Source organism: Hippoglossus hippoglossus, chromosome 12 (assembly GCF_009819705.1).
Source record: "Hippoglossus hippoglossus isolate fHipHip1 chromosome 12, fHipHip1.pri, whole genome shotgun sequence".
Classification (NCBI taxonomy): domain Eukaryota; kingdom Metazoa; phylum Chordata; class Actinopteri; order Pleuronectiformes; family Pleuronectidae; genus Hippoglossus; species Hippoglossus hippoglossus.
The window spans coordinates 19,216,402-19,280,677 of record NC_047162.1 but is presented as its reverse complement, the minus strand read 5'-3'; the positions used below and the strand labels follow the sequence as shown (position 1 = coordinate 19,280,677).

The 64,276-nt window shown below is 44.1% G+C and overlaps 2 protein-coding genes and 1 long non-coding RNA gene across 11 annotated transcripts in view; 2 read left to right on the top strand and 1 right to left on the bottom strand.

Moving 5' to 3' along the window:
* The window catches only part of LOC117771313 (transcription factor 4-like), a 157,613-nt gene extending 141,201 nt beyond the window's left edge, over positions 1-16,412 (top strand). For 3 of the 6 annotated variants that reach the window (XM_034601525.1, XM_034601528.1, XM_034601529.1), the window contains 7 exons: positions 500-579; positions 706-915; positions 9,967-10,099; positions 12,086-12,243; positions 13,181-13,415; positions 14,079-14,229; positions 15,972-16,412. In XM_034601525.1, the coding sequence (XP_034457416.1) occupies positions 500-579; positions 706-915; positions 9,967-10,099; positions 12,086-12,243; positions 13,181-13,415; positions 14,079-14,229; positions 15,972-16,020 (1,016 nt within the window). In that variant the 3' untranslated portion in view covers positions 16,021-16,412. The remainder of the gene's footprint in view (positions 1-499; positions 580-705; positions 916-9,966; positions 10,100-12,085; positions 12,244-13,180; positions 13,416-14,078; positions 14,230-15,971) is intronic. The other 3 variants (XM_034601526.1, XM_034601531.1, XM_034601530.1) reach the window with 1 other exon arrangement.
* Positions 16,413-27,074: 10,662 nt separating this feature from the next.
* Positions 27,075-63,421, top strand: LOC117771310 (cingulin-like). 4 transcript variants are annotated; one of them, XM_034601519.1, is made up of 22 exons: positions 27,100-27,182; positions 40,378-40,482; positions 42,917-43,047; positions 49,062-49,170; positions 49,847-50,036; positions 50,126-50,201; positions 56,713-56,991; positions 57,950-58,048; positions 58,498-58,674; positions 58,760-58,870; positions 59,153-59,211; positions 59,330-59,477; positions 59,553-59,657; positions 59,746-59,898; positions 60,227-60,394; positions 60,475-60,648; positions 60,826-60,915; positions 60,995-61,078; positions 61,234-61,352; positions 61,637-61,745; positions 62,088-62,251; positions 62,584-63,421. In XM_034601519.1, exons 6-22 carry the CDS (start codon positions 50,172-50,174, stop codon positions 62,714-62,716), a joined length of 2,202 nt encoding a protein of 733 aa, XP_034457410.1. In that variant the 5' UTR covers positions 27,100-27,182; positions 40,378-40,482; positions 42,917-43,047; positions 49,062-49,170; positions 49,847-50,036; positions 50,126-50,171; the 3' UTR covers positions 62,717-63,421. The 4 variants fall into 4 exon arrangements, with proteins under 4 accessions (XP_034457411.1, XP_034457410.1, XP_034457412.1 ...); XM_034601521.1 differs by lacking the exon at positions 42,917-43,047; XM_034601520.1 differs by lacking the exons at positions 40,378-40,482; positions 42,917-43,047 and having other exon boundaries at positions 27,075-27,182.
* On the bottom strand, positions 63,193-63,820 carry LOC117771398. The gene is made up of 2 exons (XR_004615578.1): positions 63,686-63,820; positions 63,193-63,442 (listed from the first exon to the last, which is right to left on the bottom strand). It is a non-coding gene; the product is annotated as an uncharacterized LOC117771398 (long non-coding RNA).
* Positions 63,821-64,276: the final 456 nt, after the last annotated feature.

The following is a 64,276-nucleotide window of genomic DNA, read 5'->3' as shown; positions in this document are numbered from 1 at the left end:
CCGTCTACCAGCTAATGAGACCTATTGCTTCAGATAAAACCCTTCAGAGTGGCGTCGGGCACAAAGGCAGACACACAAAGCGTGTTTATTCTGCAGAGGGCTCATGCTAATCAACCACTTGTACCTTCTCAAAAACAAAGGCCTGATATTTGCATTTCTGCAATGAGATATGAGTCGGTTTGTTTTTCTCTTTTCTTCCTCGTCCCCGTGTCTTTTATGTCCGAGCGCCGTGAGTGGATAAGATGAGAGACTCCTCGTCTGTTGTGAACACGTTTTGTTTGGTGCCGGACGTCGAGTGCTTTCTGTTTTTATTCCCGACACATAAAGGAACAGGTTTGGGCTCTAATCCGCTCTCAGACATGGATCCTGTGTCGGGGCCACGGGACGCTGGAGCGTTTCCCAGCATGCACTGGGAGGGACACAGGATGTTAATATGAACTAGACTAAACATCTCTCAGTGTCCTCGCCTGATGACGTCTCCTTGTCTCCTCTCTCCTAGCTGCCAGTTCAGCTGTGTGGTCGAGGAACGGTGGACAGGGAGCGTCATCGCCAAACTACGAGGCTCCGCTACACTCTCTGGTACGAACACACAACACACACACACACACAGACACACACATTGTGTATATGTGTAAATATAACATATGTAACATATAGAGTTTGGTCGGGGGAATGATACATCTTCCGTGTCCACTTGTCCTGCAGCAAAGTCGTATCGAGGACCGTCTGGAGCGTTTGGATGATGCCATCCACGTTCTGCGGAGCCACGCGGTGGGGCCGTCTACGGGTATGCCCAGTGGCCACGGTGAAATGCACAACCTCATCGGGGCGGCACACACGCACAACGGTGCCATGGGCGCCTTGACCAGCGGGTACGGGTCGGGACTGCTGTCGGCCAACAGACACGCCCTCATGGTAGGAACAGGGAGCATGTTTCAGTTCTATTAAAAGTAATTAGTCACTTCACATCCTCAAAAACATCATATTCATGTTCAGCCAAGACGAAACAAGAGAGGAGAGCAGGAATCGAACCCGTGAAGCAAGACCTCAGTAATGTTTTCCATATTTAAGTCTTTTGTCTTTTTTTGTCAACTTGAAACAATAAATACAATGAACCGAACAGATGTGTGACACAAGGAGAGAGAGAGAGAGAGAGAGGGAGAGAGAGAGAGAGAGAGAGAGAGAGAGAGAGACAGAGAGAGAGAGAGAGAGAGAGAGAGAGAGAGAGAGAGAGAGAGGGAGCATAATGAAAACCAGTGTAAACACACTCAGATGCCTGAAACTGTTCAGACTTTGTTTATTTGTGTTGTACGTTACTGTCCATATTTACATGTGCACGCACACACACACACACACACACACACCAGATGTTCACGCACACACACACACACACAGTAACACACAGACATTACGATAAGTTTTTATTTTCAAACTACACTTTAGTCTTTGTGTTGGAGTCGTTCAGTACAATCGGGTAAATCGGTTTCTCGTCTTAGTCGTGAGAAAAGTTAGTTTGATGATTATATTGACTCGTACTTTACGAAGGTGCATGAAAATGTGCACGTCAACAAAATGACCAACAGCATTGTATTGAAGCTCTGATCAGCATCTGGTGCCTGCAGGGGGCGCTAGCAGCAGGAGCGTTGTTCCTCCTTCTCTTCTTCTTCCTTAAGTTTTTGCTTTAAAGCATTATTTTCTCAATGAAGAGCACCTGTGTGTGTGTGTGTGTGTGTGTGTGTGTGTGTGTGTGTGTGTGTGTGTTGGCCAGCTACCACAGACAGTATCTTCTTCTCACGCACATCTGTCCACCCCCCCCCCCCCCCCCCCCCCCTCTCTTTCTCTCTCTCTCTCTCTCTCTCTCTCTCTCTCTCTCTCTCTCTTTCAATCTCTTTCTCTCTCTAAAATCAATATCACACCTTTAAGTTTTATTAAATTTACATCTAGTTATTTAATTAGACTTCAAGTGAGAAATGAAATGCCTGGTTTTAATCAGTTTTTAATATAATAATAATAACAATTTGTTTCTATGGCACTTATCTAAGCGAGGTTACAAAGTGCTTTACAACATATATGGGAATAAAACAACGAGTGAGACATAAACAAAAGAAAATATTAAAAACAAACATCTGTTTTGTTCTATTAGATATATAATATATATAATAAAATTATGTTTTATTAATGATGTTAAAATCAGGAGTTGTAGAGTCTCGGGGTCCTGATGGAAGACGCCTGGACACCTTTAGTTTTCAGCTTGTGAACCTCTAGTTGGTTGGAAGGTCTTTGGTCTGGAGCTCAGGGAGTTAGCGGCTCTGTGATTAACTGCTGAGCTTCATAAGGAGAATCTTAGAATCAATCCTAAATGTAGCAGCCAGTGATCGTTGCCGGGATTTGAGAGATAAGGGAGAATCTGGTGCTGGTTGAAGTGGGAGCAGACGCGTTCTGCACCAGTTACTGAGGAGGCAAGTTCAGGATGTCACCGTGAATCATGCTGGTGAAAAGGATTCAACACTTTCCACATAGATTTAAAAGATGGTGGAAAAAGAATTAGTGTGTGTTTGAATTCATGATCTAATTCTCAGTTTGTGGTAAAGACTCAACGACTGAACTTGAAAACGACTTTTCTGCCTTCTCTCCTCCCGGGACACAAACTCAGGATTAACTTTTATGAAGTGAGTCGGAGGTTTAGCCTAAGAAAACATTTCATGTTTACCTCTCGCTAATATTTTTACAAACTACTTTTCAGCTCAATCTTGAAATGATTCCAAATATGTTCCGACTCGTTTTCATGCGTCTGCAACAAGTGGAAAAAGAGTGTTTACTTACGGACACACACACACAGACACACACACACACACACACACACACACACACACACACACACACAGTCTCAGAAAGTGCTCCTTGTGTTGTCCTCATTAGCAGAAGTGTGTGTGTGTGTGTGTGTGTTGTGTGTGTGTGTGTGTGTGCTGTTATAGGTCTGGTGTGTTTTCAGATTTAAAGTAATGAGTCTGTTTTTCTGTCAGCCAATAATACACACACACACACACACACACACACACAGACACACACACACACACACACACACACACCAGTGCATGTGCCTGTTTAACGTCACGTTGTGGGGACTCGCCTCCATCGAGCAGTAAAACTAAAGAAGCTGCTGATTGACAAAGTTTTTTTTCCCACTTCCCATCAGAAAGTTTTATTTTGAGGATGAAGATTAAACTTCTCAGGAATTTCCTCCGTAATCCATCATTCACACATTTTAATTATTATTTTGTGTTTAGCTCGTGTCCACGCGAACACATCTGAAAACACACGTGACCGCTCTTTTATATTTCTTTCCTCTTTTCTCTTTCATGTCGTTTCTCGTAGCTGCGACTTCTCTCTCTCTCTCTCTCTCTCTCTCTCTCTTTCACTCACATGTTCTTTTTTATTATTGACACTTATTTTATTACATTTTTACTTTATTTTCTTTTTCCATCTTTTGTTTTTATCTTCTCATTAACACGCCCTCTCTCTCTCTCTCTCTCTCTCTCTCTTCCTCTTTCTCTCTTTAATACACACACACACACACACACACACACACACACACACACACACACAGCTGTATGTAGTTTGGCAGTGTTAGGCAGAGACGCCTGCAGGCTGAGGTCATAACTCTGGGAAAACAGGTGGTAGACTGATGTGGGAGAAAGAGAGGGGGGGGAGACGTATACACAGACAGGAATGCATCGTATACACACACATTAGAACTCGTACACTCGAGGTAGATACACACACACGTGTTCCCACGTTGTCTTCGGTCATTTAGCTTTTTATTTCCCCTCGATACGTCCAAGTGACGATGATCAGTTCCTCTGTGGAGCTGACTGTAAACTGTTGATGTCTGGACCTGCACTGAGGTCCGGACATTTTCCACAATGTTCTGTACGTGAGAACGCAAACGTCTGAGTGAGTTGCTCCAGTTCCATAGTAAAACGTCTGAGTGAGTCCGTGTGAGAATACAGCAGGAAAATGCCCTGTTTCTAAAGCCTCTTTCCCACTGGTCAAAACCCCACAAATCTGCAAAGTGATCGGACACAACCGACTTCACTCCTGCGTCAGTGGTAGAAACAGGTTTTTAGCTCCAGCTCCGATCGGCAGAGATGGAAACTTGTCTCTCAGGTAAACAAGCTAGTTTCCTCTGTATTTTAGCCGTGCAGATGCTGACGCTGCATCTTCTCCTGCAGGATATCGATGACGCACGTTGAATTTTCTCAGCGTTGGCTCGTAAGTGTCGTGCACTTGTTTTTCCATCTTTGGGAACAACGTGCAACGGCATTTCTTCTTAGTATTGTGCAATGCATCGCAACATGAATCACCGGGGAGGAAAACAGGAAGGCAGACTCCTCCACTGGCAATGGGGAAGCAGTCAATCGTCTTTCTGTAGCACGTAGAAGACGAGAACGTGGAAAGACGAAGGAGATTCCAGAGCTGGTGGTGATAAGGCTCCGACGTGTTGCTCCCCACATGTTCCTGTTTGAGCGACTCTGACCCGGACAGGAGAAACACTAACTCCAGAACATGTCTGATCCCAGATTTCTGGACATTTTCTGGAGTTCATGTCTGAAAACAGTTCGTGAGACTCTGTTTAATCTCCCGGCCGTCAGAGTGATTCATGGACATGAAACGGTCTGATCGTTGCAAACAGCAGAAACAGAGCAGCAGCAGAGAGGCAGTGAACTAAACGTGCAGAAGAAGAGTGTCCCCGACTCAGTGTGCAGGTTTTAAACTGTGTTTTCAGTTGATGCAGCTCCGCTCAGCGAGGATGTGACCCTGAAACAAGGGGAGGGGTCAGCTCAGATCTCTCTCTCTCTCCATTAAGCGGAGTCACATTAAGTGAAATGGATCATAATCTGCATCACTTTGCCTGTAAAACACACTAATGCCTTTTAAAGCTCTGCAGCTCCTCTCTCTCCTCAGTGGACTCACGGTAAGCTGATGGAAATCCACTGCTCCATTTACCTCCGGCACAAAAACAACAGTTGCAACAATGACAAACTCTATGGAGCTTATTCCTTTATTGACACTGTACAAAACGCAGGAGCCTGACGTTCTTCATTCTGCTCATTACACGCGGAATACAGAAAGAAACATATCCCACCGCTGGAAAATGTTGCTCCACTTTTCCTCTCGGAGAAGTCCAACCTCAACACTGTGTGTGTGTGTGTGTGTGTGTGTGTGTGTGTGTGTGTGTGTGTGTGTGTGTGTGTGTGTGTGTGTGTGTGTGTGTGTTGACGTTGCTACAGCAGGTGCTTTCTGTCAAGTGTTGAGCTTGCACAGAGCACAGACTGTACAGTTAGCAGACCATTCCACTGTGTGTGTGTGTGTGTGTGTGTGTGCGTGTGCGTGTGTGTGTGTGTGCGTGTGTGTGTGTGTGTGTGTGTGTGTGCGTGTTAAAGTCAGACCAACGTAGCCTCCAGTCTAAATATCCAATGTCCTGCAGTGAATCACAGTTTATTTTTTCTTTTGTCATAAATACAAAAATTAGGTCCAGTTTGAATCTTACATTTTGAATCAACAATCACATTCATGGCTTCGAGGCTCCTTCAGTATGAACCTGGTGACGTCGTGGGTCCATGGCGACGTGTTGCTCACAGCAGAAGTCCAGCAGACCTTTAATTTTCATTGGGTAATGGCAGCAGCAGCCAATCAAATCACATTAATGTAAAATGGAGGCAGAAGCAGTGGGTGAACCTGGTGTGTGTTCTTCTGGTGTGTGTTCTTCTGGTTGTGTTCTTCTGGTTGTGTTCTTCTGGTTGTGTTCTTCTGGTTGTGTTCTTCTGGTTGTGTTCTTCTGGTTGTATCGATAGCTAGCATGGTACGTTAGCGTGAGAGTCGGCTCTGTTGCGTGTGCATTGTCCTGAATGTGCTCATGAAACTGAGTCGTGCAGTTTCTGAGATGAGAAACCCAAGTGGACGTCCTCCTTCATGTCACAGCTCCTCTTCTCCTCCTGCCTTTCACAGAGGGGTGTGTGTGTGTTTGTGTTTGTGTGTTTATTTTGTTCAGCCTGCGACAATAATCAGAAACGACAAATGGAAATTGCAGAAATTCATCTAATGCAGGTTGAAATATTACAATTTACAGAGTTAGTGAATTGAGTTTATTTTTCTTCTCTCAGTCAGACACAGACTCAGGCTTGTCCCTACTGTTTACAACTGCATGACAAGTGTGTGTGTGTGTGTGTGTGTGTGTGTGTGTGTGTGTGTGTGTGTGTGTGTGTGTGTGTGTGTGTGTGTGTGTGTGTGTGTGTGTGTGTGTGTGTGTGTGTGTGTGTGTGTGTGTGTGTGTGTGTAAGTGCACTGATTACACAGGAAGAAGAGAAGGTAGGGAATTTCTGGGTCAAGAGATGACACACACACACTCTCACACACACACATTTTAAATGAACTCACTGATCAACAACATTGCAGATGACAGTTACTCAGCTCCACCTCCTCCTCCTCCTCCTCCTCCACCTCCTCGTCCTCCTCCTCCTCCTCCTCATCCTCCTCCTCCTCCTTTTCTATAGTTGAGATATTAAAATACTTTTAATTGTAGGTTCTTATTAATGAATTCTCAACCTACAGCTGTTTGTTAAAAATCAACACTTTTAAGGCAGGAGATTAATGTAGAAATCAAATCGGCATCAAATCTTCAGAAACTTAAATTCATTCTCTAATAGGTCAAAAATTATAATTTCTAACTGGTTGAATTTTATTTTATTTAAGGACGATGCTGTGATGCATTGAACATGTTTGATTATCTTAACTTTAATTTATTCACCAACCTAAAGTAAATGAAGAAAGGTCATGTGACCCACTCGTCATGTGACGCACCAATTTAAATCTCTTGATATTTATCTAAACAACAAACTGCGACTCAGACGTTCAACTTCCTGTTAGAGTCCGTCCAACACGTCACATGATCATCACGTCACGTGTTCACTTCCTGTCTGACACGGAGCTGACAGGATGTTAGAGAATCAGCTGTTGGAAACTCTCCTTGTTGGTGCATTCAAGGACACTCTGACATTTTCAGACTTGGCTGCCGAACAGTAACGTTTGTAAGGCGAAGATGAAAAAAAAAAAAAACACCACTGTATTCTTTTCCCTGTGTTTGATTTTAAACTCTCAAAACACAGATGTGTGAGCGTCCTTGAACGCAGCTCTGACGAAAAATCAGCACAAACCAAAACTAAATAACCTGAACTCAAGGTCCACTCACGGACTTTACGTGTTGACGGTTAAATCAAAACTTTCCGCCGGTGCCTCCGTGTTGTCATTGGCGATTAAGTGTAGCTGCCGTCCAATCAGCTGCGTGGAACCTGCGGGGGAAAGCGAACGTGGCAGCGATTCGTGGCAAATATCGGAGCTGCACCGGCAGCAGATCAGTTTCTGTGTGATTTATTTATATTTTTCTCCTCCGTCTGTCTCCCTGTCATCCCTCCTCATTGAACTAAATTAAGGAAGAGAGAAGGAAGGCTCGTTAAAATATAAAAGCCCCTCCATTAAAAATGTACGCCGCGCTCCCCGGCTCCCTCTCTGCTGCCATTTTGCATTTGGGAATCCAGGCGGTGATGAAAGGCAGAGAGCAGGAAGGAAAGGCACGGGAGAAAGAGGAGAGGAAGAAGAATAGAAAAAAGAGGGCAAAGAGACGTGTGGACACAGACTGTGGACGCTCGCACACACAGACACACACACACACACACACACATGCTGACAAACGGGTCGACATTTTGTGGTATTTGCAGGGAGCGAGGGAGCATGTGGCGGGCAAGACCTCGCCGTCATCCAGCTGGATTAACACACAGACGGATTTCATTCTCAAAACAACTTTATTCACACCGTCGCTGCAGCACATTTAAATAAAGTGACTTAAAGACATGCGTTGAGTTGCATTGTGGGTAATGTAGCCACCAGGGAGGAAGAATGTGAGGAATAAAGAACTCAATGGTCTAAACTTCAACGACACGATGCTAAACTCGATAGAACTTTTTAAAAGAATGTAATTGTGTCCGAGCCTGAAACGAAGTGTAGATTAAACTCCACTGGTCTTTGTAAACCAATGAACAGAAACAATAACTGTTGAACAAACACGTTTATTTGATCGATGGCGACAAACACTTGATTTATGTTCTCCATGGCAACCACGGGCAACCGCTGCTGTTCCCAGTGAGCGACATCGGCTGAATGGACGCGTCGCTCGCTGCTAATTGGTCGGAGCGACTCCACAAACAGAACGCAGCTAACACCGGCGCCATGTCAGGCTGAATAATGGATTGAAATGAAATGGCAATTCAGTCTGATTATCACGCCATTAAAGACCCACCACACACACACACACACACACACACACACACACACACACACACACACACACACACACACACCATGTTCACAGTCTCCAGGTCTGAACATCTATCACCACTCATATCGAGAAAAGTGTCCCGCTGATAAAACACAGCTCAGGACGAGGAGGGAGAGAGATTCTGAGCCACAGGACGCAATACGAGAGCTGGCACCACACACACACACTCACACACACACACAGATACACACACACACACACACACAGATACACACACACACACACACACACACACACACACACACACACACACACACACACACACACACACAAAGTGAGCCCATCTCGTGCCAAAACAGTGAGTCCCTGCTGGAAGCTGCTCGGTGCTCTGGGAATTAGAAATCCCACAATTAAACATATGGGCATTAAGATAATTGTCAGTTGTTGTGCTTTCGTGTGTGTGTGTGTGTGTGTGTGTGTGTGTGTGTGTGTGTGTGTGTGTGTGTGTGTGTGTGTGTGTGTGTGTGGCGGACAGATGGATAGGATTCAGCCAAGCACACACGCAAACACACAGACACACACAGAGGCCTACACACCCTACAGCGTCCATTGGAAATTCACATAAAAAAACAAGGACACACACTTGAGTTAAAAAAAAAAACAGTAAATATACATGTCAGACACGGAGATACACACTGATAAACACACACACACACACACACACACACACACACACACACTTCCAAACACACACACACACACAAGCACAGGGAAGAGCAGCTTCTTAAAACATCTCGAGGAATGGTCTTTGTGTGTGTGTGTGTGTGTGTGTGTGTTTGTTTGTGTGTGTGTGTGTGTGTGTTTGTGTGTGTGTGTTTGTTTGTGAGAGTGTGTGTGTGTGTCTGTTTGTGTGTGTGTGTGAGCGACAGATGGGGACCTTTCCTGACTCAGGAAGGTAGACGATGCCCTCAACAGGCCAAAGATAAAACTACAGCGAGAAAGAACTCAGTTGTATTTGTAAAAAATTTTGTGGGCAAAAATTTCATTCATATAATTTGAAATAAAATGAGATGCATGAAAAGATAATTCAAATGTATTTTATATATAGTAAATAGAGGATCAATAAGATATTTTATGACTCGATTTACAAGCATTTTATTTTAATAATTCAATGTAGAACATAAAAAAGGAAAAAACTAATAAGAAAATGTTAACAGTTAAATCACAAGAAGAGAAAGTTGTTTTATAATAAAATATGCAAATATAAATACACACATAATATCATATATATGTAATATGGATCATCATGTAGTTCCTGTCAAGGTGAATTTTGATTCTTGACTGTAGTTTATTTTAATTCAGTCCCACACACATTGTCCTGCTGCAGTTAATATATCACTAAAGAACTAAATGTACTTTAAATAGATCAAAGCAGTATTTAATTTTTTTTTAATAGAATTGGCCAAAACCAGTTTTCGGAGGATTCTGAGGTGTTTTTAGAAATCAAATGATATATTTAAGAGTTGTTTTGAAAGGTTTCAGTAAGAAGCAGCAGACCTGATGTTAACTGATCAGTCGCAGAATCACAGCAGCTGTTTGTTAATCATTATGAATTATGAATCTGTGTTTTCCAGGTGGGCCCGCACAGAGAAGACGGCGGGAGCGGTTTGCGTAGCGGCCACTCGATGGCCGGTCAGGGGCCTGGGCCTCAGCTGCCGGGTCAGTCGGCCTCGTCGCCGGACCTCAACCAGCCCGACCCGTACCGCGGTGAGTCAAGACGTCACGTGCAGTAGATACAGGGAGAATCGAACCTCCGATGTTCAAATCAAACACACGCAGACAACAAGTCGTACGAGTCGTGTGTTAGTGTGTGAGTGTGTGAGTGTGTGAGTGTGTGAGTGTGAGTGTGTGAGTGTGTGTGGGGAAAAAGAAACACAGGTTAAGATGATGGAACTCGACCCAATCGAGGATCAGAAAGTTAAGAAGCGTAGAGTCGGATCTCAGCTGGCGAGCTTCATCTCCACCGGCGGAGCGGCACTTAGCGAGGAGGGTAAATGGATAAACTGTGTGTGTGTGTGTCTGTGTGTGTGTGTGTTATATGTGGAGGAGCTAAAGTGTATATGAGCGCGCTGCGGAGCAAATTAGCCCTGAGCCGGTTTTTAAAGGCTGAAAATAAGTCTGCTGGCAGCAAAGTTCAGCCAGAAGCATCCAGAGCCAAGTGTGTAATGAGGTGAGAGAGAGAGGGAAACACACACACACACACACACACACACACACACACACACACACACACACACACACACACACACACACACACACACACACACACACACACACACACACACAGTGAGCCAGAAGTTCTTATTCCTGCATCCATCCATAACACACACACACACACATACACACACACACACACACACACACACCCACACACACACACCCACACACACACACACACACACACACACACACACACACACACACACACACACACACACACACACACACGTGGAGGCTGTAAATAAAGGATGTTAAAATGTTTTTGGCAGAGCTGTGGTTTCCTGAGGTCTTTGATTTTATTCATGAACAGTAAAGTTCAGATTTGTTTTTACATTTAAATCATTTTATGAGATTTTGTGTGTGTGTTGGAGGAAGGATGATTTTCACAGTAAATATAGAACATAACTTATTCATGTATTAATGTACGTGCATCGTTTAAAGTGAACATAAATCCTGAGGTGTGTGATGATCCAGTGAGTTGTAGGATCCTCTGCTGCTGGATGATCAGGTTGTTCTTTTAGTTCGTCCAACATCACGTGTGTAGTTGTGTGTTTTCTGCCCCCCCCCCCCACACACCCACCCACACACACACACACACACACACACACACACACACACACACACAGCTATAGACAAACTGAGGCTCGTCCCCAGCTTCCTGCGTCCACCCGTCTCTCGTCCTCCTGGTTTCACTCAGAGGCACAAAGTCACTTTTCACAAGTTCATTTAAATACATGCAGCTATTTATGCACAAACACACAGTGATTGTACGGAGCCGGACGCACACACACGAGTACACACAAAACAAACACAGGCCGTCACTCAAAGCCGCGCACAAAATGCACCCAGTCAGGCAAACGCAGATCCAAAATGGCCGACAGTCGCCCGTGTGTGTGTGTGTTGACGGAGACGTTGGCAGCGACCCAGTGACGGATCCATACAGACGTGTGATAAAGGCGGCTCTGTTCAGCCGAGTGAGACGGAGGCTCAGCGGCTGCACCACGTCTCTCCCCGGCCGCCGCCATCTTGGAGGTGGACCTGGGAATCAGCGGCGTCGACCCGACGTCGGCAGCTCAGGAGACTTTACATGTTCTGAAGCTGGAGCGACCTCGTGTTGTTCACCAGCCTGAATCACATTTCAACACGTTTCACTTCGTATGAACGAGCTGAATCCAGTGTAGCAGTTTTATCTCTGGATTCTGTGTGGATGTAAACTTGATAAAGATGCAGCCAAAGTGTCCTGATCGCCCCCTGGTGGCCGGCTGTAGTACAGCTCATAAACCCTGCCTCCTCTGTGTTAGCAGATGGGACAAGGGACAAAAACAAATGTGTAAAATCCACGTTGACTCAATGTTTGTCAAAGATGGCCTCTGTCGTTTTCTGTCGTTCTCATCACACTGATGTTTGTCCATGTTTCTGATGAACTCTCTCCTCCTCTCTCCTCCTCCTCTCTCCTCCTCTCTCCTCCTGCAGCGCTGTCCGGAGGTCATCAGGGCCAGAGCGCCTCCTCCGTCAGCTCAGAGATCAAGTCTGAGGACGAGGGCGACGAGAACCTCCAGGACTCCAAGCCTCTGGATCCCAAGAGGGAGGACGCCGACGGCAAGGAGCTGAAAGCTAATGACAGGTCAGGATCTCGGATGTTTGGGAAACTTGTGCTGATGAAAACTTGTTGACGATCTGTGTTGTTCTTTGTAATTCTGCTCATTTTATTTACTCTTTTGCGACACATCCATTTTCTAACATTTCCTATTATTTCCTAGTTGCTATCGCCCCCTACAGCTGAACATATATCACATACATGTGTTAGGGAGCAATAATTCAAATCTGCGTGAAACCAGAGTGAGACGCGTTAAATCAGAAAAGATGATGTCGCTTGAGTCAACGTCAACCGGCGCTGAAGACGACGTGGGGGCGGAGCTTAGCACACCTCATTAGTATTTTAAGGATCTGATGTGCAGCCAAAAATCTTATCCTGCAAAGTTTGATTAAAACCAAATGAGTTTCAACTTTGTCAAACAAATTTTAACACATTCAGAAAATGTCTGATATGAAACCATATTGTTAAATAGATATAAATTCTAACAGCTACAGAGATGTACGATCATATTGTAACAAATTATGTATTTTAATGAATGAGGGACGATAGAAAAACTAAAGCATGTAAATCAAATCACATATTCTGTGATTGGCTGTATTTTCCATTCAAATTTAACGATTTAGACTAAAAACATAAGACAGAGTCAAGTTTTATTAAATTTAAATTAATGTTTAGCTCTTTGGCAACTGTAATAAACCAAACCTCCTTTAGTCTTGTTTTGCTGAGAGAAACGAAAATATTCTATTTGAAATTTTACATTTTCTTCATATTGACTGAAAACATGAAACACGGCAGATTAGTCTTTAAAATACCCAGAATGCATCAGGTTCCACACAGAATCTACTGCAGGTTTTCATCAACATCAGATTCTCCACAGAAATTTTAACTTGAGCTTTCATCCTGAAATCCCTCCTCTCCTCCTCCTCCTCCTCCTCCTCCTCTCCCCTGTGTCTCTCCTCTTTGTTGGTCACCGTAGCAACAACGAGGACGAGGACCTGTCTCCGGAGCAGAAGATGGAGAGGGAGCGGGAACGGCGGATGGCCAACAACGCACGGGAACGCCTGCGCGTCCGTGACATCAACGAAGCGTTCAAGGAGCTGGGAAAGATGGTGCAGCTGCACCTGAAGAGCGACAAACCTCAGACCAAGTTACTGATCCTGCACCAGGCCGTGGCCGTCATCCTCAGCCTGGAGCAGCAAGTCCGAGGTCAGGTTCAGAGAGAGACACGTGACCTTTGACCCCGATGCAACAGAGATACTGAACCTCATCTGCAAAACGCTCATTTGAGGGTTTATGGCAGAAATAGTGATTTCACTGCTTGGTCATTAAAAAAAGGACCAAAGAGCTTGTTATGAAAAAAACATCTATAACGGTCTAAAATTTAATTATCTGAACTTTTAGGTCTTAAAATCTCCTAAAAACATTAATATATAAGGTCCTAGATTCATACTAATACTGTCTTCTTTACGTTAAAGTCGCTCATATTTAAATGAATTTAAATGTGATGCTTTAAAAATTGTTTTTTGTTTTATGAGAAATGTGATTTTTCCCGTAGTTGTGGAAACAGAACTCAAAAATGTACCTGAGTAAAAGTAAAAGTACATCATTAACTTTCTTACCTGAATATCAATAAGTAAAACTTATTTAACTTTTACTTTTCTCACTTCTGCTGATTTAATGAAGTCAAATGATTTCACTTCACGTTGGAGCAGAGCCGCTCACTTACAGCACATGCAGTACTGCAGAGGCTCCAGTAGAGGGCAGTGGTGGCAGCTGTCGCCCTCTCAGTCTCTTCAGTTCAAGATGGAGCCTGAAACAAAAACCATCTCTGAGAAGAAAGAGAACCAATGTTCTGTTATCTCCCTGCAGAGAGGAACCTGAACCCCAAGGCCGCTTGTCTGAAGCGCCGCGAGGAGGAGAAGGTGACGGTGACGTCGGACGGGACCCCCCTGTCGCTGGCCGCCGCGCACCACGCCGCCGCCTCCGTCATGGGCGATGGGTCGAACCCCATGGGACAAATGTAAAACACAGCCCCACCTCCTCCCCCCTGATTGGTCAGAAGGTTTCACTTATAAACTAATCTGCTGTTGTACCTTTAACTCTTTTAATTCAGAAACCAGCTCAGAAACTTTACTCATTTTAAAAACCATCTATCCAATGAAATGAAATTGGAAACAAAACTTCCCCCCCCCCCCCCCCATGAAAACAAGTTTTTCATTCTATATTAGTTTCACTTCGGATAATTGGAAAAATGAAATTCACAAAGAATCAGTTTTCTGATTTTCATTCATATCGACTCATGTGTTGTTTGTGTTTTTTTAACCTGCAGCTTCCTGCAGAATTTAATTCAATTCAAATACAACTGGAAAGATACGTTTAAAATCCTGTTCAGTTTTCATCACTAAACCAAAATATTAAATGAAGCAAAACTTCCTGTTTTGAGTCCTAATTTCAAAATAAAACTCCAAAAACTTAGATAGAGGAGTTTATATTTGATATTCTTTTACTTTTTATCTCTTTTCTTTGTGACTATAAACAAAACAATAAAGTTAGATTTATTTGTATCTTGATGAAAACAAAGTATCCAGTTGTATTGAGATTTCTCCTGATTCCAAAAAACTAAAATGACACAAACAACATGTTGATAAATTCTCATTTAGATAAATAAACAATCGTGATTATTTGACTAAATTCATAGAGAAACATTGTTCGGCTCCTGACAGTTAAATCCTGTCGGAGCTGATGATGCAAAGTGAGGTTCTGTCTGGTTCAGGTACATCTTAACAACAGATTGGTCGTAAGTGTGATTTTAATGTGTGAACGTGTTTGTTCTTGTCTCTTTACACTCGACCTGTGTTTCTGTTTGTGTAAAGTTCAGCTTGTTCTAATGTTGACGCTGAGGAGCAGGAGCGACGAAGACAAAACCACACATGGTCTCTTATCTGGAAAAGATATTTTATTCATTGAAGTTTTGTGCAGGTTTCATATTAATTCAGAACATTTCTGAGTATTTATATTGAAACGGACGACAGGTACTAAACTACTAAAACATAGGTTGATTACTATCATGTGGATGTAATAAAGCTGCTTGTGTACATCTCCTTAAAGGATGTGTAGTGTTTTACAAGTGGAAACAAATTCCAGATTATCATTTTTTAATCAGTTTCCTTTTTAACAAGCAGCTTATTGATCTCAGTCCATTTCTAGGAAACAAATACGTCTGTCAACATTTAGGAAACTCTTTTTATTCCAGTATCTCACTCACAGATATTTCGAGAATTTGGAAATCCGTGCATTCAGCAAACTCCAACATCCAAAATAATGAAAATATGAGAAACAAATTTGTCTTCAGTCTCAAAGTTTCAGACTAAGTTCAGCGGGTGTTGATTTTTGTATCGTCCTGTTTCTGCTCAGCAACAATTATGTCTCAGATTTATGATCTTCAAATAAATCAAATACTCCGATCTGGAGTAAGTTAGTTTAAGAACTACTGATGAGCACGAAATTTACCACACACATAAGATGTAGTCTTGGATTTCATTGAGCTCATTCCTGCTCCCCAGAGGATTTACTCACATGAAGATTTTCGTTTATGATTGAACAAACATTTTCAGCCCTATTATTGTCGTGGGGTGTAATAAGTACTGCCACCACTAGGGGCGTTAGAGTAAATAAGTCAACAAATGTTTTGTGTGTGTTCTTGTTCGCAGGATATTTCTTTATTTCTTTATTTACTCTTCTCTTCTCTTTCCGTCCGTCCAGGTCGAAGGTGCCAGAGTTCATCAAGATGATGAGTGACCACTTCCTCTGACGCTGTTTCCATAGCAACCCAGCTCTCAATCAAACCCGTTGTCGCTTCAGCCCGACCAATCAGATCAGCCTCTTTCTCTCCTCTCGTCTGTCGTCTCCGATCCTCCTCCTCGCCTCTGTCTCCCTCTTCTGTCGAGAACACGAACTGCAGAGTCACACTAGTCGCTTTCGTCACTTCGCCGCTGAAGTGAACCGGACGCCACTTTTGGAGACGTTGAAACCGCCGCCGCCGTCACGTGGCCGCGATGAAGCGGAGGATTGTGGGAGCTTTTCACACAAAGTGACAGCAACGGACAAAAGTCTTTGGAATCACATCATCCAAGAAATTCTTCTTGTACTTCTTGTTTTATCAGCATTCCCAGTTTTAAAGAATAAAAGGGTTCTATATATATAAAAATATATATATAGTATATATACGAGAAAAGGCAAAAAAAAAAAATGATGAAAACCTTGATTTTTAAAAAAGTGCACCGGGACGCAGGCAGCGAGGAGACGAAGGTCGTTCAGAGCGGAAAACAAAACATATCACAAAGTGTTTCAAGAGATTTCTGTTTTTTTAGTTTTTTTTTTTTAAAGCAACAACATGTTGTTGGACGCAGCTTCGGCGCGTCTCTGATTGGTCTGAGGTTTGTCGCTCTTCGGGTGCAGCTGCACCATCTTTCCCAGCTCCTCGAACGCACCGTAACGCAACGAACGCAACGAACGCCCCCCCCACCCCCCACCCCGCACCCCCCCTCCTGTGGATGAAACTGTGCCTGATGGTAACCAGTCACATAGACACACACAGAGAAGCAAAGATGACGAACAAGTAAACAGAACAGGACATTTCCAGGAAGTCGGCCGAACACTCGCACATCAGCTCGCAAAACCACACTTCAAGTACAACGAGAGAGATTTGGAATCTGTTCGTGATCTTAGAGTTTGTAGAAGACGCTTAAGTTCACAAATGCTTCTTGACTATCATAGATACTCGGACAAACGTGGGGCTAAACAATAACAAGGGGCCACTTTCCCTCCCCTTCGACTGCATTCCCTCCTCAACGTTCAAACTGTAAGATTAAAACAATTATCAACCTTTTTCCTTTATGTAATTTCATCAGTGTTTCCTGCCGAGACACGTCGACCTACGTCAGAATCAACACAGACACAAAAACCCTCGACAGTTGTTCCCAAATGACCCAAGTGTGTATCTGCCGAGTACGAAGAGAATCAATCATTGAACCAATTGAATCAATCAGCCAGTGAGCGACTCCACCGGCTTTGGGGAGTTTATAGTTTCTGAAGGTAGAGGAATAAAGACGGGGAGCAGGAATCATGCAGTAACGTTAAAGTGTACTTTTAAATGCGGCAGAAAGACAATTCTCTCGACGTCTTCATCTGAGATTATGGTTGAAGGTTATCGACAGAAAGCTCCGGGAAACATCTGAGAAACATCGTCTGTCAGCTGCTCAGCAGCTCAGGCAGCGCAGGAGACTGGTGCTCAGAGGGAACTGGGAGGATGATGGCCGACAGGTAGATGGAGGAGAGGGAAGAGGGCTGGACTGAGCACTGACGTCATTTCTATTCCACTTTTAGCACATTCCCTGAATTGCAATCTACTTGAATCAAGCGCTGCCGATGCCCTGAAGGCCTGAACTGCAGGAGGGGTGGGGGGGGGGGGTGGGGGGGGGGTCATGGGAGGGGGGACAGCAGGATTGATTGGGACCATAAGAGAGAGAGAGTAGATCGAGTCCGAAGGTCTAAGCACTGACGACTGCAGAGGAAGCAAAGGAACAATCATTGGGGTTTTAATCTCGGGGCCAAAGTCGTCAAATCATTCCTGAAACAGATTCATGAGATTTCCTCTCGGTCCTGAACCTCAAACTTCAGCTTCAGACTTCTATCTGCCTCATTGGCCTGATCGCATTTCGCTGCTTCAGGATCAGTTCCGATCCCTTTTCCATCGTCGATCCCTTGAATCGTCGACTGTGCAGTTCTGTCTGCAGTGGGATGAGAACAACATCTGGACTGGTTGGTACTGATTGGTTTATTCGTAAAAAGGTTGTTGCACAAAGCTGCTGCAGTTTTAGGTTCATGCATCTGGACTCGAGGTCAAAGGTCAGTAAAGTCTGGCTCTTAATCATCAGCCAGATTTAGTCTGATTTCAGTATCACGACTTTGGTCGAGTGTTGTTTGTGAACATCTGTGAGAGGTCCAGTCCAGAAACTAGTATCATCCATCTGTTGTACTCTGACCGACCCAGGTTTCTGAGGTAGATGTCGTGAAGTCCAGATCGTCACCGAGTGGAAATCCAGATAGAAACTTAAAGGCTTGTTGAAATATCTGCCTCCATCGTGTTCTCCGCCCCTCGGACCCCCCCCCCCCCCCTGATTGAAACCCCTCTGAGTCCAGGCCTACGTCTGATCTTCACTGCTGACCCTCGCCTTATTAGCCCTGATCGAGAGTCCTAGCCCCCCCCCCCTCCCCCGGTCTCTTGCCCCACCCAAGCGGTCCCACAGATGCAATTTGAACATTCACTTCTACCAATGTGCCTTTTTAGAGTTCATATCATTCGAGTTACCAGAGGAGGACGTGTACCTGGTCTTTTAATAGGATGCAAGCTTAGGGAAACCTGTTCTTAGTCGTTAGGTTCTATGCAGTCGGGTTTTTTACCAGACCTGGGTATTTAAAAAAAGCTTAAAAAGGAAAAAAAAGTATTTTTTGGATAAAAAAAAAACAAAAACTGTATTTAATGTACTGTACACTTATATGTAAGTAGACAGCGTGTTCTGGCTCTGAGCCGATGGGACAGACGCTTGATTTAGCAAAACGAGCCCCCGTCCCAGTCGTCCCCTCCCCCCACAAATCCTCCAGAACCCCCCCCCCCCCCACCTCCCCGTCCTGTTCCGAGCCCCGCCCTGTTTCCATGGTGAACAACGCGTCTCTTCTTGTATTATAGCTTATCAGCTTTTTATCAATATTTGATCGGCTTGTCCGTGAGCCAATGTAGTCTTCAGTACAAAGTGTGTGGTTGTATGTCGTAAAACAGATTTTCTTTTTGGTTTCTCTCTCTCTCTGTTTTTTAAGAAGAATCTTTTCTCTTATTGCTTTTTCTTTGTCTGTTCTGGTTTACATGTCTATGACGGAAAATGTAAAAAAAAAAAAATTACGAAAAACAAACAAAAAAAAAAGTACAATTCTCTCTCCGGCAGCATTCTTCTCTGTCGGTGTCATTTTGACGCGGTTAAATTCCGACCCAATCAACAGGAAGGCACGGAAACTGGAAAAGAATCTATTTGAATAAATCAATCTATATATAAATGTACAAAAAATATATACGATATATAAGGAGGGTGCCGGTTTCTGTAATTTTTTTGTGTTTGCTTGGGGAGGAATTATTTTTCTCAAAGACTGAACTGGCGGAAGTTGGCGAGGCCCCTCAGTGTTATGAATTTTCCAGCTGACTTTGTTGTGTTCTCCGTTGTTGCCATGACAACACCCTCCGACTAGTACGGCACCCCCCCCCGCGCAGGACAAAAAAACGGGACTGGAGTTCCCTCCGCTCCGTTCACTGCTATGTATCCACGGCAACGACACACAGACGTTTGTAAATTGTATGCAACAAAATGGCAAAACCTTTCCATTATTTTGAAATTGTGTATGTAAAAGTTATATTTTTACATGTAGACTGTTGTTATTTTGTGTTTTAGAAATATGTTGTATCAGTTCTTTTGTTAAAAGATGAAAAAGTAAAAAATTCAGTGTGTGTTGAAAAAATGTGTCACATTGAAAAATGTAGTGAGGTCAAAAGTTCCAAAATCTTTTTCTTTTTTTTAACGTTTCTTTTTTTAAAAGCTCTGTGGGGAACACGTGGAGGGTTAAAGGGGGAGGAGTCATGGAAGATATATGATATTTGTTTAATTCTCCTCATGACGTTTCCATCTCACTTGTATTCTTTGCAGAGAAATGTGTAAATACTCATGAAACACTTTCTGTGGGGGGGAGGGCCCGAGCGGCGAGGACGAGGATGTTTAGAGTCTCGGTCGCCAGGGGCCGACTTCGAGTTCGCCCAGCGGAGCTCCGCGCTCCGCGAGGTTCGTGGTTATTGTCGCCGACCAATCCCGAAGGTTTAAACAATCGTCTTTGCACCGAGAACCATCAGATCAAACACACGCCGGTTCCAGGGCTGTGCCAGGGATTTTTTTATTATTTTGATTTCATTCTAAACCTAAAAGAAATGACTGTTCTGTAAAACATCTGGATGCCAGAACTTCAAAAGTACACGACGTAATATTTAACCGCCTAAATTCCGATAACTGAAGTGACGTACCCAAAGATCGCTGATACGTTCAAGCCACTCCGTCGCCCCCTAGTGGCCGTGGGCCGGCTCTGACTCACGTGCGTTTCTTTCCGGCTCGTAAATGTTAACGATAAACAAAAGACCCCTCGGGCGCCGAAGTCAAGATTAATATATGAACATTTTGTAAAAGATCGGAGCGTAATAGTCTAATATGAAATTAGAAGTCGTCAGCAAACAATCTCATCAGCTACTTCCCCAAAAAGATCCGATCTCGTGAACGACAGCTTCAGTCATTTCTTTTCTGCGTTGAGCTTTCGGACTAAACGAAAGCTGCTTTGAATTGGACCTGAACACTAGGATTGAATCTGTCGGTGTAAGTGCTAAATGTGTTTTTTAAGTAATGTTATTTTTACGATGCTTTCATTTCCTCTTTTTTCTCTTTGTTGTATAATCGAGTCATCTCCCGAATTACGGTATCTTCATTTTTTATGTTACCCTGATGTTTCTATTAGCCAAAACGTTAACGCTTTTCTTTTCCCTCCTTGTTGTACATACACACCTCATTTCTCTTTTTAAGTGACTGTGCCATGAGCTTTGTAATCTGTTACTCTCTGTACCAGTTTTACTGCAATAATGAGTTGAATTCAAAACGGCCGCTCCTGTCCTTTGTTTTCACGTTGGAGAAGATTTCAACACACACGCACACACACACACACACACACACACACACACACACAGCACAACAAGTTCAGTTTGTACTTTCACACACAGAATCATTTAATCATAACTTCAGATACACATTTCCTGTGAAACAAGTGACATCATCAGAATGTTGATGTCACTTGTTTCACAGGAAATTATTTTAATTCCAGAAACAGAAATGATTCAAAACTCCTGCCAGTATCTTATGACGAATATATTTTCCACTTTAATATTTATAAACCAGTAAAAAAAACAGTAAAAAAGTATATTTCTTCAAAGATTCCAGCTCAGACTAAAGTGATATTCTTTATTCTTTAGGCCTCATACAGATCCACACTAGGGTTTAAAATTGTATTAACTCTTTGATAAAGGTGAATTAATTTATCTAACTTCAGTAAATGAATCACAGATAATTAGAAATTAAAAGGTTTGGAATCTAAAACTTACTTTTTTTGACATATTCAGGGTCTGTTAACATTTGAATTTCACATTTAAAATGTCAAAAACATCAGAATTATTGCTGTTTCAGTGGATTGTTTCTCCCCCAGGCTCAGATCAGTTTGTGCATCCAGTGCATAGACGGGTCCAGGATCTTATTAGCTTAGCTTAGCACAAAGACTGAAAGCGGGGCACACTTCTAGCCCGACTCCGTCAAGAGAGAAAATAATAAAGAAGCCGTCCTGAATACATCTTCAGACTCATCCCGTGATCGACTGGGTTTTATTCACAGAGCTCAAACATTTACTACGACTAAAACCACAGAACTTATTTTACAAACATTTCTATTTCTGCACATGTTGAATAAAAAAGATGCGACATCTTCAGAGTTCAGGAACCGAACAGAAGAATAAAACAAGTAAAAACCTATAAAAACTAAGTGTTTCTACATTTGCGCTCTCGGGGAATGATTCATGGATCTCGATGAGATGAATCAAACTCATTAAACCAATTTAACTCTCATATTTGGTGTGATGTGGTGCAGCCGGAGGGGCCGCTGGGCCTTGGCGGAGATACGAGCTCTACTCTGAGATGTTTGTGGTTTTATGTTCGATTCCGGAGCATTTCATCCGCCCCTTGTTCCAGCACGACACTCTGCCGGTCTTTGCCTGTTGCTTCTCATCCTGTAGTGACTCGTGTTCATGTAGAAATAAATGTGCCATCTTCTTTATTAACGCAGCTCTTTGTGCGGCTTTGATTATTTTCTCTGGAGGTTTTGTTCTGTATTCAGAGAACGAGCCGAGTCCCCACTTGACTCTAATCCCGGGTGTTTGGAGGCTTTGTGTCTCCAGCCGGCGGCGGCAGGTCCGGACAGGTTCATCATGTCATCCTGTCGGATCCGAGGAAACCGAGCAGGAGACGTCAGGACTCTTTGTTTCTGATTCATCCTGCGTCTGCTTCTGCCAACGAGCGACAGTGACGTCGTTTTACCGAAGTTAGAAGTGAGTCAGGAAGCTCGAGGTGAGACGGAAAGGTGCGTTAAACAAACTCCATTGTGTTGCTCATCATATAAACATCAGACCATACCATGTCATACCATGGTTTAATGAGGGATGGCATTAAAACTACACTTCCCATGAGCCTCAGCTGCTGTAACTGATGAGGAAAGTAAAGTCAAAGCTGCAGAAAGTTCAAGATGCTTCATCAGAGACTGAAGTCTTATTAAAGTGACTGAACCTGAACGCTAACTCTCCTCAGGCTCTCTGATTGGCTGTTTCTTACTGAAGTGCATCATGGGAGCTGTAGTTTTCTCGCTCTCGTTTCTCCTCTGGCTCGTCTCTTTGGCTTTTATTCAAGAGCTGGATGTTTCCTCACATTTTGATCCGATGACTCAGCCTCACCCTCAACTGTCAGTCACCTGGCGTCACCTCCGAGGGAAACACTGTGGCTGCGATGTAAGGATTTTATATTATTAATATTATTATTATTAATATTCATACGTGAACTCACTGCGTCAGTTGGAGAAATAAAACATTGATTGACACTTCTTCAAGTGTTTGAGATACAGATCAATATGTCTTTTTAGATTCAGATTTATTTTACATTATTTTAGATTTTACGTCAGGGGGAGGAGCTGCCGATGTACGTGCTCGACCAATGGTGAGTGAGTCTCAGCTGTCAATCATGACGTTTCACCTCGTATGTATATCATCAAATAACAAACCAGAAAGGTCGATAGAGCGTAAACCTCAAGTACAAGTTACTAAACCACGACTCCCTGGAAAACACCATAAACCACTGAAGGGTGGAGATCTGACCTCTGACCTCTGACCTCCGCTGATCTGAAGATTGGGGGGGGGGGGGGGGGGGGGGGGGTCTCTGGATGTTGAGCTCAGGTCACGTCTCTCACCAGGTTTCTGAAATAAACTGAAACTGGATTCATGGATGAAATCACATCTCTGACCAACTTTCAAAGATGATTTGACAGAAAATAATTCATGGATCTTACTTTACTTTAGTTAAATTACTGATTATTATTATTATTATTATAGAACTACTATAGATCTCACAGATCCACCATCAGTTTTCTCCTGAGACTTTAGTCTGAACTCAGCTGCAGATAAGAATAAGAGAATAAACCCAGAACATCTCGTCCGTCTTATTTACTCATGATAACATTTACGTCCTTGTACTTTGCTCAACGGGGTCTTTTGCAATTGTCCTGTAAAACGCCCTGAAAAACGTGTTTACACGTGAGACACGTGGTCAAACAAAGGCTGGAGACAGGAGGTCTCTGCACACAGGGTCAGTTTCAGTCTGTGTTCCTGGTCCCCAGACGATGAATCTTATTCCTGCTCTCGATGTTTCATTTCAGTTTGAAACCTGCAGAACCGATGAAGTTGCCCTGAGCTTAACTTTAGTTTGTGCTGATTAGCAAATGTTTGCATTTAAACCTGCTGAACCAGCAGAGTTCACCTGCAGAACGTTTACACTCCAAACAGCTTCACCTCCGAGGGTCGAGTGAATCTCTGAAGATCCTCAGGTCACTTCCACACCTTCTTTGTTTGAATGGATTATTCCAGAGTCTCGGGTGTGAAAGGTTCCTCGGATCAAACTGAATCATGGTTCGGTTCGTTAGAAGTGAAAACACTGAGCCTTTAAAACACTGAGCCTTTAAAACACTGAACCTTTAAAACACTGAACCTTTAAAACACTGAACCTTTAAAACACTGAGCCTTTAAAACACTGAACCTTTAAAACACTGAACCTTTAAAACACTGAGCCTTTAAAACACTGAACCTTTAAAACACTGATTTCCATCTGGAACTTGCAGAATCTGTCTTGAAGAGAATGAATGAGAGTTTTTTGAATCCATCGTTTCTTGACGCAGCGACTTGATGAAAAAGGAAATAAAAGGTTTTAATGATGAACAAACAAAATGAACTTTACACACGGGAGAAGAAGAACGTTACAATCTGGAGTGAAATCTGAAACCGCTTCAGGGAAAACACAGATTTATAGTTCAGCTTGTGCACCCCCCCCCCCCCCCCCCCCTCTCCCCCTCCCATAGACACATGCCCCCCCCCCTCCTCACATGTGTTATGTAAGCTATTTTCTCAGTGGGAGTAAAGGTTGTCTCACTGGGACACTCCCATCTGCAGCATGTTGCTGAGCACACACCCCGACTACAGGTGACACCACAGGACGACTCCTCACCGGGAGATTCAGAGGATCCAGATGTGTGAGAGGAGGAAACTCACATTTCATGGCCTTTGTAATCAGTGGTTGAAAGTAATGAAGTACATTTACTCTTTGTACTTCACTTCATATTTCTGTTTTCACACAACAGTGCCTGGCAGCCAGGGTGCACCCAGCCGCTCGCCCTGAGTCAATCAGGCCACACCAAGCTGCACAGAGATATTAAAGATATCAGGCTGCACCACGGCTGATGTTTTCACACTTTTGTTTGACTTAATATCTCGACTATTAATCCTCAAATCAACATGTCAGGTTGTTGTTGTTGTTGTTGTTTTGGCCTCGTGCTCGTTACACACGGCGACAGTGAGCGAGTGCAAAGTGAACTGTGACGTCATCGTTTCCCAAACACTCAGTTTTACACGTGGATACAGATGGTTTTTGAAAATCTGTAGTTTTGAAGGTGTGGTGATGACGTGTGGATGAGAATCTCAAATGCAGAGGAACACGTTTGTTTTGGAGAATATCTGCATTAGTGTGGACGAGGACGTTTCATCAAGCTCCGTCCATTAGATAGAAACATTCCTGGATCCACACCAACATCTACTGAGATCTTTCCTGGCGCGTTCTGCATCCTTCTCCCAACTCTCTTGGAAATCTGTTTGTTAGTTTTTGTGTTTTCTGGTTTACAAACACACACGTGGAGGTGAAAACCAGAAGCTGCTCTGTGGAGGTGGAAGATGCTTTGTAACCAACACGGACATTTAGTTCTTCCTGCTGCTTCTTCCTCGATCACGAGCTTTGTTCACGACGAAGATCCAGACTGAGTCACAGATTTGCTGCAGCTTCCTCCGGTGACTCACATCTTCACATCCACCTGAACCTGTTACTGAGGGAAGAATCATATTAAAATTCAGGTCTGTGTTTCATCTATGAGCCTCACCAGAACAATACAGGGATGATGTGCACGCCTGTGTGTGTGTCTGTGTGTGTCTGTGTGTGTCTGTGTGTGCTGACGGGTGTGTTCTCCGCTCCAGAGGAATGTGAGGAGTGGTTGCCCCGTGTTGCACAACACAAAGCGTAACTCTGCGTTCAGACTGACACCCATAGCAACCAGCGGCTGTTTAACCAACAGCCCGTCCACTCTGACCCTTTCAACTGTCACTGGGTCATCCTGGGCTCAGCCTGCAGGGGGCGTCTCCTGTCGCAACTTTCAGGAAAACTTTCCTTAATTAGGGTGAAATCATAGTTTTGATTTATGTGATAAATCCATTCATCACAACGTCCTTCACTATAAAACCTTATTAAACTTCTTTCCTCCATCAAGGCCCAACAGTCTCTTCTAATTCAATCAAGCTGCGACCGGACTTCACACACTCGTAGATATCAGTCCTCTGAATATGTCCCATTTGTCTCTGGGAAACACAGTGTGAAACGTCCAATGTTAAAGAAAGAGATAAAAACGTTCCTGGATCCGAACCCTGATCGAGATTCTCAAAGCCGGGGGCCCCAGGGTCCCTTTCACCGGGGGGCCCCAGGGTCCCAGGGTCCCTTTCACCGGGGGCCCCAGGGTCCCAGGGTCCCTTGGTACGCTCCTGGTTGTGACATTGATGTGGTTAAAGTTTTGTCTCATTTAAACACAAGAGACGTTAGATTTGATTTAATTTAGTTTAAATTATTAGGTTAGGGGGCCTCTGTTGTAGACAGATAGATGGATGGATGGATGGATAGATAGATAGAGAGATAGATAGATAGATAGATAGAGAGAGAGAGAGATAGATAGATAGATAGAGAGATAGATAGATAGATAGAGAGATAGATAGATAGATAGATAGATAGATAGAGAGAGAGAGAGATAGATAGATAGAGAGATAGATAGATAGATAGATAGATAGATAGATAGATAGATAGATAGATAGATAGAGAGATAGATAGATAGATAGATAGATAGATAGATAGATAGAGAGAGAGATAGATAGATAGATAGATAGATAGATAGATAGATAGATAGATAGATAGAGAGAGAGAGAGAGAGATAGACAGCTAGACAGATAGACAGCTAGACAGACAGACAGACAGACAGACAGATGGAATTCAGGTGATTCAGAACATCTGCATTTTATTGAGTGACATCAGATAAGAACACTCACAAACTAACATGTCTCATGGGCGGTGAACATTCCTGACATAGTTCCAATAGTTCCATGTCGGTGAGAAACTGGAGCTGCATCACCGAGCATGGTGTCACCAGAGAGAGAGAGGGGGGGGGGGGGGGGGGGGGGGGGGGGAGAGAGAGATGAGAAGTTAAACTTTTTGTCAAAATGATTTTAGTTCCTGTAACTCACCTCTGACGCCTCGGGGTTGATCCACGGCTGCTCTTTACGCATTACGCACAGCGCACGCCTCCTCCGGTGCGCCGCCGCGGGCAGGTGGAGGCAGGTGGAGGCAGGTGGAGGCCCCGGACCCTCCCACAAGCCAAACTCCTGTCAGCCGCAGAGAGCAGCCTGTCAGTCCGCAGCACAGCACCGCAGCAGAGGGAGCGTCACCAGGTAAGAGGCCAAGCGCACACACACACACGGACACACACCGACTCACGCTCACTGGCACCGGCTGGATTCCACCGCTGCGTCGCTTCTCCTGCGTGTTGAATGTGTCTGAACCCGGTGGTTCTGCTTTGGAGCTGCTGCTGCTGCTGCTGCTTCAGGGATTAGACGGAGCCCGGTGCAGCTCAGGACACTTTGTGTTTCCTGGAGAGTTTGAGAGAAGCAGCAGCTGGAGACTGAATCACAGAGACTTCAGATCAACACAGTTTATTCTTTCAGCTTTTAAAGTTACACACTTCAAGGTGAAGTCAGCGTCACAACACAAACATAACGTTGATACTATAGGAGAACGTTTTTATTCTGGAAACACTCAAAACCCCCAATGAATCTTATTTTAAACTGTGATGCAGTCGGAGGGCAGACAGGTGACAGTGATGCTTTGAGGGTTTGATGGTTGGAGGTTCCCTGATCCATCATCCAAACACCAACCAGGGAACATGTAGACGGGTCAGATCTGTGGAATCCATCCCTAAATGTCCTGAAGCTCTTCTGAAGCCAAACATCTCCCTGTGTGTTTATTCAGACTTGGTTGTTCTCCAGTGAGCGTAGATCTCGATGCTTTAACCACACTTCACCACACGTTGTACAACATTAGAATACGCTGTCAACTTTGTGGAAGTTTGATGTGGAATAATAAGCGAATCCGAACCTAATGGTTAAACGGCTCCTGTGTTATGACCTGTTCAAGTTTCAGTTTCAGTTGGAAACGGTTCAGGTAACGACAGAAACATCACGAGGATTATAAAATGCTCCCGGCAGCTGAACGACCTCTGACCTTTATGAAACATTGGTCTTTGTTTGTGTTTTCTCAAAGCGCGGCTCAGTCAGAGGGCGAGTCCGACCTGCACCGAGCCGCGATAAGAGATCTGCAGGAAGGAGACGTTATCTGTACCTCAGCTGGGCGGAGGCGGCTAATGTCACCTCCAGCGGCTCCACGTGCTCGACTCACTGACAGTTACTGCTTCATTAATAATAATAATAATATGAGTGACAGTACCCCGGCTGACCACAGGGCTCTCACACGGGGCCTCTGACCTCCAGGCGTTGTTCTGAGAGGTGAAGCTCAGTCCCTGTTGGTCTTGATGCTTCGTGAAGATTCAGACAGATTCCACGTCTCGGACAGAAGAACAGTTACTGAGCAGTCGTTACACGTCTCTTCTTCTTCTTCTTCTCTACATCCGACAGGACAGACTCTGAGTGTCGAGGCAGCTGATTGGGAACATGTCACTTTGACGTGGAGCTTTGAGTTTTATTTTGAAATCTTGCTGATCTGGTTCTATGGATTAGTTGTTGACTTCAGGCAGATAAATTAGAAATGAATCGGAGGGTTGATGCTAACGCTCTGTGTGAGCTGCATGTACCTCCATCAGACAATGCTATGGATTCAGAGATTATATAGATATCAATGCTTTTATTATTGTAATAATTCTATTTCTTAATGATGTAATCACTGCTTCATTTATATCGTACGATGACGAATGATTGGTTGATCTAAATTAAATAAATCTGACTTCATCATGATGACATCATTCCTTCCATATGTTGATACACATGTTAAACTTTAGGTTGTTTTTGTAGTCCATAGTTTTGTCGACCTTTGACCTTTGGCCTTTGAAAACCTGAAAAGTAACATTCACACGAAACTCGGTGAAAATCCAACCGTGAGTTTTCGAGTTATTTTGAACACAAACACAAACTCGCTCTCACTTTCTGTTTTCACTCCTGAATCCAAACGTCTTCTTGACTCTTGAGCTCACCGCGTGTGTTTGTGCGTTTGTGCGTTTGTGCGTTTGTGCGTTTGTGTTGTCCGGAGCTCGTTGGTGATGCAGCTCTAAAGTCAGTCGTGCATGTGTCAGTGTTTTCCTGAGGAATGTTGTTACCCAGACTCGACTAGTCTCTGAGCATGTCTGACTCTCGGCCTGTGGGAACGTCTGTCTTCACCTCCGTCTTTATCTCTCCATCTTTTTCTGCTCTAACTCTCTTCACCTCCCTCGTTCGACCACACTTTCTCCTCCTCGGCTTCACTTTCCTTCTCTTTTTAAAAACGTTGTTGTGTCACTGACTCATTTCCTGCTGTTGTAGCATCTTCACTCACAAACTCTGAGCTACAAGTGACGTAGACGTGTTTGTGTGTGAGGTCATACATCCACATGTATATATACACATATTTATACATGCATTCACCCACACGTATAAACGGAAACATTAATAGAAAGAATCTCAGTTTCTGCTGCTTCTACAGTTTTATAATCATCTGGAAACTGGATTCATCTCATGATTCGTTGATGAAACCGTGAAAATGAAACGGTCTCGATCTCGTATCGTGATGAAGGACGACGGTTCTTCTTCTGCAGGTTCAGTCTTGTTCCTCAACTCAGCATCAAAACATTATCACAGCTGTTGTTCAATTTCAAAAACTAGGTATCGATGTTTGTAACGATCTGTACGCGTGTCATGTGACGGCTGAGATCATCACAGCTGCAGTGAAAGTTCGATTAATTAGCTCCTGATGAATAATAACTCTTCAGGCTCATTCAAATCGGCAGCGTGGGAACATTCTGCTTTTTAATTTCCATCCTCTTATTATTTCTTAGTTATAACAATTCGTCCTTTTGTTGTTTTTTGGGACGTGTTCCTTCAAATGACATCATGTTTTTGGAGATTCTTCTTTTTCTGGAAACTCGATTACGCGGAAAAAATCTGACCAGTAAAATTTCACTTCTCAGTTTTTTAACAACTTTTAATCATTTTTATTTCCAGTTATACACTTTATTGTTTTTGTGCATCTTATAGTTTAAAATTTTCATCCTTTTCATCTTATTTCTGATATATTTTACATTTTTATTTTGTTGTATATCTCTTGATTTTAATGTGGATCCTATATTCAAACGTCTTCCCTGAAATCTGATCCTGTAACTGTAAACCTCCGAATCACACTTTCTCTTTCTTCACTCTCTCTCTCTCTCTCTCTCGCTCTCTCTCTCTCTCTCTCTCTCTCTCTCTCTCTCTCTCTCTCTCTCTCTCGCTCTCTCTCTCTCTCTCTCTCTCTCTCCTTCATTTAAATCTCTCCTGCTCTCATTTGTCTTTCAAATTCGAATAACTTGATCTGCGACTAGAGTTTGTCACGACTAATCTGAATGAAACAACCGTCTGGTCATCCGAGGGGTAACTCACACCCTCTCTCTCTCTCTCTCTCTCTCTCTCTCTCTCTCTCTCTCTCTCTCTCTCTCTCTCTTTAATGTGTTTAATGAGGTTACATTCCTTCCCTTGACTCGGGTCCAGACAGTCGACCAACCAGATCAACGAGAAAACACAACTCTCTCTCTCTCTCTCTCTCTCTCTCTCTCTCTCTCTCTCTCTCTCTCTCTCTCTCTCTCTCTCTCTCTCTCTCTCCCCCTCTCTTCATCTTCTACGTGTATTGCTCCTCTTCTTCATCCTGAGAGATTCGGATTCGTCCACTCGCTCACTGTGAAGTTTCTCACTCAACCTTTTACCTCCTCTGCTCTCTTACAGTTATTCCTTTTTAAAATCTTAAAATCACACGTTTGCGATGTGAATCTTCATCTGATCGGTTGAATCTGTTTCTCCAGAGCGAGGGGCGGTTCCTCGGGCGGTCACAGGTTCAGGGGATGCGTCCTCACAGTGGCACTAACACAAGTGTGTGTTATTGTGTAGCAGGGCAGTGCCGCGGCTGCGTGATGAGTTTTATGTTCAGGGTGTTGTCCCGTCAGCTGTCACAAAATGTACGTCTGTGTTTGCCCTCATTCCTTCACCGGCTTCACTTCTCCTACTTTTCGTGTTTGCAGAAGTGATCGCACACGTCGCACAACCCGGCCGAGACACGTTCGATACCTGCACGGGGAAAAACTGTCGGCTCAGCAGAGGAAATAAGAAGAAAAGCAAACACGATGATAAAGTGTTTAAAGAAGATAAAGTGTTCCGGATCTTTAATTAGCTAAATAATTACAGCGCAAAGAATAATCAGGATTTAATCCAGCTAATGAGATGAACGCCGGTTTTTCATAAAACATGTGATATTCTGTCTGTTCCAGTTGAAACCCAGCGAGGCGCTTGTGGCTGCTGCGGGCGCGGCCCTGTTAAACCGTATCAGCAGCTGAACGAGCCGCCTCTTGTGTTCAGTGCATTGAAGTGTCACGGCGTCGAGTCTGAGGAACTCCCCGCGGTGGCATCTGGGGCCGATCAATCAGTAACACAGAGGAACTCATGTCATCGATCTGTCTTTGAATTAAATTAAATATTAACATATAGATTCATATTAACACTTTACTAACGGGAGGAAATCCCCCGATCCCTCGGCTCCATCCCCTGATCCCTTCTCCTCAGACTCTGTGTTTGTATCTCGAATATTTCGGCAGGAAGTGGAGACGTCGTCCATCTTTATTTACGCCTGGGGCGCTTCCTGCCCGTGTGAAAGCGTTTCAGTGTTTCATGTCAGCGTCAGGATTCCAAAGGGTTTTTAAGTGTTTAACCTGACAGAGACGACCTTTGCTCTGTGGAATCACTCATCGTGGAGGTGTTAGCTCGAAGGCGCCTGTCACTCACCACAGTTTGCTCACGTGTTTCCCTGCAGCTGCAGTTACACACACTCGATGGGCGACACGTGCAGAACACACACAGCCAAATTAAATCATATATTTGTTTTACATGGAATGATTAGCTCTCTGCAAACAAATTAAATTAAATATTTGGTTTGGGGCTGTTTCTTCTGAATTAAGTGTTTCATAAGGAGCAGTTTTAAACTTTTAAATTGGTGATGACTCATCCAAAGTGTCGTGTAGGTAAGAGACATCCTGAGAGTAAATGCCATCGATGACCTGAGATCGTGAACGTGTCACAATCAGCTCAGTGAATCATGGGAAAGTGGGACGGGGGACGGGGGGGGGAATGTGAGGAATGAGGGTGTGAGCCTCGACTGGGAGGTGAACACACTCACGGACAAATGTGTGGAATGGTAACACTGCATTCTGAACATTGTGTGTTAATGAAAGTCCTTTGTTCGTGTCTGGGATGTTTATCATGTTTAATACTCTCTCTCTCTCTCTCTCTCCTCTCTCTCTCTCTCTCTCTCTCTCCTCTCTGCTTCTCCTCTCTCTCTCCTCTCTGCTTCTCCTCTCTGCTTCTCCTCTCTCTCTCCTCTCTGCTTCTCCTCTCTCTCTCCTCTCTGCTTCTCCTCTCTGCTTCTCCTCTCGGCTTCTCCTCTCTCTCTCCTCTCTCTCTCCTCTCTCTCTCCTCTCTCTCTCCTCTCTGCTTCTCCTCTCTCTCTCCTCTCTCTCTCTCCTCTCTGCTTCTCCTCTCTGCTTCTCCTCTCTCTCTCCTCTCTGCTTCTCCTCTCGGCTTCTCCTCTCTGCTTCTCCTCTCGGCTTCTCCTCTCTGCTTCTCCTCTCTCTCTCTCCTCTGCTTCTCCTCTCTGCTTCTCCTCTCTCTCTCTCCTCTGCTTCTCCTCTCTGCTTCTCCTCTCTCTCTCTCCTCTCTCTCTCTCTCTCTCTCTCTCTCTCTCTCTCTCTCTCTCTCTCTCTCTCCTCTGCTCTCTCCTCTCTCTCTCCTCTCTGCTTCTCCTCTCTCTCTCTCCTCTGCTTCTCCTCTCTCTCTCTCCTCTGCTTCTCCTCTCTGCTTCTCCTCTCTCTCTCCTCTCTGCTTCTCCTCTCTCTCTCCTCTCTCTCTCTCTCTCTCTCTCTCCTCTCTCTCTCTCCTCTCTGCTTCTCCTCTCTGCTTCTCCTCTCTGCTTCTCCTCTCTCTCTCTCCTCTCTGCTTCTCCTCTCTCTCTCCTCTCTGCTTCTCCTCTCTCTCTCCTCTCTGCTTCTCCTCTCTCTCTCCTCTCTGCTTCTCCTCTCTCTCTCCTCTCTGCTTCTCCTCTCTGCTTCTCCTCTCTCTCTCCTCTCTCTCTCCTCTCTGCTTCTCCTCTCTGCTTCTCCTCTCTGCTTCTCCTCTCTGCTTCTCCTCTCTGCTTCTCCTCTCTGCTTCTCCTCTCTGCTTCTCCTCTCTCTCTCCTCTCTGCTTCTCCTCTCTGCTTCTCCTCTCTGCTTCTCCTCTCTGCTTCTCCTCTCTCTCTCCTCTCTGCTTCTCCTCTCTGCTTCTCCTCTCTGCTTCTCCTCTCTGCTTCTCCTCTCTCTCTCCTCTCTCTCCTCTCTCTCTCCTCTCTGCTTCTCCTCTCTGCTTCTCCTCTCTCTCTACTCTCTGCTTCTCCTCTCTCTCTCCTCTCTGCTTCTCCTCTCTGCTTCTCCTCTCTGCTTCTCCTCTCTCTCTCTCCTCTCTCTCTCCTCTCTGCTTCTCCTCTCTGCTTCTCCTCTCGGCTTCTCCTCTCTCTCTCCTCTCTCTCTCCTCTCTCTCTCTCCTCTCTGCTTCTCCTCTCTCTCTCCTCTCTGCTTCTCCTCTCTCTCTCCTCTCTCTCTCCTCTCTCTCTCCTCTCTCTCTCTCCTCTCTGCTTCTCCTCTCTCTCTCCTCTCTGCTTCTCCTCTCTGCTTCTCCTCTCTGCTTCTCCTCTCGGTTTATTCTTCACCTGAGTGAACTGCGACGTGTCGTCACAAACTCGTCTGAGCGTCTGAAAGCTTCTCGTTCTCCACCTTCACTTAATGTTCAGGCCAAAACGTTTTCAGGTTCCAGGGTCGGGCGCGTTTCGTTTCCTCCACCTGAAAAAAAATCCCTCATTATTCACGGCTGTCATTTAGAAGCTTCTCCTGAAAACGCATCTTTTAGCATTTTATGGCTCCTTGTTTTTTTTGCCTGCTGCTTTTAATGAGTGTTGTTTTGCATCGTGAAGTAGCTCCAGGCCTCAATTTGGCATCTGGGAAAGTTGGCTTGACTCCAAAACCGTGGTCACCCGGTGCTTATTACTCATTAAGCCTCGTCGGAGGCCGAGTGGGTGCAGGCTGGGTGGGGGGGGGGTGCTGGGTAGTTTCTGGGTGTGGGGGGGGGGGAGATTACATGTTGTTGTTTTTGTCGATGTTCTAGTTTTGAAGCAGAGATGAGAAAGTGAACGAGTTCGAAAAGTCTCATCATCCGTCTGCTTTTTTTTTTTCTGAGGGAGACGGAAGAAATGTTGAAATGATTATAATGAGTTTTGGTTTTTACTTCTGTGAAAAATCCAAACTTAAGAGTGGAAATTTGGTTTTGGACTCATTTGACTAATTCATTCACAGTTTTGTTTTTAAATTACACTTTCTCTGAGTTTAAAACTTTCAAAAGCAGTTAAACAAATCTTTGCCCAACATGTTTAATTAGTTATGATAATGTCGTACTGCAGAAATCTGAATATTGAGGAAATTATTAGTTTTTTTGTCATTTTAGTAACCAGCAACTGAAAAGGGTGATGGTAAAGATTTACAGGTCATTGCAGTGTTTTATCTTCGTCTTGACAAATGAAAATGTGACGTAATAATCCACATTTGTTCCATAATATTAGACACAATCACCATCCATCCGTTAGCTGTAGCACTTTTTAGGGTTGTGGGTGCTAATCCCAGCTGACATTGGGGTCGTCAGTTGCCAATGAGCCTCACCTGCATGTGTTCAGACTGTGGGAGGAAGCTAAAGTTGCTGACGTGCAAACTCCACAGAAACGCTTGAATCAAATCTCCTGGTCTCTCCTGATCCTTCTTCTTAGAAACGACGCCTCCTCTCCTCACTTTGTAATCTTTCGGTTTCACTACGATAAAAACATCCACACGTCCCGTCTCTCGGACTCTGACCTGTTCTGCTCTCGTTGGGTTTGATCAGACAGAACGTGGACAGGTCAAAGTCTGTTTCATGTCTGATTCAACACATTTGGACATTTGTGATTTCACGTCCAGCTCCTCTGGATAATGTCTGGATGAGTTCAGGGTTAAACTCTACAGTCGTAACTCCAACTTGGATGCACGGTACAAACCAGTATAAATACCTCTGATAAGATATAAACACGGCATCACGTGGCTGCACGGACTGAACATTGAACTGATTCATGCTTTTGGCACTAAACATCGTCAGTGACCATAAAAATGTTGTTGCGGTAATGTCCGGAAATAACTCATTAAGTCAATTTGGCATCGATCCATTAGTTTTTATCATTTCCTTAAACGTCTTTTCTACACCTGTCTGCTTCTGTGTGTCCATGTCTACCTGTCTTTCCTTCTACCTGTCTTTCCTTCACCTGTCTTTCCTTCTACCTGTCTTTCCTTCTACCTGTCTTTCCTTCTACCTGTCTTTCCTTCTACCTGTCTTTCCTTCACCTGTCTTTCCTTCTACCTGTCTTTCCTTCTACCTGTCTTTCCTTCTACCTGTCTTTCCTTCACCTGTCTTTCCTTCTACCTGTCTTTCCTTCTACCTGTCTTTCCTTCTACCTGTCAAACAAGCGACAGCTCATCATTCCATCTTTTATTCCTGGCCAAGTCTCTGGGAGGAGTTCAACCCAGCCCTGAGAGCAGCTCTGTGCCAAACCTATAAAAAAACCTGTGTTACTGCTTTAATTAACCTTGTTGTGTTGTAATATGTCATAATTTGTGTCTAATATGTTGTTGTGCAGACATCTCGCTGTTGTTGTGAACATTTTCATGGTAACGGAGAGTCCCACCAATCAGAGACATTGTTTATGTTCTTAAACTCTGTTGATATCACACAGACTTGTGACCTCGGATCGTCAGATCTCTATTCAGAACATGAATCTGTAGAAATCTGGATCTGCACAGTTCAACCTCGTGTTTAGATAAAGTGTCTGAGACTTATTTAACGAGACAGATCTAGTTTAGGACGAGACTAAAGTCTGGAACGTGATATGAAGAATTCCTCCCACGTTCTTTTCTTTTCTTCTTTTTGTTCAGTTTTAAGTAGAAAAGTATGGAGGAGCGAGCGAGAGAGAGAGAGAGAGAGAGAGAGAGACTGGTGTAACTGTTAAATACAGAGGAACGGGTTCGGTTCTGCCTCATTTCACAGGAGCACAGAGCAAATACAGGAGAAGTTCTTATTCACTGCATCATTAAACACAGATGAACTGGTTCCACTGTTTTAACGCGGGTGTTTGTTAAGAGGCGGAGCCGCCGGAGCCGCCGGCCCCTTTTCGTGCTGCAGGAAAAGTTCCAGAAAAGTTCCAGAGACTCTGACACTTGTTCTCACATCCAGAACCTCTGGGACATTTCAGGACTCTACCTGGAGTTCAGTGCAGGTCTGAGAGCAGCTGATGGTTTTCCGCTCCTTCAGATGTGTTTTGATCTCAGACTCTGGAACCTTGTCCTCCAGCATCTGGGTCAGACCTCGGCAGCCAAACTCCCACATCTGGTGGAAAGTGTGAAACCAGAATCCTGGAGGCTGTTAAATCTCCTCCTGAAGAAAAGGAGCTTAAAGTTTAAATCAATCTCAGTTTCACAAATAGACTTTTATTTCTTGGTTTGAAGGATTCAAGTATTAAGAAAATGTGTATTTTACCTCTATGAGAAAAAGCACATAGAAACTTTTGATTTGAGTTTTTATATTAAATTTAGTTGTTGATAATATATTGAAGAAAATGATTTTTACACTTCACAGATTTGCCACAAATCATAAAAGACAGAGTTTTGGATAAACAGTCAAAGTTATTTTCTACAGTGCAGTGAAAAGTAGTTTCCTTCATAATGAATCTTTAAAGGAACCAGTTGTTCTCTCCCAGTTTAAAGCTCCTGCTGGTTCAAAGTACGCTTCGCACACAAGGTGACATTCCACAGCCGTGAGTCACCTGCAAGGCATGCTGGGTAAGGGAGTTCCGCGGCGGGCTCCTCCGCACACCGGTCGTTTTGCTGAGTAATGAGGTCGAGTTATGATGATGGTGCAACGACATCAACCTCGGACGTTTCTATCAGTTTAAAAGATTCGGATGATAAGATTGTACTTTGTGGTTGCGTTATTTTCTTGGATTTATCGTTTTATAAAGTCGTTAAAATACCAAAAGTGCCTCGGATGGATTTTTATTGTATCAGGAAATATTATTATATAATATAATTTCCCCTGGAGTTTGTAGACTTTGCTAATTAAACAACGATCAGTCCGTTCATGTTCAGCAGAGGAAGTACAGTCATCATTTCTGTGTGTGTGTGTGTGTGTGTGTGTGTGTGTGTGTGTGTGTGTGTGTGTGTGTGTGTGTGGGAGGTTCCACACCTCATACCTGTCAGCTTATCAAGGTGTGGACTTGGCGTTCTGACACCATCGTCGGGCCTCGCCCAGTCACACCCTGGGGAGGGAGGTGCTCCTCTGTCATGGGGTGGGGGGGGTGGGGGGGTTGGATCCTTGTGATCCGGCCCCGCCCCTGGATCCGGCCCCGCCCCTGGTTTAGTCGTGGTTTATTTAGTCTTGAGACAACTTGACTGGACGTGTCATCGTGTTTATGTTTTCTATAACGTCACTGTGTTTACACAGACTTTGGTTTTGTCTAGATTTAAACTCTATAATTGGACGATTAGTTGGGTTTGTTTGTTTAATACGTTTTATATATAGCATGTAGACACACACACACACACACACACACACACACACACACACACACACACACACACACACACACACACACACAGCAGATATACTATCCTGTACAGTAAGTACACAAAAGTCAACGCACATTACTGGTACAGGATTTTGTTGTTCTATCTAGAATTTAGTTTCCAGTGCGACAGACTTTTTTCACTACACACTGACAATCTGCTTAGAACTTGAATGTAACACACACACACACACACACACACACACACACACACACACACACACACACACACACACACACACACACACACACACACACACACACACACACACACACACGAGGTTGAGTAAACTGACCAGTCAGGCACAGAACTCTCCGGCCGGATATTAACTAACAAACTCACATTCAGGTCAGTGGGGGGGGGGGGGGTTGTAGTTAGGGTCATCTCCATGTACACAGTGGTGCAGCCCCCCCCCCCCCCCCCACACACACACACACACAGAGAAACCCCCTGTGGTCTGAGCTCAGTTTAAGAAATGAGTTTTGAGTCCGTGTGTCACCATGAGCTCGTCTCTCTCTCCTGCAGTGAGTATTTGAGAAACTTTACTTTTTAAAGAAAGTGAAGTCGTCTTTTTAAAACCTTAATATTTGTTAGTTTGATCAGTTTAAAGAGCCTTAATCTGGGGACAGTTTTAGTGAGTTAACTTATTCTTCTTCATAAAGCCGTAGCGTATTTAAATGTTGTTTTTAAAAAGCATTAATACTTGTTCGTTTCACTACAGTTAACCTTTGTGAAGTGTTGAGTATTGTTTTGTTCAGTTTGTCGTCTCCGCGCTGGAGGACGTGAATACGTTTATTTATTTTAACCACATTCGGTACATTTGCATGTTTTCGCTCGTGCTTCTTCTTGGTATAATGTACAGAACTGTTTTGTTCGGGTTGAGCTTCTCTGACATTAACGCCCCGACTCACAGAAATCACATTCACACACGCGGCTAATTTGTTTTCCCAATTACGATTTGCGGGGAAACAATTTGGAGAAACAAACGAGCAGAATACAAACATCGTTTCCAGCAGCCGGGGTCAGAGCGTAACGAGGAGAGAATCACCGCAGCCCACATCCACCAGCCACCGCTCTACTTTATAATGAGACTTTGTGAAAGGGAGAGGACTTTGTTGGGTCCTCTGAATGTCACCCGCCGCTCAAACGCTGGATCTGACTCGTTCTGTGTCTGGAAGCTGCTCCTGGGCTCCTATCGAGTCACGTGACCTCCCTCAGAGGGAATGAAACACAGAGGGACTTGTTTCCTTTACATCAAATCAGATCGCGGACGACCGGCCCACTCGAGCTGCGGCTGCTTCCACTCGTGTGGCGCAGCGGGGGAAATAATTGCCTGTTGTCCATCTGTAGTGTTTCTATACGGCGAGATTGATTTCCCTCTTTAAGATGAACGCAGGCCCGGGTCGTGGGCGGGACGCTGCCTCCAGCTGAGGGTCGGCTCGGGAGGCACTTTGGCTCTTAACTGCTTCAATTTCAGGTTTTAGTTTAACTTTGTGTTTATCCTATAACTCTGCTGCCTGTCAGACTTCCACTTGTTGATGTCACCTCCGGCACTGAAAGGTAGAAGGTACCTCTGCACAGAGCAGCTGTTCAGGTGACAGTGGTTTCAGTCTGGGTGTCGCTGCTGTAACTGTCGAGGTTGGATTTCAGGATCAAACACATCTGGGCGAGGTCACGGCAGATAAGAGATATTATCTTCACATGCTGCAACATGCATTATGGCAAAGGTATTTCACAGTTTATTCATAAACGAAAGAAAACAAATAGGTTCCAGGTTTGATCAACGGCTTCTTATAGAGACCTGGCTCTCACCGTCGTTCTGAACCTTTATTCCCTCGGAGCTAAATATCTGGGTTTATCTCTTATATCTAATAAAAACATAATGATACAGTTTGATGTTCGACATTAGTAGATTAATAAAAAAGTAATCCACTGATGAATGAATGAAAAGTTGCAGCAGAAGCTTTTACTTCTATCGACCACATGTTGAAAACAGTTTTTCATAAACCTTTGTGATCGTGTGTCCAGCTGTGTCCAGTCAGCTTTATTTATGGCTCAGGGGAGAGAGTGGGTCGTCCATCCTACCAGAGGGTCGGCGGTTCGATTCCCGTGTGGGCCCATAGTGTGACCGTTTCCATTCTCAAACCGTCGGATGTTTTATTTTACTGCTTTAAAGTGGAATTGTGACTCAGACAAACCTCAGGCTGAGAATACGTTGACTCATGTGTTCGTCTCAGGTGGGAACCACGTGCGCTGGTATGTAGGACGCTCCCTCGTCCCTTGAGGTCGTACACGTTCCCGCGCCGGATTCACCACAATGCAGACTCTCCCCCCCTCCCCCCCCCCTCGTGGTTCCTGTCTCTCTCCATTCCACACCGATGAAAAAGTTTGTCCAAGAATCACAGCAGCGTGTTTGGCTAGTCGGGTGTTGCCTTAATTCCGTCTGACGTTCGCGTCTCGACGTTCACGCAGAACAATTTGTCGCATGTCATCGGTATGACAGAGATTCTGCCAGGTTTGGAAACAAGGGCTTTTCCCCAGCTGGTGTTCGGTTGCTGCCAAAGCTGCTGGTTGTGCAACGTGAGATTTACAGTGTGAGAGGAAATAAAATAGTGAAAATCTTCTGTGTCTGTGTTTCAAAGTCTCCAGAGATCCAGAGACACACAGAAGACGTGTCTGCTTCTGAGGACAAACTTCAGCTGATAGAAGAGGACGTGCTGCTGTCTCCTGTCTCTGAGAACCACCTGGTAAATACTGGAAATAATAAGTTCAAATAATAGGAATAATATACTGTTCATGTGAATATTAGCTCCAGTGAAAACACTGAGACTTTTATCTCCAGTGTTTCTGAAGCACGAAGAGTCGTTTTCTCTTCCCTGAAGTCGGAGTCAGCTGTTTTCTTTTGGTTTGGTTGTTTTTAAACTGTGGATCTTTGCTACGGGGCTAATTGCTCGACACTGCTCCGACTACATTCCTCCCAACAGTCGGTTTTTAGTAGCTTCATGTGCTTTGCTTGATTCTTCTCTCTGTATCTCAGGAGGAATCTGTGGAATCTGTCTGTTTCTCTCTTGTCTTTCGTTCTCTCTCTCTCTCCTTTCACTCGTTGTCGGTGTCTCCAGAGGCTTCGTTCAGACAGGCAGCTCCAGTCCGATTCACTGTCCTGCTCCGGTGTCAAGTGTCTTTTAATTATGAGAAGTACAACGAAGCACTGAAGACAAAATCAAATTAAACCTGTGTTTTTGAAATGATCGTCAGTGGGTTTAATGTCGATGCACAGAAGTTATTCATAAAAGAGTCCCTGCAGGAATTTAACTCATGTATCACAAGGAGCTTAAAGTACTTTTATATTATCTAATTATCCAAAGTCAAATAAATATCCTACGACAAAAGCAGCAGTTGATGTTTTGATCTCGTCTGATCGGATCTCTTCATCCCTCAATGTGATTCCCACAACGCAATGGAAAAAAATAAAACACTGTGTGTTCTGTGGCAAAATCACCCAAATATTATTATTTTGTTAATTTATCAATTGATTTTCCCCAAAAAAACTATATCCTGGAGCATCTGTAAAAAGAAAGGAATTTATTTTTGTACATGAAAGGAGACGATACACAACCTGAAGATGGATCGAAGGTGAAGATTCAAAGAGCTCGTTAATGAAAACAGCCGTGATTAGTTTCACGTGATTCTTCAATAGTAAAAACATAATTATAACATAATGAAAGTTCATCTAAATCCAACACACGTGACCTGTGAGTTGGTGAATATGAGGAACATCTGGAACGTAACCCTCTCTGAGAACTTCAGTAATTTAAACGTCTTTATCCTGCCACTCATAAGTTTCAATATGACACACAGACAGACAGACAGACAGACAGACAGACAGACAGACAGACAGACACACAGACACACAGACAGACAGACAGACAGACAGACACACACACAGACACACAGACAGACAGACAGACACACAGACACACAGACAGACACACAGACACACAGACACACAGACACACAGACACACAGACAGACAGACAGACACACAGACAGACAGACAGACACACAGACAGACAGACACACAGACACAGACACACAGACACACAGACACACAGACACACAGACACACAGACAGACACACAGACAGACACACAGACAGACACACAGACAGACAGACAGACACACAGACAGACAGACAGACACACAGACACACAGACAGACACACAGACAGACACACAGACAGACAGACACACAGACAGACAGACAGACAGACAGACAGACAGACAGACAGACAGACAGACACACAGACAGACAGACAGACAGACAGACAGACAGACAGACAGACAGACAGACAGACACACAGACAGACAGACAGACAGACAGACAGACAGACAGACAGACAGACAGACAGACAGACAGACACACAGACAGACAGACACACAGACAGACAGACAGACACACAGACAGACACACAGACAGACAGACAGACAGACACACAGACAGACAGACACACAGACAGACAGACAGACAGACAGACAGACAGACAGACAGACACACAGACACACAGACACACAGACAGACAGACACACAGACACACAGACACACAGACAGACAGACAGACAGACACACAGACAGACACACACACAGACACACAGACAGACAGACAGACAGACAGACAGACAGACACACAGACAGACAGACAGACAGACAGACAGACAGACAGACACACAGACAGACAGACAGAGATCAGTCACTCTGACTCTGTCACCTCGACGAGTTCAGACGCGTCACATTAGATTTAAGTTCTTTAAACTTTATCTCAACTCGTCATGTCCTCCTTTTGTTTCCCCCTCTCCTCTGTCCGTCTCTTCTCCTCCTCCTCCTCCTCCTCCTCCTGAGTCATCACTTTCTCCTCTTCGACTCAACACGTTGTTATGTCTGTCAAAGTGAATCAGTAGATGACAAAGTGTTGTATAGATGAAGATGACTGTTTATTTGTTTTATCTTTTTATTGTCAGCTTCTTTTTTCTTTGACATTCACAGTTTTCCTTTTCACCCTTTATATATAGATATAGATATAGATATCAGATATAGATTACTGTCAGATTAAGCTGCTGTGGCTCAGTTAACCACCAGGGGTTCGTCCCACCTGCTGTAACTGGTCCCGTCTCCTGCTGTGCTCAGGGATCCGTGCGTGAGGAGGACACAGGAAGTGAAGGACTGCGGAGGTTTGTCGTTTGGAGTGAGGAGCTGACCTTTGACCTCCTGCAGCTGCGGAGACAGACGGAGGAGGAGCTCGGCAACATACACACACAGTGAGTCAGCGACAAGGACGCAGCTATTGTACAGAACGCATGAGAGTGCATTAGTAAATACAGGAGGGCGACGCCTCTTCACTTCCTGGCACTATTCAGAAATGAAGCCAGAACATCTCGGATACAGACGCTGCCATCTTGTGCCAAAGACCTGACTTCGAGTCGGAGCCTGTGCAGGTTTTATCTTGGGTTGGAATCGAGGTGTTGCCGATAAACGCACTTGACCAATCATGACTCAGTCTCAGCTGTCAATCACGATGTTTCATCCTGTTTAATAGCATCAAATAATTAAAATCAGCACTTTAACAAAGTGTGATAAGAACTACTTAAAATGATGGAAACTATTTTGAAGAACCGTTTATTTACGTCATTGTATTTAACCCGGTTTCCATTAAATTAAATTCAGTTGCACTGATACTTTTATTTTTAAAGGTTGACAACGCCCTTTAAGTATAACATTTAAAATGTAGTTATTCCCTGACCATCAAAAACTATGAAATATGATTCTGTTCACCAAAGAAACACTCAAATGTGTAATAAGGGGGTGAATGTGCATGTTTGGGGTCATAGAAATTAGCTTATGACTCTCAAAATATTGATTCTGTAAAGTATTTACACACACCAAACAAACCACCAAAGGCAAAATTCACAGGAAAAACAACCGTCTCTCTTCTCCTGCTTCGCTCCATCTCGTCCACTCTCCTCCTCCTTTTGATGAGTCTGCTCCTTTCTCTGAAAGATATCCTCCACGAGGCTAAAATCAGTTCCTGGTGAGACTGTGGTGTTTGTGAAACCGGGAGCGTGTCCGGTGGTGTTTGAACATGTGAGTAGGAGGCAGCTCCGTGTTGGGCTCCGGGCTTTTGGTCACAGAGCTGAAAACCCAACGGTCGGACTTTCCCTGTATCTCATAACAGCAGCAGGTTCTGCTTCGCTGGAGAAAACAACAGGATCCGGCCTGTCTGTGTGTGTCTGTGTGTGTGTGTGTGTGTGTGAGAGCGTGTGTGAGTGTGTGTGTGCGTGAGAGAGAGAGTGTGTGTGTGTGAGAAAGCGTGACCGATGTGAGAAAACGAAAGTGAACGATTCTTTTATGCATTTGAGGCTGTACTTGTGTGTATTTGTGTGTATTTGTGTGAGTTTATGTGTATTTGTACATTTTGGTTGGTCCTCACAATTTCAAAGGGCTGTTTGATGGTTATATAAATAGTTGGTCGTATATATTGTGGTATATATATTACAGGCGTCTCTGTGAAATGAATATCATCAGATCTTGTTGGATGGTCAAGCAGCAGGTGAAGCTTTAACACATCTCAGCATAAATCTCTCTTCCTGCGTCGGTCTCGGTTTTTGTTTGATGGAACTTGTATCGAGGTCCTGTCTGAGACGTTTGTGTGAGACAGTGAAGGATTGTGGTGAATTCTCCGGATCCCGGTGCTGAGCTGACGGTGAGTCTTCAGATGGTGGAAGGTGGCTGCTGCCTCACCCTGCTGGTTTCCTAATCGCTGTTCTCGTGCCTCGACGAGCAGTTTGGCACGAAAACACAATTCAACCGGTCTCACTTCTGTCGAGACGGGACAAGCTGCAACACATCTCAGGATTCAAGGTGTGCGAGCAGACTCACACCCAGCCCGCACACACACACACACACACTGGTCGGATGATATCCCGGCAACCCAACCGTTGCCGGGATATTGTCTCACACGTCAGGTTTCCCAACACGACACCCACTGCTCCCATCCTCTGGGCTTTACTGGAAGAAGACATCAGCCTGCTTTCATTTCACCGGGGTTTTCCTCGGCTTGAATGGAGGCTTACGCAGCGACAACACTGGGCTGAGCTCTGTGCTTTTTGGAAAAGAGGACGGAGCTGAGACTCGGAGACGTTGACCGATAGAGATAAAGCCTGTTTTAGGTTCTCAGTGGACCACAAGCTGCTGGAATCAAGCTGCTTTCGCTTCAGCAACTTCTGGAAACCAACTCTTTGCTGCAGCTCGGTTTCTTTGTCGAGCTGATAAAACTCTTCTCGCACAACACGGTCGTCAAACAACAGAGAGACAATTTAATCCCAATCGTTCACTAACCTCGTCTTTAAGGTTCTTTTGCACCAAACTTTTCCAACGCCATGTTGAGCATGTGAAGCGTGTCCGTCCTGGAAAGCAGCTGAAGAGGATACAACACAAAGTGCAGTCACATTTTATTTTACACACTTTATAATCCACTTATAATCCAAGTTCTTCCAATTAAAACCAAACCACAGAGACTAAAGCTGCTTTCAGACCTGCACGGAATTCTGCACATTGTCCTGAAATGTATGTGAGAACGGAAACGTCCGAAACTGGAAGAACACAAATATCTCAGGATGAAGAAGAGGAGCCAAACACGTAGAAGACGCCGAGGAAGACGTCCAACTTGGAGCAGGCAGGGTTCATGACCTTTACTGCAGCCAGCCAACAGGAGGCGATCAAGATGATTTATTTATTCACAGTTTGTCGTCTTAATTTAACTCTGCAGTTCCGCTAGAGGCCACTAGGTGCTGCTCTGCGGAGACTGTATTGAAATGAATAGGAGCCGTGTCCTCAGGTGTTTGTTTTAGCTTCGTTTTCTTTGGAGCGCGATGAATCGGCACGCGGAACTCCTCCCTTTCATCGCCGCTGACGTTCCCGTCGTGTTGACTTCTCCACATTCTCAGAAATCCTCCTCATGAATCCACTTTGTGTTTATTACTGGAAACATCCAGATCAACAGGTCGTCTTAACAGCCGAGGACGTTTCTCTGTCAACACCAGAGTCCGCCCTGCTCCGCTGAGGTGCGCTTGTTTTCTCAACCTCCTGCTCGTGGAGGAGGAAACAATCAGACAAACATTATTCCAGCACAGAACCCGTAACCTGCCTGTTTGTCCTGTCGAGGCTCCGGAGCTACTTCAGAATTATTCCTGTTTGTAAACAGAGTGAAGTCAGAAAACGTTGTGTTCATCCTACCTGGTTTATCTGCAGAAAGTTCACAACTTTTCAAAAATAAAAGTTGTATAGAGTAAAGAGAACCGGTCGCCTGTTTGTTGAATTTTATTAACCGTGCGTCCAAATGGCACCAAACTCGGCACAACACTTCCCATGGCCGCTGAGCTCACACGTGCCAAGCGTGGAGTCGATCAGACGAAGGGTTTGCGAGATGTGTGAACTCAGACCGACAGACGTTTGTGGAATCAGTCGATAAATGAAAACTGCCACAAGCAGCAGGTTGAGGAAGAGATTGAGTCTGATGGCGACGGAGGAGATCAGTTGTTCTCAGTGGTGTTTTCCCACAGAGAGAAACTGAATCACAGAGAGAGACTGAAACACAGAGAGAGACAGAAACACAGAGAGAGACTGAAACACAGAGAGAGACTGAATCACAGAGAAACTGAAACACAGAGAGAGACTGAAACACAGAGAGAGACTGAAACACAGAGAGAGACTGAATCACAGAGAGAGACTGAATCACAGAGAAACAGAATCACACAGAGAGACTGAATCACAGAGAGAAACAGAAACACAGAGAGAGACTGAATCACAGAGAAACAGAAACACAGAGAAACTGAAACACAGAGAGAGACTGAATCACAGAGAGAGACTGAATCACAGAGAAACTGAACACGAGAACAGAGAAACTGAAACACAGAGAGAGACTGAATCACAGAGAAACAGAAACACAGAGAAACAGAATCACAGAGAAACAGAATCACAGAGAAACTGAAACACAGAGAGAGACTGAATCACAGAGAGAGACTGAATCACAGAGAGAAACAGAAACACACAGAGAGACTGAATCACAGAGAGAGACTGAAACACAGAGAGAGACTGAATCACAGAGAGAGACTGAATCACAGAGAGAGACTGAAACACAGAGAGAGACTGAAACACAGAGAGAGACTGAATCACAGAGAGAGACTGAAACACAGAGAGAGACTGAAACACAGAGAGAGACTGAATCACAGAGAAACTGAAACACAGAGAGAGACTGAATCACAGAGAAACAGAAACACAGAGAAACAGAATCACAGAGAAACTGAAACACAGAGAGAAACAGAAACACAGAGAATGAAACCCAGTCTATCGTCTGGTTCCTCGAGGAGAGTTCCTCTCGCTGCCAACACCAACAGGCGGAGCAGCAGTTTGGAAAACGCCCAGCTGACCTCCGCCGACCCCTCCCCTCCTAATCTGTTCCTCCTTCTTCACGTCTTCAGACTCCTCTGATAACGGAGCCGCTTAACGAGGCGGAGGAGCAGGAGGAGCTCGTTGATTTACAGTTTCCTGTTAACGTTTGACTCCTCGCTCCAAACTAAAGCTTTGTTTCCTCCTGTGGGACGACAGCAGCCCGGAGGTCAGAGGTCACGCTGATCTGGGAACAGACGATGACGTGTGGTCGTGAACTGTTGGTCAGAAAAACAGGATGATGATGATGATGATGATGATGATGATGATGATGATGATGATGATGTGTTCAGGCCCCACGATGAGTAACGAGGTCTTGTTCCCCTGATAACCTGCTGCCAAGGTGCCTCTGAGCAAGGCACTGTCGTCCTCCTCTTCCTCCTCCTGCCAAAGCATTTAGCTTATTCTCCACATTCCTCTCCTCCTTTTTTCCTCCTTCAAGATGTTTGTCTTATTTTCCTTCCTGTGTCAGTCGGCTGTTTATTATTTTCATTCCACTCCTTTTCATCCTTTTGACCTTTTTCATGAATATCCCTCTGTCCCTCCTCCTCCTCCTCCTCCTCCTCCTCCTCCTCCTCCTCTCCCTCCTCCTCCTCCTCCTCCTCCTCCTCCTCCTCCTCCTCCTCCTCCTCCTCCTCCTTCTCCTCCTCCTCCTCTACAATCTTTATCTGCTTCATTTTTTTCACTGCACAGAAAACCTCAGAACTCCCTCGTTCCTCTCGTCACCTGCTGTTCTCTCTCTCTGTCACAGAGGTTTAGTGCCTCCTGGTGGACGGATGCTTCACTACACTCTGATGTCTGAGTGCATTTCTTTTCCTGCGCTGTAATAATGTTGTTAACATGAGACATTTTCAAAATAAAACCCTCAGACACATCTTTTTACTTCAGTCTTCTCCTGACATGTTTTAACTAATGATTGGTTCTTGATCCTGATTCTTTAATTTAGTTTTAAACATTGATTTTCTCTTATGTGAAACACTTTGTGTCACATTTAATGCATGATTCGTGCTTTATAAATATATGATCATTATTATTACTATTAAAATATACTATGCTCCTTTACTGTAGTACTAATACTGTAACAAGTAGTACTGCAGTGTCCTCGTTGACTATAACTTCTGTCGCGACTGTTTTTTACAGATATTTATAAATCGTATTATTTATAAAACTTAGAAAAACAACACAATTCCTGGAAATAAGGACAAAGAAGTAAACTTTTTTGTGTTATAACAAAAACTATAAACTGCAGTTGCTCTGGACTTGTAGTTTATAGCAGTGTTCCCAGTGTTCCCAGTGTTCCCAGTGTTCCCCGTGTTCTCCGTGTTCTCCGTGTTCTCAGTGGTGAGTTTGTGGTTTTCCGTCTTAGAACCTGGATCATTAATCTCTGACTCAGGATCAGATGTTCAGCTCCGTGTGTGTCTATGAAAACTCCGACATGTTTGTTCAAGGTGCGAACGCTGTCACGTTGAACCGGGTGAACGCAGGTCGAGAGTGTTTGATGTGGGAACGCTGCTGGTTTGTGGTTTTTGTGCCTGCAGACGGGAGAGAAGGTGCTTGGAGGGAGGGTTGATGGTTCAAATCCCAAAACCACGTCTACGTTTGTCCCTGGACAAAGTTTCTTTACACTAAAGTTCCAGATAAAATGAGACTGTAGATGTTAAAGTAGAAATGTTGAGCTGGAATTGAATCAAAATTATTGAATCACCAACAAAATCTATTTGTTTCCACCTAAAATGTATTGATGACATCATATCGTGTGTGTAAGATCTCAGGAGGGAGTCGAAGAGTTTTTTATAAACTAAAGTTTTCTGTGCTTGTTTGTTTTCAGACTCGTTCAGATCGAAGGTCGTCGGCAGCTTCTGACCTCTGAACTGTTTCATCTTCATAAGAGGAAGAAACAGCTCGAACAGGAACTGAGCTCCAGGCGTCAGACGAGTGTGAGTGACACAGCAGCAAAATACATCATGTGACAAAGTTAGAAACTAAGAAGATTTATATCGTTCATTTCAAATTCATAAAATGCAATTTAAATAATTTAAAACTTAGGTAAACATTCAGATTTAGACACTAATGCAAACCAAAGTGATCAATGATAGAAAAGACAAACTTCAGAGAGAGTTAAGATAATACAATATTTATAATCAACTGTAATAACTTAACAATATCTACTTGTTAATTTCCCTCTAAACTTAGTTTTATTTACTTGTTTTTCCAACAATTGCAGTCCAATCAATAGTTTTTTTTAGGTTTTAGCAGCTTAATTAAAACAAGTTATTTTACTCAGTTGAATTTAACTGCCTTGAAAAGAGGAAAGTAAATATTATGTTTACTTCATATTTACCTTTTAATGTTGCTGTATTTAATTTGCTTGTTCAGTAGAATTTAGGAAAATTATCTTTAGATAAATAAATATAAGAGAAAAAGAAGAATGATTAGTTAAGATGATTATTTTATATTTTAACAATAAGACAAAACAATCATATGATCAAAATACTCTTAACATCTCTATAATTTGTTTTAATTTTCTGACTAAACAAACAGCTGGAGTGTTGCTCAGGTATTGTCTAACTGTGACCTGTTATTAAAACGTGTCGTTTCCATATTTTTCTGCAGTTCACTTGTGCGCTTGTCGGGAGCTTCAGGCCTCCATCACCGAGCGTTTGGTCCAATCAGAGGAGCTGGTGTTCCAGGAGGCGGCTGTGATCTCGCTCCGTCAGCTGCTGAGTGAAGACCTGCACCGGTACCAGGAAGAGAGCGAGAGGCTGAGACTCTTCACCCAGAAGATACTCAAACTGTCCCACAGGTACCAGCACCACGATCCCAGGAAGACAAGAGACGGAGTTTATCACTGACGACTCTGAGTTTAAAGCTGTGATGATGTTTCTCCTTCAGGTCGGACGGAGAGGAAACGTTCGCCGACAGACGGAGCGACCGCACCATGCAGGGAAAGACCGAAGAAAACAACATGGTACAGTCCAACTCCTCGTCTTTAATCGTCCTCTGTTCTCTCATCGCTTTCATTTCTCATTCGTGTCTTAATCGAACCTGAAAACCAGACAAAACGTCTCTGAGGCCGAACAAAAAAACTAACACACCTAAGTCTTCCTGTCCGTCTGCACGAGTCAGAGCAGAGACCGTAAGTAAAGATGGACGACGTGTCAGATCCTTTAAAGTGGAGCCAGAGTGTCTCAATCGCCCCCTGGTGGCTGACTGGCTGCGGTACAGGTCACAAAATCAGGCATAATCGGAGATGAGCCAAACTAAAAGTCAAAATACAACTTTAAATATTGTGATTAGTTTATTGGCCTTTGAATATTCAGACCGTGGCTCCAAAAGCTCAAGATGGCGGCGTTCGTATTCTGTTCAACTGGAGGAAGTGGAGACGTGTCGTCCATCTTTATTCACAGGATTTGGTTCAGCGGCTTTAAACTCAGTCGAGCTTTTAAACAACAATTATTATATTATTGTAAAGTAAAAATAAACAACCAAAATAAAACTGCTCAGTGCAATTTGGTTGTAGGAAAACAGTGTCGCTGTGTGTGTGTTTGTGTGTGGTGTGTGTGTGTGTGGTGTGTGTGTGTGTGTGTGTGTGTGTGTGTGTGTGTGTGTGTGTGTCTGGCATTGGTCCAGCTGTTGTCAGTCTTTCTCAGACAGTCGGAGTAGAGACAGAGGAAACATCTGCCTGCTCGTCTGGCTCTGTCTGTCACACACACACACTGAACACACACACACACACACACACACACACACACACACACACACACACACACACACAGACACACACACACACACACACACACACAGTCTCTCTCGCTCTCCCTCTTCTACCATCTTTTCCAAAAAGAAAAACACCCATAATAAACTGACACAGTTGTGACAGGAAACATCGAGGGAAGGAACCTGGTTTGAGTCTTATTATAACAGGAAACCTGTCAAAGTGTCAGCGCGGTTTAACTCGTGAAGCTGAAACACAGCAGCAGAGCGACCGGCTGCCAACACGCTGCGTCTCCGCTCACAGACACAACGCCGGCGTCAAGACTATCACCCAACAATCATTAAAGAATAAATAAAACAGATTCTTCATTAAGAGCTTAAAGTGAAACTGCGACAGGAAATCCAGCGTTTGGGTGAACAGCTGCTGCGGGTGTGAATTCATTCTCCATCGGTTTCAGTGGATAATTAAGAATAAACAGGAGAAAACGTCGCTCGTCCACTGGAATCCAGATGTTTTCTGTCCATCTGTAACATTCAGGCTTTAAACTGACTGAACCAAATTTACTGTAAATGTTTCTCGACTCGTTTTCAACAAACAAACGTCTCCTTAACCAGATAAACCCAACTAGGATTTTAACATATTTACAGTATTTACTGGAAATAACAGGCTTCAGTTTATTTGCAGGTTTATTTCGGAGCTTATTGAAGTGAAGCACAATGCTCGTCACTGGTTTGACTGGTGATGGTTGTGAACTGTCCTGATTCAACCAGGAGGCGTCTGCACCTCAAAGTGTTAGTTCTGTAAAATCACGTGTTAGAAGTGATCACTCTTCCTGAAACGCGTTACTAAATGTTACTAAATGAGTCATTAACGTGCATTTAATGTAATCTGCAGAAACGTGAAATATGCACCTGTCACCTCGTCGTTGACTCAAAGTCCTGACGTCGCCTGTGAAGTGGATTTAAGAGGAAATAGGTCAAGTTGCGTAAAAGTGGATTTTACAGCTGACAGACTTAAAGCACTTTTTAACCCTGATCCCCGAAATAATGTTCATCAAACAAGAGACTGAACGACTTTGTGATGTTCTGTTGCGTTTTGGTCTCAGCGGGAGGAGAGGGGGGGGGGGGGGGGGGGAGGAGCGGGATTCAAACCCTCGACATTCAGACCCTGAGTCCTCGGAGCGGCTCAGTAACGTTCTCATCAGATTTTTGGGGTTAATCCGTCAGAAAATGAGCCTGGATTGTGTAATCACGCATCGTTCTGATTAGATCTGAATTTAATAGACTTAGATTTTGAATTAGAGGTTTTTTTGTAGATTCACTGATCCGACACAGATTGATTAATTGTCTGAATGTGACACCATCCAAATATTTACACCAATTAATATTAATGATTAATTAAGATGAAACATCGTCGCATTTTGTAAAAAAGCACAAACACCGAGTTTCAGGTACGAGACGTAGATCTGCAGTGTGGAAATAAATAATAAACCAAAAAGCAAGAATCAAACAGGAACTTAAATGTAAACTTAAATTGTTACGTATAAAAATAACTTTATTTATATAAAACCTTTCAAACAAATCAAAGTGCTTTACAGGCTGAATAGGAAGATGAAAATACATTTTAAATTAGTTAAGATTTAGAGACAAATGCAACCAAAGCAACTGTTAATAGAAACAGCTTTAAAATAAGTTATAAATATGATAAAATATATAAAATCAACACTGACATTTAGTAAAGTAAAGATTATAAATGCGTAGAAATGGATTAAGGATGTTTTTAGAGAAGCAGCTGGATGAACGATAAAAAATATCAAAAACACGTAAACGTGATAAAAGCTCTAAAACCTCTGGAACCTGAGCGATGGACTCAGGTGTGATTCTCATCAGCTGAGAACATCTGGGCTGAAAACACTTGATGCTCCTGGGAAAGTAGTTCTGGAAAAATATGTTTTGCAAACATCAAGTTGAGATGAGAAACTCTGGTGAATTAAATTTTATAATATTTAATTTGGTTCGATGTGACAGATGCAGGAAGAAAAAATCTACTGTTGAATATTCACAGTATTAAAAGTCACATTTAGAGATTTTCATATGTGGGAACTCAATGAGCTGTTTTTAATTCCTGTATTTAACGTATCACTAATAGATTTTCTCATATTTAATATTTGACCGGCTTACCCCACTGAAATAAACCCACTGGTCATTTTAGAAATTTCCCACATTAAATAATGAAAAGATTAGTTTCAGCCTGATCTGTAATAAATATTCTTGTTAAGAGGATAATTATCTGTGATGTGAAGAGTTAGAGCTGCCCCGGCCTCGGGGGCGGGGCAGCGTGGGACGGGGACGGGGCGGCGGGGACGGGGCGGCGGGGACGGGGCGGCGGGGACAGGGCGGCGGGGACGGGCGGCGGGGACAGGGCGACGGTCCGTAGTTTAATCTCAGTCGTTTAAAGCCACGGGGCACGAACAACAACAACACGGGAACATATTGCAGAGCAGATTCGCCTCCGGACAAACGCAGCCTGAACGTTTTGCTCTCTGCGAGCGACGGACACACGACTGATGCAGCTAATTGGTTATTTCCTCTGTTGTTCTCTGACGGTTCAGACAGTTTAGCTTCAGACGGGATCAACGTGCATCTGCTTGTTTACGTCACAAACGTTTCACTGTTTCACATTAAGGTGATTTAGTTCAAACACATTTTTTGTCAGGGTCCTTTTTCTCAGGCGGGAAAATCCATTTACTCGAGAATGATTCTAATCGGTGAGAACAGATTAAAATATGTTTTACTTTCCCGTCAAAATAGAGAATAAGCACCGTCTGTATCAGGGCTGTGATATCTTCTGATTGACAGCTAGTGTCGTCCAATGGGTGCAATTGCATTTTGGGAAATGTAGGATTTCGGGGGTTGAGCCGTACTACAGAATAAAAGTAAACTGTTTGGTTTTTTAAATATTTAAACCCAACTTTTACTGTGGAATAAAAAACCCCGAGCTCTTCTGCTCCGAGCAGCAGCGACACAGTCACTGTATTTCCCAGGGTGCTTTGCTGTCGTATATCTGGGTCAGATGGTGAACGGCTCCACGCCATATGTCTGTACTGTAGTGAGGCCACAGGGAGCGACGACCATTGTGTGTGTGTGTGTGTTTGTGTGTGTGTGTGTGTGTGTGTGTGTGTGTGTGTGTGTGTGTGTGTGTGTGTGTGTGTGTGTGTGTGTGTGTGTGTGTGTGTGTGTGAATCGTGGTGCCATAGACTGTAAACAAAGTGAAGCCAGTGTAATGATCGCCCCCTGGTGGCCGGCTGCAGTATAGATCATAAACCCCGCCTCCTCCATGTTAGCAGATGGAACATGGAACAAACTAAAAACAATCCAAATACATTCTAAAATAAATGGTTTCTGTCATTTTAGGTTCTTGTTTCTGATGAGTTTGGTTTTAATGAGTTATTTGATGATATAAAAATGGGACTGAGACGTCATGATTGACAGCTGAGACAATTTCCTCCACATCTTCGTTTCACAACCTTCGAGGGTCCAAACTGAACACGCCCACAAAATCAATCTTACGTTTTGCTGATTCCACGCCGGCCGGTCGACATTTTAAACCTCTGCTGATTCGCCACGAGCCCAGACACCTTCCGTCCCTCGCCGCCGTCCCAGCCCGCCGGCTTCTCTCCCGGCCTCGGCTCAGCGTCCCCGGGAGACGCCGTCCAGGCGAGGCCCTGGATTAAGGCCACTCGGTGCTTTTGGACCCTCGAGCCCTGAAAGTTAAACCCCCCTGGACGCTCGCCACTTCATTCCTGTAAGTGGCATCGGCCTTCTTGTTAGGACGGTTAATTAAAGCTGGATTTATTCAAGTGGCTTTTTGGCAAAGAAAAGAGAAACGCTGCCATTTATTGTGCTTTTCCTCTTCGAGGGTTAGAGTATTTTCATTTTGGAGTGTGTCTGTCCCTCTGTCTGTCCCTCTGTCTGTCCCTCTGTCCCTCTGTCCCTCTGTCTGTCTGTATGTCTGTCCCTCTGTCCCCTGTCCCTCTGTCTGTCGTCCTCTGTATTTGTGTGTGAGAAAGTGGGATGCTGTCGTTCGGGGGGGGAGGGTGGTGGTTTTATTTTTTCAGATGAGTGAGCAGATGTTGCAGTAACTCAAGGGGGATTTATGTCAGGATGCGAACACACACACACACACACACACACACACACACACACACACACACACACACACACACACACACACACACACACACACACACACACACACACATTCTCTCACACACACACACACACACAAACATTCACACTGGACCTCACGTCATTATGTATGCATTCCAACAGTCAACTACACACACACACACACACACACACACACACACACACACACACACACACACACACACACACACACACACACACACACAGACACACACGCACGCACAGTTTGAGTCTAGATTTAAACTATTAATGTGCTGCTTTCTAGGAATAATTAATAGTTTGAGTTAAAGTGCTTCTGTAGCTACAGGAGCTGATTTACTACGTGTAAAATAACGGTTTCCTCGTTTTAAAACGATAAAACATAAAGATGGACGTCAAGGGCGGCCATCTTGTGCTGATGACGTCATTTGGAGCCAGAGAATCGAAACGTGAGATCGACCGGTCGCGAGATGTTTCACCTCGTTTTCATCTCGTCAAATTAAAACCAAACTTATCAGAACGAAACAACTAAAATAATTTAACTCTTTAACTAGTTGGGTTTAAAACCTAACTAAACTTTACTCTTCTCATCTCTTCTCCCTGTGTTTATATATATATATATATTTATATATATATATCAGCATCTGTGTATGAACTTCTAACCTGGATCCGCTGCTGCTCATACTCTCCTCTTCTTCCTCTTCGTCTGGGTCTGCTCTGTGTGTTCACCTCTTTCAGCAAACGGCCGAGTCATCTTCATCAACTAATCATAAGAAACCGCCTGCAGGCTCGTCCCGTAGCTCAAACCTGCGCCGAGCCGGGAGCGTCAAAGACCTGATCGGTAGATTCTCCAGTTCGGATCCCGTCTCTCCGACTGGTTCTCTCGCTTTTGGAGTCGGAGAAGGTTTGAAGTCTGAGGAACGTTCAAGTCTACGCTGTCCACATTCGCTCCGTCCCTACCGACAGAGGAGAGTCCAGTTCCCAGCATCACCGTGAGTCCTCCGCTCAGAGAAACCCGTCAGAACGATGCTCCGTCCAGCGGGACCACCACTAACCAGGTCACTGCCAGAACTGATTGTCCAGTAGGAGGCAGCGCTGAGAAAACTGACTCGCAAGCAACCACCAAAACACAAACCGTAGAATCCGGTAGAGACTCGCTGGCGGACTCTGGAATGGGATCGGTAAGAGAAAATAATAAAAAAAAACCCAGACTGGTTTGACGTCTTTGCATGAAACGCAAATCTCGCATCTTCTGTGCGTGAGGACGACACGACAGCATGAATCCTCAACGCACCTGCTCGCATGATTACTGCCCAGCGCTCAATCCGCATGCCGACTGGAACCAGTATAACCACAGCACGACGCAGCAGCTCTTTACTCGTACTAATCAAAATGGCCTCACAGATCTCGCTTTCACTCCTGATTCTTTCCTGTGAATGAGCTTCACGCGTTGCAGCTTCTGTCTCAAATAAAAACAACCAACTCCGGTGATTTCTTCACTGCATGATGTGATCGCGACATTTTGGAATTCTGCATCTTTTAGAGCTCGACACTAACTCTCTGTGCTTCTTCTCCAGGAGTCTGAATTCGATTCGAACAAGCAGCTGGAGGACGAGCCCACCACGCCCAGTCCTCGGCCGGCCAGCCACAACCCCAAATATCAGCTGTCCCTCAACAACGAGCTGAGGACGAACGGGTTGAGCAGCAGGGAGGCCGACGCTCCGGGGGGCGGCAGGTCGACCGAGGAGAACGGCCCCAGGATGTCCCGGTGGGAGGGCTCCCGGCTGGGGCCCAACTACTTCCGGGGGTCCCTGGAGTCCCTCGCCTCACGGGAGGGGGACACTATGTCCGACAGGGTGGGTGAGACGGGACCATGGGACCATGGGACCATTTGTGTGTGTGTGTGTGTCTGTGTGTGTGTGTGTGAGAGGGAGATTAGAGACAGCACCAGTTATTAAACAGTGCCATCTTCTGGACAAAACACTGCTGACATTGTCCATACACAACAAAAATAACATTATTATTTTATGACTCAATAAAACCCAATTAGTTTTGCAGTGTATTTAATTTTATCACAAACTTTGATTATAACTCTCATTCTACGTGGTTTCATGAAGGTTTTGTGTTAATTTGTAAATCCAATCTAATTATAACAGATTTAATCCACAACGGTTTTCATCGTGAAGCAGAAAATCAAGTTCAACACACAGAAGCAAATCTTTCAGCTGCTAAACGTTCAGCAGATCTAAATAATCCTAGTTTATGATATACATATATAATGTCATAATCCCAATAACCATGTAGCATCCGTTTTTCTTTTCAGTTTTTAAATGACACCCCCGAATGGATAAAACTCAAACTGAAGGTTCCTCGCTGCTCGTCTGTTCTCACACGATTCGATCGAACCAGAGTTCCTCAGCTTCTTCAGTTAAACTGAATCCAGATTCCTTTTCGTTCTCAAGGCCTCAAAACCAACAGTGAACGATCTGATGAATTAAATCGGAGTTGAGAAACTTTAATCTCCTATCAAATCAAATCTAATTATAAATAAACTATAAATCTTCTGATTTACCACATAATCATTTGTAATTAGCATGAATAACATTAATAATATCACGATGCTGTTGTTTAAATGTTTTTATTATAATCAGCACAATAAAGTCAACTTATTTTATAAAGAGCTTCACTTCACTGTTTCCTGCATCTGAACATTTATTCAAAATGACTTTAGGCAAATCGTTTGCTTTTGTCTTTTTCCTTCATGATCGGAGGTCTAACGTGTTGTTGTTTGTTTGTTTGTTTGTTTGTTTACAGCTGGGTGTTGTTGACAGCCCCCCCCGAGTGTTCAACAGTCCGTACACCACGACCGCCTCCATGGATTACAACCCCATGTATCGCATGTCCGAGTTCAAGGTTGGATTCAGATTCTTATTATCAGAAGCACAAAAAGAATATTTAAATTTCTTCTTCACTACATGTCTGAGGCAAATGTTGTATTTCTACTCCACTGTATTAGTTTTACAGCTTAAAAAATACTTTACTAAAGATTAAATCAGTGGCTCAAACAGTTGGAAGCAGTTGTCACAAGTTCTTCATGAGTTTGAGAAGTTAGCAGCTCCAGTAAATAGACATTTACCAGTAAATGTTTTAATTTGAACAAATAATTGAAGCCCACAGACGTTTAAAAAGGTTTAAACTTCCTCCAGAGGAAACGATCTAAACACTTCATACACAATAATCACTTATATACTGTAACACATCTTTTGCTTTAGACACAAAACATCCAAGTCCTTATCACCACATCTTCTAAAGATGATTCTGACCCTCCTCTGCTCCCCCCCCCCCCCCCCCCCCCCCCCCAGGCTCCCAGCGGCCTGTCTCCTGCCACCTCCGAGATGAACCTGTACGGCTTCAACAGTCGCAGCACCAGCCCGGTCGGGATCCCTTCATCCAACTTCCCCCCGCAACGGACTCGATTCTCCGCCTACGACACGCTGGTGAAGAGACGGGCCGAGGTCAACCACAACCACAACCACGCGGTGCGTTCAGTGACACGTGTTCTGCGCGGATACCACGCGCTCTGCCGCCCACGTCCGCTCTATATGATGTGTTTTTATTCTGCAGCCTCAGGTGATGCCCGGCCAACACTACAGCCTCCGCTCCAACACGCTGGGAGCGCCCAACAAGAAAGACTTCATCGAGGAACTGACCAAACAGCTGGACGCCTGTCAGAGGGTGAGATTCACTGGTTCACGTTCTCGTCTGTTAGAATCACCACAGGAGTCCGATGGTCAAACCACGTTTAATGAGCATGAATATCAATGTTTGATGGATCTGCAGCTTTTAGAGGTTTTGTGATTTTAAAACCCATTTTGTCAGTTGTTGTGGTTTTGGTGAAGTAACACTTTCTTCAACTTTGTCTCTGTATCTGTCTGTGTGTGTGTGTGTGTGTGTGTCTGTGTCTGTGATTTTGTGTGTCTGTGTCTGTGTCTGTGTCTGTGTGTGTTCTCTCTCCAGCGTAACCAGTTCCTGGAGGCCGAGAGTGTGGAGATGGAAAAGGAGAGAAATCAGATCAGGTCTGTCTTTCTTATAAATTTGCTTTCTTAAAACTTGGGGTCTGACTTCACCTCAAACTTTTTTCTTTACCCTGGCTCTGATTTCATTTTATTAACGAGGCCTGTTCCTCCGTTTCAGGTTCGAGATGCGCGGCTTCATGGTGAACAACGAGGATCTGCTGCGCGCCAACGCTCAGCTGACCAATGAGATGAAGAGGATGAGGGAGCAGATGATAGAGATGGAGAGAGAGAGCCAGTCGATAGGAGAGAAGTACAGAGCGATGGAGGTAGGGAGGTGATGAAGTGACACTGGAGCTGTGACGCTGTGCGACACGTGGCTGATGAACTGTTGTCGTGTGCAGATCGAGGTGCGGCAGGCGCGGGACATGATGGTGGAGGCCAACACGCAGGAGTACGCCTTCAACTTCCTCCAGCAGTCGCTCAAAAACAAGATCCAGGACTCTGAGGTAGAGTTTCAGTCTCGTTGTGTTAAGAAGCAGAACTGTGAGCCGTGTTTACACGTGTGTGTGTCATACGTGTGTGTTGCATGTTCAGGAGAACCTGGAGAAGCAGACGCTGCACGCTAAGACCCTGGGGGAGAAGCTGTGGTTGGCCGAGAGAAAACTGGAGGAGCTGGAGGTCGTCAAGGACACGAAAGACAAGAGGACGTCTGAGCTCAACAGCGACCTCCTCAGGCTGGAGACGGAGGTACAGGCGAATTCATAAAACTGCCTCACGTCATATTTAAAGTTCTGTGTTTTCCTTTCTCGTCTCCATGTTGGTTTGTTTTTCCTAATCCCCACATGTGGCTGCAGAGGGCGCTGTTGCCCAGTAAAAGTTGCACAGTGTTGATTTGAATAAAGAGACTGATGCAAAGTAGAAAATTATTTAAGTTTTGTTAAATGACTGTTAATTTCTTAGAAAACATAAAGTTATTATTGCAAACGTCAGCACATATGCTCCCTGGATGCAGCGCTCACATGAGAACATGCATGTGCCTGCTCGTACATACAACACGTGTCCCGTGTGCTTGCAGCTGAACGAGGCCCTGCAGGTGTCGTCGCAGGCCTCAGCCGAGGTGAACCTGCACCAGAAGCTGCGTGACGACGCCCACATGCGGGTGGACGAGCTGGAGGAGTCTCTGCTGGAGAAGGACCAGGAGCTGCTGCGACTGCAGAACCTCGTCGGCCGACTGCAGGGGGAGGTACGGCCCACTCCCATCAGCCTCAGCCTGACATCTTAGGTGTGACAGCAGCTGTAAGATGTGTGTTTCTGCCTGTGCAGGTTTCTGGGAAGCTGATCGATAAGGAGCAAAACCTGGAGGAGGAGATCCAGCTGAGGGAGCGGATCCAGCTGCAGTGCAAACAGGCGGAGAGGTCGGTGGACGACCTCCACATGGAGCTGCAGGGGACCCAGCAGGCCAGAGACGACCTGGCCAAACAACTCAAACAGGCTCAGGTACAAAGTGCTTCTTACTCCACATGTACATGGTTACAAACATCTAATACACAGGCCCAAATGTTCATCATGTCACTTTTCTGAAGAAACACAATCTGGCCCAGTTGTAAATAACCTGAGTTAAACCTCAGCTCAGTATTAGTTTGAATGATGACCCTGATTTCTGTTTTCCTTCAGGAGAAGATGATCGACCTGGAGAGCGACCTGGAGGAGCTGCATGACAGCGAGCAGAGATGGGCGGCCAAACACAAGAGGGCCATCGAGCAGGTGACCAGACTCGACAGCTCAGGTTAAATCATATTCATATCTGTGTTGGTCGTTGACTCATTTGTTGTTTCTGATCAAGACGGAGCAGCTGCAGCTGAAGGTGATTCAGGAGAAAGATCTGAACGACCAACTGGACACTGAGAAGGTCGTCATGGAGAGACAGGTACAGTGTGTGTGTGTGTGTGTGTGTGTGTGTGTGTGTGTGTGTGTGTGTGTGTGTGTGTGTGTGTGTGTTTTATTATATTATTGTTGATTTAACACTTCTTCTTCAGCTCGTACTCGTACTCGTCTGTAACTTGACTCTCTCTCCCTGTGCAGCTGCGTGAGCTGCGTCTGGAGGTGGACGAGCTGCAGAGCTCCAGGGTTCAGGAGGACGTCGTCTCCCGAGCGGAGAGTCGAGCCAAAGAGCTGGAGAACCTGCTGAGGACCGAGGAGAGGTCGGTCACATGCTCCTGCTGCTCACAGACCATAAACCACCATAACATGAGGATTTTATTTATTATGTTATTTAGAGTAGGATGGTTCCCGGGGAAGTTAGTAAATCTTTGATATTCACTGGAGCTGGGTTGTGTAAAGATTTGAAAGGAAACAGGAACAAACAGGAAGCTGGAACTGGTTTTATATAATATTAATAATAATCCTAACAGTAGATGTGTAGTGTTTGTGTATCACGTGTAGTGTCTGTGTATAACGTGTAGTGTGTGTGTGTGTTTTGATGCAGGAACAAAGCTGTTCTCACAAACACCATCAGTAAAATGGAGCGAAGAACCAACGAGCTGAGTGATCAGATGGAGGAGGAGCACAGGATAGCTAATGAGCAGAAAGACCTGGTGAGACACACACACACACAATCACACACAATCACCCACACAGATACATTTTCTTTTTAGGACATTCTACTCCTCAGACATTATTATCTGTGTTTTTAGATATGTATAGAAAATGTGAGAAAGGGTCTTTGAAGTTTCTTTCGGGACATTTCTGTTTGATGTCTTCCCTCGTTTCTATTCTGTCTTTTAGAATTGTTTGAAATGTTTTTAAGATTCGTGCGGTGAGGTGAAACTCATACAGACCAAACTGGCTCCTGCACGAAAAGCTAGAATGTAGCGAGGACGAGCAGGGAGGTTTTTTTATGCTTTGTCCAAACTAACCGTGGATCTGTGACCGTCCAGATGAACCAGAGGATCCGTTCCCTGAAGCGTCAGCTGAACGAGTCGGAGGAGGAGGCGAGCAGGAAGGAGGCGCAGTACCGCCACACCCAGAGAGAGCTGGGCGAGGAGAGGGAGACGAGCGGCCGGCTGCAGAGGCAGCTGCTCGACCAGCACCTGCAGATGAAGTACGTTCTCTCTCTCTACTCAACACACACATATTCAAAGTTTGAGGATTCAGTGGTTTGTGTTTCACGTAAAAATGCAGCATTATGAAACTTTAACTCTTTTGACTGTGGAATATTCATCTGTCTGTGCAACGGTTCATGTACAATCCATTTCCTGTGCATATTCTCACACTGTAGAAGTGTAGTATTAGTATTATTATCCTTACACTTGAGTATTTCATGGTACTTATTACTCGCTGCAGCCTATTTTGACTCTTGCTGCTGTAATAGTGCTAATAAAGGATCATTGTATCTTATGTTAATCAAGCCTCATGTGTCTGTGTCTCTCTCAGACGTAAAGAGACTCTGAACATCCGTCAGACTCTGGACAACCTGAGGTTGGACCTGAGCGTGGACGACGAAGACGACGAGCTGCCGCCGCCGCCGCCGCCGCAGCAGCAAGCAGAAAACTTCACCAAAGTCTGAACCCTCCGAACATTCACTCAGCACCGAACTCATCTGTATATTTATATATATATATGTTACTGTTTTAAAGCAGATAAACTACGTCGTCTTCACACTGACAGTGAAGTTAGGAGGCGTTTTTTAAAAACCTGCCACCACCAGTCGTCCAAATGAAAAAATACAATCTCAGCTTTGTTCTAAAAAGTCTCAAAATTCCACCTGGATTTTTTCCATTTGTTTGCTCTTATGTGCTGAAATCTGATGGTGTTAACTCACATTTTAGTTTTTATAATTCAACCTGTCATTTCCTCATATTTCCCTTGGAAATCATTCTGGTGTTTTGGTTCTAATGTTAGTTTGAATAGAGGAAACATTCAAGTTTCTACGAGTTGATTTCCCCCTGAAAGTGCTGCTGTGTCTCAACACGTAAATTACATTTATAATACATCAATTTATGATGTTTCCTAATTTCGATATTCCTAATCAGGATTTTTTCAATTATCAGTATCAAATTACATCCAAAGAATTTATTCGGAAATGAAGGATCTTAATTATCCATCGCCCCCTCCTGGCGACAGGAGGAACACATTTGATCCACATTAAAAACTCGACTGGTGGATTCACGGCTTCACTGAAACTCGATTTAACTTTCAACCACGAAGTCAAATGAAAGTCGTCTCTTCTCCTCAGAATCATGATCTGATCGTTATAAAGATAAAATTATTATAAAGATGTTTTTATCGAAACCTCATGGCAAAGAAATGTAATTGAAGTTTGAGATTTTAGTTTAACCATAAACTTTTCTATTTAATAACTAGAAACACAAAGAAAACAGCAAAAACAAATTGAATTGAACTGAATTAAAATATGGGGTTAAATACATTTTTTATTTAAAAGTTTCTAGTTTTAAAGTCAAAGTTTACACATGGACAAACAGCACAGACACAGACTTGTCTGTTAACTTCTCACATCAGCTGATTTCTATCGAACAGATGAATCATTGCTCTCTAGAAAATTCTGCTGCATTTTTCTTCTTCATATTTTCGATATCGTTGCTGACAGTTGTCTCATAATGAGGGTTTTTCACGTTAGAGTTTAGTTCAACATCTTCTGCAGTATTTAAATATATATTATTTTACAGGGTAAAAAAAAACACAACATGGAACAACTGGGTCGTTGTTTTAGATTCACACAGATAGATCTAGATTATTTATATTGAATATTTGTTTTGTGTTGTTTTTATGAGATGATGCAGATCCCTGGATTTTCTGTATTTGCTGTCGCTTGCCGCGGAAAAAATTAGTTTTAGAGAATGAGATGATTTCAAAGTTCAGTTTCAGGTTTTTTCGGGGGGTTTGTTAATGTTTCAATGAAACTTCGTCGCAACGTATCTGCTCACGAGACAAGATTTGTAACGTCGGTGAAGAAAATCTCACGTCACGCTTCACAGATGAGACACAGATCTGAGCTTTATATTATATTTACAAGTATTTTTAAGTAAAATGCAGTTTTTAGTGCAACAGCTGAGATATTGTCCGTCTCAAACGCAAAAAATAAATGTCCGGCTACAAAGATGTTTGT

Coding starts and splice junctions, on each gene's coding strand:
- LOC117771310 (XM_034601520.1), top strand. CDS start 50,172: ATGCAGGGAAAGACCGAAGAAAACAACATG. Junction 56,992..57,949: donor GGGACACTATGTCCGACAGG/GTGGGTGAGACG, acceptor GTTTGTTTACAG/CTGGGTGTTGTTGACAGCCC. Junction 58,871..59,152: donor AGCTGGACGCCTGTCAGAGG/GTGAGATTCACT, acceptor TTCTCTCTCCAG/CGTAACCAGTTCCTGGAGGC.